The sequence below is a fragment of the Brassica napus genome, chromosome C1 (assembly GCF_020379485.1).
Source record: "Brassica napus cultivar Da-Ae chromosome C1, Da-Ae, whole genome shotgun sequence".
NCBI classification, from domain to species: domain Eukaryota; kingdom Viridiplantae; phylum Streptophyta; class Magnoliopsida; order Brassicales; family Brassicaceae; genus Brassica; species Brassica napus.
The window spans coordinates 45,178,868-45,250,956 of NC_063444.1; the positions used below are offsets into that span (position 1 = coordinate 45,178,868).

General features: G+C 39.2%; 4 protein-coding genes, 1 long non-coding RNA gene, 1 other non-coding gene and 1 pseudogene across 9 annotated transcripts in view; 3 read left to right on the forward strand and 4 right to left on the reverse strand.

Annotated features, from left to right (window-relative positions):
- The window catches only part of LOC125580486 (ubiquitin carboxyl-terminal hydrolase 6-like), a 3,514-nt gene extending 1,608 nt beyond the window's left edge, over positions 1-1,906 (forward strand). Inside the window, exons 5-13 of the mRNA XM_048744961.1 lie at positions 81-140; positions 238-311; positions 485-566; positions 718-806; positions 929-998; positions 1,081-1,161; positions 1,241-1,315; positions 1,405-1,618; positions 1,707-1,906. Of these exons, the coding sequence (XP_048600918.1) occupies positions 81-140; positions 238-311; positions 485-566; positions 718-806; positions 929-998; positions 1,081-1,161; positions 1,241-1,315; positions 1,405-1,618; positions 1,707-1,762 (801 nt within the window). The 3' untranslated portion in view covers positions 1,763-1,906. The remainder of the gene's footprint in view (positions 1-80; positions 141-237; positions 312-484; positions 567-717; positions 807-928; positions 999-1,080; positions 1,162-1,240; positions 1,316-1,404; positions 1,619-1,706) is intronic.
- A 6,462-nt stretch (positions 1,907-8,368) lies between these two features.
- LOC125580487 lies at positions 8,369-12,240 on the reverse strand (annotated as a pseudogene).
- An 8,452-nt stretch (positions 12,241-20,692) lies between these two features.
- LOC106384215 lies at positions 20,693-22,537 on the reverse strand. The gene is made up of 2 exons (XM_048744030.1): positions 21,422-22,537; positions 20,693-21,232 (listed from the first exon to the last, which is right to left on the reverse strand). Exons 1-2 carry the CDS (start codon positions 22,535-22,537, stop codon positions 20,693-20,695), a joined length of 1,656 nt encoding a protein of 551 aa, XP_048599987.1.
- A 15,782-nt stretch (positions 22,538-38,319) lies between these two features.
- LOC125581127 lies at positions 38,320-38,426 on the forward strand. Its single transcript, XR_007318838.1, has one exon. It is a non-coding gene; the product is annotated as a small nucleolar RNA R71 (small nucleolar RNA).
- Positions 38,427-41,009: 2,583 nt separating this feature from the next.
- LOC106423806 (polyadenylate-binding protein-interacting protein 9-like) lies at positions 41,010-44,355 on the reverse strand. Its single transcript, XM_048744962.1, has 10 exons — positions 43,331-44,355; positions 43,112-43,222; positions 42,985-43,029; positions 42,298-42,370; positions 42,103-42,215; positions 41,950-42,009; positions 41,821-41,868; positions 41,645-41,713; positions 41,379-41,440; positions 41,010-41,297 (listed from the first exon to the last, which is right to left on the reverse strand). The coding sequence occupies exons 1-10, from the start codon at positions 43,730-43,732 to the stop codon at positions 41,237-41,239; spliced, it is 1,044 nt and encodes a 347-aa protein (XP_048600919.1). The 5' UTR covers positions 43,733-44,355; the 3' UTR covers positions 41,010-41,236.
- Positions 41,011-41,141, reverse strand: LOC125580068 (the record flags this gene model as incomplete). Its single annotated transcript, XM_048744031.1, is given in 2 exon segments — positions 41,011-41,091; positions 41,094-41,141. Coding segments are annotated over 2 exon segments (129 nt in total), but the record flags the coding sequence as incomplete, so codon positions are not given.
- Positions 44,356-65,691: 21,336 nt separating the features above from the next.
- The window catches only part of LOC106348942, a 10,085-nt gene continuing 3,687 nt past the window's right edge, over positions 65,692-72,089 (forward strand). The window contains exons 1-4 of one of the 4 annotated variants that reach the window (XR_002653002.2): positions 66,077-66,501; positions 66,703-66,802; positions 69,232-69,336; positions 70,457-72,089. The exon at positions 70,457-72,089 is cut by the window's right edge and continues 3,687 nt beyond it. This is a non-coding gene — a long non-coding RNA (uncharacterized LOC106348942). Of the gene's footprint in view, positions 66,502-66,702; positions 66,803-69,231 lie in introns of all 4 variants that reach the window. The other 3 variants (XR_007318200.1, XR_007318199.1, XR_007318198.1) reach the window with 3 other exon arrangements.

Genomic DNA, 72,089 nt, shown 5'->3' on the forward strand with positions numbered 1-72,089 from the left:
GTTTGCTGGTTGTCCATATTTCATCATAAGATTTGGAAGTTTCCACTTCTTGGCTCATATCATCATTGGTCTTGATGCAGGCATTAAGAAACAAATTTGCTGTGTTTGGCGATGTGCAGAATGGAAATTACATGCCTCAGGTTTGTTTATTATTGCAAATCCAATTGCATTATTTAAGCAATTGTCTGACAGGATGCTGAAGAATGTTGGACGAATCTTTTAAACACTCTTTCTCAGTCCCTAAAACCCCCATCTTCCAGCGAAGATTCTGACCCTGTGAAAGCTCTCTTTGGTGTCAATCTTTGGAGCAGGTATCCCTTCAAATGATCACATCTCAGTGTCATATATTGCTTATATTATTTGTGTAGATCATCCATATAACTGGTCTTGGGCCTCTGTAAACAATGCAAAGATGTTAGTTCCTGAGTTTCTTTCTTCATCTTGCTTAACATATTGAGTTGTTATAACTGGTTCTGTTCTATAGAGTGCATTGTCCAGAATCTGGTGAAGAAGAGATCACAACGACCGAATCTGTACTATTTCTATCATGTTTTATATCAAACGAGGTAAACCACTTGCAGGAAGGATTAGAACATCCATATGGAGACTTTCTGATTTGTATGTCTGCAACATATTATATAAATAGTAGGACAACGTGGGCTTAATGTGCTTACATAAAACCTTCGATATAATGACTAACCTCATGTCTTACTGTAGGGACTGAAAGATAAACTTGAAAAAAGGTCTAAGGCTCTGGGCCGTAATGCGGATTTCCACATCGAGTCCCTTATAGATTCTTTGCCAAGGTGGAGTCCATTCTTTTTGTTTGTGACCTTGATTGGTACTATGTGATCCTCTTGTGGCATGTTCCAGAGAACCCTAACTTAATAATTAAGTGATTTCTAATCTCTTATTCATGATCTTGAAGGTACTTGACCTTTCGGTTTATGCGTTTCATCTGGGAAAAGGAGACTAGCCAGAACGCAAAGATTCTCAAGGTTCTACGTTTGCTTTCTGTTTTTAAATCTTGACCAAAAATATTCAGATGGTCAAAACACCAACTTGTTTGACCTTTTGCAGAAAGTGGATTATCCGCTGGAGTTGGATATCTATGAACTTTGTTCTGAGGAACTCCGTAAGAAACTGGAAGCTCCACGCCAGGTTTGCATTGTCTCTTGTGCTGAGCTCAAATTACATGAGCTGGTGTAACCGAGTTAACTGTCAGCTATGTCGTTTTTAGAAACTGAGAGATGAGAAAGATAAAAGGCTTGGCACTAGCTCAATGGACAGCGATGTGAAAATGACCGATGCAGAGGTACACCATCTCTATCATTTGGTACATACAAATCATATGTGAAGTACACAATCTTTTAGAAAAGATTTTTGCTTTGTATATGTTTGCAGGAACCATCAAAGGAGAGTGGGAAATCATCCACCGCTGCCCAAACGGGAATCTATGACCTGGTCAGTGTGCTGACCCACGAGGGGATTACAACCGACAATGGTCATTATCTTGCTTGGGTCAAGCAAGAGAGTGGCACATGGATTAAGTATGATGATACCCGCCTGAGCCCACAACAGGAGGAAGACATCATGAAGCTATCCGGAGACGGAACAGGTAAAAATAATGTCTGTGGTTTTGGTACATCACTATACGTTTTAAATTGGTATGTTTCTTATTTTGGTAATATAATTGATTTTCGCAGGTGGTGATCCTATGGCGTACATCATTATGTACAAAGCCCGATTCGTCTCCATGTAACAACGCATGGACTTTCTTTTTATCTCTTTGCTAAGAATTTGAAAGATAAGGTTTTCTGTTTTTTCTGTTTTGGTTTGACCTCAATGTGGATATGAAAGAACTTACCTTGTGTAAGTGCAGAAATAAATAACGCAAATTTTTCTATTTTCGAATTTACTAGAACAAAAAAGCAAATTACATCAATCTGCTAAGGGACAATTGCAAAAATACCTTATTTACAGTTTAAAATTTGAAATATGCATCTCTTTTTTAACTTTTTGAAAACTACATTTTTCAAATATAATAAGACAATTTTATCCAGATTTTATGATTTTTTTTTGTTTTATTGTTTTAGGAGTTATTCTTGGGTTCACCTCTTAGGTTCACCAACCAATAGGATCTCATTATTTCATATATCATATTTTTTAGAAAATGAAACAAAATATTTTCAAGTTATATTATATTTTAAAAATAAAAAAGTAAAAAAAAATAAAAATAAAAATAAATAATAGTAGTTACAAAAAAAGAACTTAAAAAAATATATTTTTAATGTCGTAAACAAAACACTAAACCCTAAACTCTAATCTTACGTCCTAAACCCTTGGGTAAATCCTGAACCTTTGGATAAATCTGAAACTCTAAATCAAAACACTAAACCCTAAACCCTTGAGTGTTTTAGTGTATTGATTTTATTTAGAGTTTAGGATTTATCCAAAGGTTTAAGGTTTACGAGTTTAGGTTTAGGATTTAGGGTTTAGTGTTTTATTGACTACGTTAAAAATATTGTTTAAGAAATCCTTTTTTGAAACTAATACTATTTTTTTATTTATTTTCTTAATTTTTTATTTTAAAAACATAATATAATTTAATAATATTTTGTTTCCTTTTATAAAAGATATCGAATTAAAAATAACAAAATTCTATTGGTTGGTGAACCTAGAGGGTGAACCTAAGAATAATTATTGTTTTAGTATGCTTGTGTGTTTAAGTTCAGTAACAGCTAACATCAATCTACAAATCAATTTAGCCGAATCTAAAATACTTAGATCCTATAAACTTTACCTACACATATACTGAGACAATACATATGAAAGAAGTCAAAGAACAATAATAGTTACAAAACGTAGATGGATTGTATCAAAATTAGAGACAGGCCGTATACATAACAATTTGCAGATCTTAAAAAGATTAAAATATGAGATAACAACTAGGTCTGGAAAGGATCCGAATATCTGGAAAATTTAGGGTATCCAGATCCGGATCCGTCGGATCCGTAGATTTAATATCCGAAGCCGGATTCGTGGTTTTCGGATATCCAGATTTTGGATATTCGTCTCTATATTATATTATCTGCGGATATCCTGATCTGGATCCGTAAAAATATTTTTTTTTTTTAAATACTAATTTTAAAAAATAATACATAAATTAAATATTTATACAAGATTTATAAATATATATATATATATATATAATATTGTAAAAACTAAAATATAATATTATAAAATTAATTTATGTATAAATATTAATATATAAAATATTAATATTAGTATTAATAAAATTTAAAATTTTAATGTGTTTTAAGAATACGGATCCGGATATCCGGATCAGGATTCGATTTAGACGGATCCAAGATTTTACTATCCAGATTTGAATCCAGACACTCCATATATCTTATTTTCAGAGCGGATCCGGAGTGGATCTGGATCTCCGATAATAAGTTCCAGGCCTAATAACAACATAACATCAGCTTTGATATTAAAAAAAAACAACACAACATCACCATCAATTACGAAGCTCTCTGGATTGTATCAGAATCAGATAAACTTAGGTAACATGAATAATAATCTATTAATCTGAAAGGAGATAACAAAAAGAATCAAAACCCCGTTAGTGCAATAAGAATCTGAAGAATAGAAGCTAAGAAGAAAATCTCAGTAAGCTCAAAGATTAATTTTCTTCCTTAGATCCATCGAACAACTTTGTATCTCTTGTGGAACGTACCAATATGTTTATGAAATTATTGAAATTAATGAAATTAATGAAATTTGTTGATAAGCTAAAACCAAAAAATCACCAGAACTCAGATTTAACCAAATCAAAATTTAGAGACACAACTTTAGAAAATATAGTATTAAATTATAAAGTTCCATCTTGCGCAAGTGTGTCCCAAAGGATAATATCATAAGAAAGCTTGTCTTCATGCATTTTCACATTAATTGTTATCCAAAACCTTAATATCTTCTTTCTACTAGTTTTCAAATTTTTTCATACATTTGAAAGGAAGACATTTGTGAACAAAAATATAAGAAAGTATTTTACTCAAATCCAAAAGCTCAGCTATGAGTTTTACGCTCTGAATATACAACGTACAAGCGTGACTTTGAGTAGTAATCATGTACAAATGATACAAACCTAAAACGAAGAACTAGAGAGTGTAGCAAAAATGCTTTGTGAGTTAGGAAAAATGATTAACGAGGAAAATGAATGTTGGTGATGTCTGTTTTTGTATCGTCAAATCAAAGGTATAAAGTTTATTCTAATAAATATTAGTATCCGTTTAGTAAGTTTAGGTATTAAATAATTATATTAACAAATTAAAATAATATTAAAACTGGACAATTAAGTCATTTGACTTACACAGAAGTGTAGTTTTTAAAATATTTTAATGAAGATTTAGTTTTCAAAATAAAATTTCATGTAGAGGTAATTATCCAAATTTTCCTATCTGCTAATGTATAAATCAGGTACAACCCTCTTAAAAAACCACCATTTTCTATTACAAGAACTCTTTGGGATAATCTTAAATATGTGTGTGTAGTAGTTGATAGAATCTAATACAAATATGTGTAAGATTGAGTCCATCATAACTTGGATCTCTTCGCTCACGCTCTTTCTAGCTGCAGATCTCATCACAGCATTGCCCCTGGAAAGAGATAAAAATCAAAACTCCTGCCTGTAGTGAGAGATACCAATGGATGTTGAGGTCTTACTCACCTTTTAATGGAGCAGAAGTAACCGTAGTAACCGATAATGCGAAGTTAACGCTGAATTCTGAGAATGCCCGTTATCTTAGTCTTCTTAAGATCTGTTGAATTCTCAAAGAATGTCCAAAAATAAGGAATCAAGAGTTGTTTAACATAAATCTCTAAGTTTTATAAGTCAATAATCAAAGTTGTGATTCTTACGAATCAAGAGCTCACTATTTATACTAATAAGAAAAGACGTAAGTCCTTAAGGATTAGGATATAGTTATGTATTCTGAAGTCTTTAATCATTATCTTTCAAAATATTAAGAATACTAATCTTTATCTAGAACAAGAATAAAAAGGAAACTAGAAAACTAAAGCCCAATAGAAATAGGATGCTATGCTGCATCAGGTCACCCGGGGTTGAAAAGATTCATCCGCGAATCGTAAAGCACACCATTCGCAACCAACACGGCACATTATTTTGAACACGCCAGAGCAAAGAAACTCAGGCTGAACTAAACACTTGTCATATGCATTAGCATCCAACTTCTCAAATACTTGTAGTGATCCTATACTGGAAACTAGAAGCTTGTGACATGCATCTTGAGAAAAACGATCCTTGGTTATCCTTGTAGGAAGCAAGTCGCCCATTTTGAGAAGAATATGACAGTGATGCCGTTTTGCTGTGAACGTATACGAAGTTTGGAGTTTTTCTTGAACCTTCACTTGCAAGAAAGATTGTGAACCCACAAATTCAATTGTTTCTCCTTGATCATGCTTATACGTTGGTGCCTTTCCTAGATCAACCTGATTCTGCGCCTCGTGAAGAAATACTTCGTATAGATCGACTTGACCTCGTAGAAGGAAACCAGATACGATCCATAGAGGACATAAACACATGCTTCTTCTGTTAACCATGATCATCAATATATTAATCATTCTGAACCTCAAATTAGCAGCCATATGCCACAGACCCATGACGTTACTGTAAGAGAGCGCTCCAAATTATGCGTTATAAATGACACAGTAGAACCCAAGGTGGAATATAGTGGCAGAGAAGAACGACCATGGCACTATTTGTAACGTCGGAGGAAGGGACAAAATCTGTTTGTGAACCCATAGTGGAGAAGTAAAGATAGACTCCGCAATTTGAAATACATGAGACACCCTGAAACAGCTCACTGGAGACACTTGAGATGGAGGAGACGTAAGGATCGATCGAAAAGGTCCAACAGAAGACTTTCATATGACCCCACTTGAAACACGCACCTCGTTACGTCAGCAAAGAGAATTTCACGAGCGTTCTTGGTAGGTAATCGGTGTTGTATTGTCGTGAAAATACTTATCAATACACCACAAACGAGCTGATGATTTGGTGATCTTGTTAGAACCCATACAACCAGAGAGAACTTAGTGCTTGAGGACGGAAACACAGAAAATATGAGAAAGTTTATAGCTGCTGCACAAACATGCTGAAATGTTGAGTTCGAATATTCCAACAAGTTGCTTGATTCACAAGCAATTTCTCGCCAACATATAATTGCCATGAATAAGCAGCCTGAACCCACTTGTGGACTATACAAAACCTCGACTTTCCTCTTAGAGACTCTCCAATGTAATTCAATTTGTAACCAATGAGAAGGAAAGACTACTAACGGTACAGTTACGTCCATGTGAAAAAGAGGCCACACAGCTGAAGACCGTAATATGCCGTACGTGACACGACATTCATGTGGCTAAATGGAGTAAATGATGAACTTGATCTTGTATTTTGAAGAAACGCAAAGGTATCGTATATCCCACACACCCAAACAAAATGAATCATACCAAAGGCTTCTCGTCGTCTCTTCAAGTCTTCATGTTTCCACCTGAGTTGTGAATAGATAGTCAAGTAAACCACCACAGACCTATGTTCCGCCATGTCCTTAAAGACAAAGACCACGCATGAGCGAAAAGACATTACCACACACCGAGAATAAGCGACGAAACAAAGATAGCTTCGTACTCTCTCAAACTCCACTTCGATCAAATCCACGGAAAGATCAACATGAGAGACAGTGGCATGACATATCAGACTCCAAACAGCGCATAACTTGTTCTCTTGCCTCACCCATTTAGAAAGCCACTTCAGTTTCTACACATGGCGAAAAGAACACAAACGGCATGAGTCATGACCGTAAACATGAGAGACTGACCAAACAAGTAATGAATTTGACTTTCAGATCCTCAACTTCGCCAATGTCCTTTAAATCTCTCACACGTAAAACACCACACTACCCCTAAGAAGCATCAACTTTACGTGTATCTTCTGCTTCCTTTTTCCTACAAGAGAATTGTCAAGAGGCATGATAGCACATACGTAGTGATGGCGAAAATTAGACACATCAGCTCCAAGAATGGCTAAATTTTCCCTTGATGCTTTTGAGTAATACAAAAGACAGGTAGAACTCATGGGATAAATCACAAATGTTACGTCCACAAACGTAACTTCACCACATAACTTAGTCACTGACCGGAACATCACTAATTTGTCTAGACGTATTGGAGAAGACAGATTAACGATTTCCTTGTTTGGTATCAATGGATCCATTGTCTCTGCCCTAGGAAATAAAGGAATTCGTGCGCCTTTGAACGGAACATATGTATCTCCAAGGCCATCATAATACGTTCCTCTACCATATTTCCATGGAATACACCTTGTTCTGTCCAACAACTTCGTATACTTAGAGCCATTAGTTAGTCTTTTATGTGTCGCAACAAGATCTACATATGTGTGTCCTTTATTTCGATCGCGATCTGGTGGCTTGCGATGAAATTGCTGATGACAATATTTTTCTCCCAAACCAAAATTTATATGTTCCTTGCGGACACAAATATTACCATCATCAACTACCACGTGAAAATCACCTCCATTGTTGAAGCCTTAAACTTCGTCTTCATCATTGAAAAGTAGATCTCTGCAGTAGTGGGAATCTATAAATACTTCATCATCAGAAACATCATAGATAGGCTCATCCGTCAGGTTTGTGACTGGAACGTAATAGCTCTCCATGTTGCTTGTGACGGTCTATCGAGAAGCGTCTTTCTCGTCATATTACCATTAATCTCATGAATATTAATTGGGGATATAAACTTCCTTTGAGGAGATGTGCCTCCTTTTGACCTCACGTCTGATTTGTGACATGGCTCCCTGCAAAAATCATCATCATAATCATCATATATTGGCTCCCCGACGAAGTCTCTAACTTGATCTTGATTGTTGCTAATAAAAATTTGAGTAGTATATCATTTTTCTGTTGAATAAAAACACTGGCAGTAGTTTCGATGAAGTCACGTAATAACTCTAGCTGTTTATGCTGATGTTTAGCTAGTACGACATCAACGGCAGATGTTATAGCTTGCGATATTATGGAGTTTATAGTAAGCAATAATGCGAAGTTACATTGAATTCTGAAAATGTCCGTTTGTGAGATAACAAGTTAAAGTCCCATATCGGATATTAGACAAAAGAAAGTCTAATATATAAAGAGATGTCCAACTCTAATGTACGAGGCCTTTTGGGAAGTAAACCAAAAGTAAATCTATGCGGGCTTACCTAAGGCCCAAAGTGGACAATATCGTACTAATAAGATAAGATAGAGTTGGACATGAGCTCACACAATCCCAACACCGTTATCTTAGCCTTCTTAATATTTGTTGAATTCTCAAAGAATGCCCAGAAATAAGGAATCAAGAGTTGTTTAACACAAAGCTCTAAGTTTTATAAATCAATAATCAAAGTTGTGACTCTTACAAATCAAGAGCTCACTATTTATACTAATAAAAAAAGATCTAACCTTGATCCTAAAGTCTTTAATCATTATCTTTCAAAATATTAAGAATACTAATCTTTATCTAGAACAAGAATAAAAAATTAAACTAGAAAACTAAAGCCCAATAGAAATAGGATGCTACACTGCATCACCTTTCTACAAGAGCTTTATCGCTTTGGCGTTTCACGGGAGCTTGGACAACCTTTTAACGAGATGCATTGACCCTTCTGATTCCCACACCATTTCATACTCACAGTTCTCATCTTCGTTCTTCTTTTTCTTGCGTCGCTTAAGAAGCTTAACTTCACTACATTTGAGACACACTCAGCAGCGTTGTTTAAGAAGCTTATTCCAAGATTTGGCCATAGAAAGAGAGCAAGAAGGCTCAAGACGACCAGAGAAAGGCACCTGGTCGTTCAAAAATTAGAAGCATAGATCTACAAACTAAGCCAAGCTAAGAACTCCAGGATCAGGAACATACCACATGTAGATGAACAGTTGTCTAGGAAGGAAGCATAGTTGGGTGTGCAACATGTTACCAGATGAGTTTTGATGGACGGTGTTAGGAACAGATAATAGCGTGGATGAAGGATATAAATCTCCTTGTTGCCAGCTTATAGTTCCTAAAGCATGCTGTAACATGATATACACCATCAAAGATTGTCCACAGTAGAAATACAAACAACTTGTGGCCGGCCATCTCTGAGTTATATTACCTCAGTTAGAGATCCTGTTTTTTCCTACTTGTGTGTTAGAGTGCACTGGTAATGATCATGGCCAGACAGAATGAGTGTCTGCAGAACGTAGGGACGCAACACAAGAATAGCCAACATCATGGTTCCCTGGAATGTATAACATAGGGATATCTCTAGCTTGTCCTTAGTTCAGACCAAACACATGTTTAAACCGGCTTAAAGCATACCATCTTATTCAAATGAGAAGATGATAGCTGATTTTCAGCATTTTCATGAATCATTCTGCTCCACAGTTGAGAAGAGAATAACAAGGATAGGGGCTCACTCTTCCTCGGGGAGAAACGGCCCACCATCGAAATAATCACCAAGAAACAAAACAACGTCTGGTTTGAAAGGAAAGATAGACTGAAAAAACGATCTCCGCATGTTTATATCAGTATAGAACTGTGCAACCTCCAAGGAAAAAATTTTTGAAGACAAATGAAACGATGTCTTATCCATGAGCAGCCACAACAGTACAACACACAGTCAGATGATTGCCTCTCCATTAACACACACAAGAAAAGTATTGAAAAAGCCTTTGAAGAGCTTATTACCTATGCATCAGTAACAATGGCTACTTTAGTAAACTTCACATCACTCTGCAAAACAAAAGAAGAAGAAGCTAACAGATATGACCAATCAACACTCATGTCTTCTTCAAGAATAGTGACTAGACTACTTCTGCAGATTATTGGAGATGCTTACATATCAAAGATATTACAAACCAAAAATTGTAATAGCTAAAATGTTCAAAAAATCAGTTTAGGCGGCAAATCGGGTATAGCCAAAATGATTATTCTAGAAGGATTTCTCAAAAGTTGGTATAGTCGTTCAAAAAATTGGTCTAGACTTTCATCTAATCAATAATTCCCTATAAAATTTATAACTAAAGCCTACGATTTCTTGAACATTACAACCTAGCGGTTTCTTGAACATTAGCAGAGAGAAAAAAGTGTTTCAGTTTCAAAATAAATGTATGAAGATAATTTTATTACAAAGAATACTATATGAGTTGCCAGACTCATTTACTGATCCTAAAAAAGTGATTAAGTCACTACTACCAGCTGTAAATGATCCAGTTTAAATGCATGTCCCAGAAGGACACTATCAAACTGCTAATGAGTCTAAAGAACGCATGAATTGTAATAAACTTATCGGTTCCAAATATAATAACCCTTGGAAAAGAAAAGGAGCATGATGAGAATGGTAAAACGGTAGTAGCCAGCTAATGTCCCTTCGCGACTTTGTTCTTGTCCAAAAAGGCAATCACAAATCCTTAATAGACCTTATCACCAAAATTCCTCGTCAATTCCATATCTTGCCGATCTTATCTTCTTGATAGAGATCTTCATGAATCCCTATCACCCCGAAGAAACCTGGATCCCATCCTCGAAAAATCATGAAAAATCGTCCTTGCCATCGCCTATCCCTCGCTTAACCAAAAAAATAATAGTCATTACTATGACAGAATGCCACATCTGTCTATCTTATTAAAAGAGAAGTGAAAATATAAAATTACTCTAATGTGCATTGAGAACTACTCGTGCCCCTAGCATACTTTTTATCTCACATCTAAAAATTTGATTCAATCTTAAACGGTTTTCATATAAGACATGGTTTAAAAAAGTTAAAAAATGAACAATAGAATGCCATGTAGATGAATATATAATGGTACATAAGTAAATTTACATATCTATAACAAAGAGTGTTGATGACGCAAAACAAGTAAATTGTTAATTTTTCTAACCTTCTTAACGATTTGATGTTAATCATGGAGATGTTTCATTTGACGTAATTTAAATCATGTAGCTGATTGTTTATTTGTTTAGCCTGAAATAATGATATAGTGATCTTACATGATCGATCACTATATTTCGCAGAGAGTTTACAGACAACGAGGAATTGCTCACAACTCCAATACATGTTCACCGTAAGTAGCCGTTTAGAGAACCTCGCCACACTGAATCACAAAGAGTTTCAAGATACAAAGGCTCTCAAGACGATGGAGATCAACGGCTGTGAAAAGGTACGGATATCGGTAGATGAAGAGCTTTCTCCCTCCTTGTCTTGCTTTGGAATAAGAAGATCTTGTTCGTTATTGACAAAGAAGCTTGCTGAAGAAGAAACAGAGTTCCTCAAGGTATTGAATTTCCACATGTGGAAATGGACTGCGAGATTTTTAAAAGCAGAAGCAAGATAGAAGATAACTTTGGTAAGTGATGAACAAAGAACTCTACAGATTCATACTTTCATTTATAAGTTTTGAGATCTACATTTTGGACTCTTACATACAAGATACCACAACTGGACACACTTCTTAACCTAAAGGAATATCCTGTGGATATTCTTTTCCAGCTCATTCCTTATCGCTTAGCACTGAAAACATGTTATCTGTCTTGATTACTGGAACCGTACTACTGTCCTTTGTGTTGCTTTTTGGTCTGCTTTGGGAGCAAGTTACCGTTGGAGTATTGAGCTTGAATGTGGGCTTGAGTTGCTCATGGGCTAGAGGCCCAGCTTTGCTAATACTCCCTCGCAAACTCGAGGTGGGAGGTTCTTCCACACCGAGTTTGTATCTCAAGTCCTGGAAGCTGTGAATCAGCAAAGACTTTGTAAAGACATCAGCTATTTGCTGAGTTGCAGGAACATGTTTGATAAGCAACGAACCCTTGGCAACCCTTTCTGGAGCATAGTGGTAATGTGTTTCAAAGTGTTTGGTCATCTTATGTAGGAAAGGATTTGCAGTCAGGTGAATAGCCGAGAGGTTATCACACTACACTTCAGCTGGCTTTGCATGACGAAGACCCATTTCTGCTAGTACCGCTTCAACCCAAGACAGTTCTGCTGCTGTATCAGACAGAGTGCGATACTCGGCCTCAGTTGATGAACGGGAAACCGAATATTGTTTCTGAGCTGACCAAGAGATGATGTTTTCTCCTAGAAAGGTGCAGAATCCTCCAGTTGATCATCTTGTTTCACGACAGTCAGCCCAGTCACTATCGCAGTATGCTCTCATGGTCGAGTCTGTATCAGAATGAAGAGTTAAACCCATGGTGATTGTCCTTTTTAAATATCGTAAGATCCTCTTCAATAGTTGAAAGTCAGCAATCGTTGGAGTATGCATCTTCTGGCATACAAAGTTGACGGCATACTGAATGTCTGGACGTGTCAATGTCAAGTACTGAAGCTTGCCTGCAAGACTCCAAAAATAAGTAGGTTCCGAAAAGATAGTGTCTTGGTAAGGAACTCTGTTTAGCTGCAGAGGCAATGGAGTTGGCATAAGAGAACAGTCCAGCATAGCAGCAGCCTGAAGAAGATATTTTGTGTATTTTTCTTGATTCAAAAACAGACCGTTGGAGTGTTGATTGCTTGAATGCCGAGGAAATAACTCAAAGCCCCCATATCTTTTACTCTGAACCTTTCACTTAACTGAGCCACAAACTCTAAGATGAATTGCTGGTTGTTCCCTGTGAGAGCCATATCGTCTACATACAACAGCAGAAGCATGATATTCTTTCCATCCATGTAGATGAACAGGGAAGGGTCTCTTGAACAATATTTGAAGCCAAACTCAATAAGGTAAGAGCTTAGTTTATCAAACCATGCTCTAGGCGACTGTTTTAAGCCATAAATAGCTTTTTGTAGCTTGCAGACATATTCAGGATGATCCTTGTCTTCAAATCCTGGTGGCTATCGCATGTACACCGTTTCATGTAGTTCTCCACAGAGAAAAGCATTTTTAACGTCTAGTTGCTTGACTTCCAACTGTGAGACAACAGCTAGATGTAGCTCCATCCTCACTGTGGCCGTACGAACCACATGGCTGTATGTTTCGAGGAAATCAACATACTCTTCTTGCTGAGTTCCCTTTGCAACTAGTCTTGATCTCAGCTTCTGAACTGTACCGTCTGCATTCAGTTTAACCTTAAACACCCATCTGCATCCAACTAAGTGAATATCCTCCGGTGGTGGAACTAGACTCCACGTTTCTGTTTCAGCACATGTGTCCATCTCTTCAACAATTGACGCCTTCCAACCTTCGTGTGCGAGAGCTTCAGCCACCGTTGTGGGTTCAGTAGGAACTACCTTGACTGTAAGCATGACGTATCGTGGGTTAGGTTTAACAATGCCATCTTTCCTTCTTGTTACCATTGGGTGAACGCTGACAACCTCTTCTTCATGTTGTGTAGATGTAGCCGTAGCTTGCGTGTTTTCTAACTCAGCTTCTCCTTCTTCATCTATATTGTCTGAGCTCTCTGTTGAGTTATTGTCAGAGTAGTTATTTTGAGGATCGTTGTCAGCATCAGTGTTGATCGTCTGATCACCAGGATGAGGAGTAGGTCCTAGATCTTCTTTTTCATGGGTTTGTTTAGATGGTATGTCTCCAGCTTGTATTGGTTGTTCTGACTGTCTGTACCACGCTTGCAGAAGAGGTGTATCTGGCACAGGAGTCAGATGCTTATATATCTCAGTGAAGGGAAACTTCGCCTCATCAAAGAGAACATGACGGCTAAGATACACTCTGCCATTTGGTGGGTAAAGGCATTTGTATCCTTTGTACTGTTCAGAGTAGCCAAGGAACACACACATAAGTGATTTTGGATCAAACTTATTGTGTGCGTATGGTCTCAGGTATGGGTAACAAGCACACCCAAACACTCTCAACACTATGTAGTCTGGTTGCTTGAGATGAAGCTTTTCGTATGGACTGATCATCTTATCATGAACTGAAGTCGGTAGAAGGTTGATCAGAAAAATTGCTGCCAGAAAGGCATCAACCCATAGCATAGGAGGAAGATGACATTGAAAGAGCATGGAGAGACCGGGTTCAGTGACATGACGATGTTTCCTTTCTGCCATGCCGTTTTGCTCATGAGTATGGGGGCACGAGATGTAATGTTTGATACCGCACTGGGCTAGATGAGCAGAGAACTCCTTGTTCACAAATTCACTACCACCATGGCTTTGAAATATTTCTATACGATTGTGAAGGACATTTTCACATTGTTGCTGAAACACTTTGAACTTGGAGAACACATCAGACTTTTGCTTCAACGGGTAAATCCAACAAAATCTTGAGAAATTGTCTATGAAAATAACATAGTATCTGAAACCTTGGACTGACATTACAGGTGCAGGACCCCATACATCACAATGTATCCTCTCAAGAGGTCTAGAAGGGTTAAAAACAGACTCAATAAACGGAAGCTTAGATGACTTTGCTAAACGACATGCTTCACACATGGACTGAACACTCTTATTGACTGTGATAGCCTTTATTGAAGATAGATGTTGCAGGACTTGAAGATGAGGATGCCCCAATCGCCTATGCCACACCATACTCTGCCGTGAAGAATATAAGGCTAGGAACTGAGGATTCTCCAACTGGTAAAGACCTTTAACCTTGTTTCCCTGACTTAGCACCTGTTGAGTTGCTTTGTCCTTAACAAACACATTCTTATTGTCAAAAGTGAACTCACAAGGGTAATCATCTGTGAGTTTTGAGAATGACAACAATGACTTTGTGATATCTGGACATAGTAAAACATCATTTAACATGAGTTTACCTGATGTTGTAGGAAGGGGAACAGATCCAATGTGAGTTATAGGCAAGAAGTCTCCATTACCAAAAATGACTTAGTTAGAGCCTTCATATGGAAGGGAACACATGGAATGTTGGGGGTCGTTAGTCACGTGGTGTGTAGCAGCAGTATCAGTATACCAGCTCGGACCAGACATTCCTGCAGCTTCAGACATTCTCATTGTGGTAAGCACATGCTTCATCTCCTCAACATTGTAAGACTGGTCAAACCTTTTGAAGCATTTGAACGCCGGATTACCATATTTCCCACAGATCTGACAAGTTGGCCTTTGGTTATTCTTAGAGTAAGAGCCTCTTCCTGCAGGTTGACCAAATTGCTGTGGAAAACCTCTGCCAGCTGTTGTGTAGGAACCTCTTCCTCTGTAACCTCCTCTGTATTGTCCTCTACCGCGACCTGAATAACCTCCTCTGTATTGCCCTCTACCGCGACCTGAATAACCTCCTCTGTTGGTATAATAGGCTTGGTGTTGAGTTACTTCCGGAGCTATCTCATACTTCTGGAGCTTATCATCGAACCCAGTGAGCTTGAACATGACATCGTCGACGCTAGGGCCCGGAAGGTTGTCCATAGAGTCTTCAATGACACTGACTATAGACTCATATTCTCTTCCTAAACTGTTAAGCACCCCATAAATCTTCTCTTGATCAGATATTGGGGTTCCAATGGAGTCAAGCTGGTCGCAGAGTGATTTTATCTCCGACAGGTACTGAGAAATAGATTTAGAACCTTTTGTCGTTGTCTGAATCCTCCTCTGAATGTCCAGACGTCTTGTAGCTGAAACTCCGAGGAATGTAAACCATAAACACTCTTCAGCGCATCTTCAGACAAGGACCCAATGAGCCACGCCATGATTAGTTGATTTGTGTGCACCCATTTTAGATACTCAGGGTTAGGTTCTTCTGTGACTAGATCTCCATTCCTCACTGAGATTGTAGGAGCAGTGATACACTAAAAATGAATCTTTGCTACTGTCAAGTTAACAGTGGTAATTGTAATATTTGAGATTCAATCCAGAGGACCAGTTTACTCTTTACTCTTATGAGTTCAATAATAAGCTGAGAAAAAAGTGGGGTTTTGAGAATTAATTATGACGCAAGTAACTAGAATACCTAGATGGTTCAAATTCGATTTAAATGAAGCCGGCTTAGGGTTATTAATCGGGTGTCAATGAAAAACTGAACAACTATTCAAGAGCAATGAGGTGCAGTCTAGAACTCAGATCACTAGGCTAGAACAATCCACTATTGTGGTCTTGCTCCCTTTGCAGATCGGTCTTGAATCCTAAGTTCTCACGTGGAACAAGACGCGATAACAAGCCTTAGAGAAAAGATCTGATTACTTCACTTAATACCCTAATATCTACTCTCGTTTATTAGGGATACAAAGCTCATTCAATATATGTCAATTTATCTCCTAAGCGGTTAGCTAGGTGATTAAATCAGAAATCGAACATTAAGTGATCAATTCAATGTAAGCAGTAAGAACAATATGAATGAAGAACAACTAAGATCACTTATTTGTGTTCAGTTCATGCGGCTAACACCCTACAACCCTAAGCAAGCTTAGCCTACTACTCAATCATAAAGCAGGATGACACAGACATGGTTTCTGAATAATACTGCATATAAAATAAAGTAGAAAGACAAGGGTTCAGGATGATCTTCTCGTGAGGATGAAGCCTTCTCCCTTACAAGTTGCTTAATCCAAAGAAAATAGTTCTAGGTCTCTTGCAAAAACTAGCGTAAGAAAAAGAAATGATAGCATAGGCCTTTTTATATGGAGGCGCTGGTGGTAAAGAGATAAGAGAGAGTGGAATCTAGGGAAAACTTTCGGAATAGAAAGTTTCCTTAATGATCGGGAACAGTCAGACGCTTGTTCTCTTCGGGAACAACCTTTGGGTTGTTCTAGATGGCTGTTCGGCATCAAATCCTTCAAAAAGACATCTGACTTCCTGAATCTCTCTTCTTTGCTCTTTCACTTGCTCTAAACCTGGAATGATATCAATTAAACACGAATTAGGACTGAGAATTAGCTCAAAGCACACATATAATGGTATTAAAAACACCATATATCAATTCCCCCAGACTTAGATCCTTGTTTGTCCTCGAACAAGGCCAAGCCTCAAGAAAAGGAAGAAAGGTTTGAAAGAGTGGGAACTCGCTTTTCCTGAATAACCATGCTCTTACCACACATCTCTGAACCATACAAGCTGTAGACTTAGACCACACAACCTTACCAGAACACCCACGATCGCTGTTCGAGAATCAGCTCCATACTCTCTATCTCATACCTGAAAAGGTTGCACTATCGAGACAAAACTCCTTAAACATCAATTAATAACAACGTGAGCTTCTCTTTACAGGCACTATTCAGGGTTGACGGGTTGATAAGGAACATGCTGTTTTATGGTGGAACTGAGAGTGTTTAGGGGCTACCGTATTTGAGTGTATGCAGGATATCGCGCAAAATAGCAAGAGAGGACGGATTTGGTTGTTCTCCACTTCGGGTCAATCATATGACTGTTCTCCAGCTCTTGACTTCTTTTCTTATTCCTCAAAAATCGGTACCAACTCCTTGCTCAACCCTTCCCAGTGGCGTGTATCTTCCGAAGTTACCTTCCCCATCTCCATCATAAAATATATAAAAGCATACTGTATATAAATAATTTTTTTTTTTGAATAATACTGATGGGGTTTCGAGGGAAAGGTATCGGGGTGAATGTTTTGTTGCCACTGGTGGTCTATCCTTTTGCTTCTCACGGGTTGCCATTGTTCCTCTGGTCAGATCATGCACCCTTCAATGTTCTTCTTATTAGGGCTTGATCTTGTCAACTGTTCTCAATATGCTTGTTCTCTTTTCTCTGAATGTAAGGCATTAACGAGTAAGGGGCTGCGTCAATCCTATCCTCTCCGACCTTTTTGCATATATCTGCACATATGACATTGAAAAACAGAGTGCATGAGGGTGAAAATAAAGGCTTAGGTACAAGGTTGGAACTAACTAAAGATGAGCTAGCCACTCAGGATCAGCAAGATTGGTAAAAAGAATAAGAAACCCTGAGCGTGGGTCTCGTTTCCCTGATCTAGTGCCCATAACAAGAAGAATTTCAGTCAGGATTAGGTTCAAGTTAGGTGGAGTTGAGTCTACCCAGTGTAACCTGATCGGATGAGAGCTTCTGGAGAATCAAATGAGATAAGTCAGAGGGTGTTCCAGGTCCAAGTGTGGGTCTTTCATCACTGCTAAGGACACTGGATAAGAATGTTAGAGTACGAGGTGGTTAAGAGAATATATCACAAGGTCCTAATTCCCACAAGAGTTTTAGCTGATTCGATTCTAAACTGACTCAATAAAACATCCAAATGACATAAGGACTGACTCAAAAACAAAGAAATAAAGTTTCAGCACACAGTGCTTCCTCCAGACTTAATTTACACCATCCCTGGTGTGAAATGAACCCGAGGTCAGCCTAAAATCAATACAAGGCACAAAAATAAAACATAAAAATAAAGAGTTTAGATGGATAGAACAATGGATAGAGAATAGACCTCGCGGACTCAGTCGAACTCGCCGCTCTCGGCTGGATCAAACAAACGTCTGTTGCGCGAGCGATGAACCTCCTCGGTCGAAGTGCCTGTTCCCATAGGCGCCTTTCCTGGTCGGTGCGATCGTGGAGTTTGCTCTGCTGGAGGCTGTCGCTGGTTACTTCTGCCAATGCAGCCTCCAGTGATGAGATGGAGGATCCTCCGCATGAGGCTGTTGTTCTTCCGCTGCGAGTCAACCATCCAGCGTCGGTAAGCCTGATCATCGGTCACATCAGCCAGCTCTCCGAGGTCGTATGACGGTTCAGCTTCTGGGGTGATGTCCTCAACATCTTCCATGTCCGCGTCAGGTGCTGCAGCACGTGGATCAGTGCAAAGGAGCTCAGGTGGAGGGAGGAAGCGTATGTTGTCGAACACGCTGAACCTGGTGATCTCGGGGTGAGGCAGTTTGGTGAACAGCTGGGTACCGGCCTTATCAAAGAAGCTGTAGGTCTCTTCATCACGCATGATGTGGCATGCCATAAGGTACTTGATGTCAAGGTACTGAACCTCTTTGTTGACGCTGTACTTGCCGAGATCAATGCCGAAATACTTGAAGAGCGGTGTGAGCAAGCTACCGCTTCTGTCCTTCTTGTTAGAACCGTGCATAAGACAATGCCGCCTCTCGCAGATCATGGTCATGAAGTTGAAACCAGGGTTCGTTTTGACCTTTTGAATTGGAATACCGGACCCAGAAGCGCGGATTTCATCCTCAATACCAGCGTACAGGGTTTGCAGCTCCCCGTTGGTGACCTTCGAGGTCAGATCTTTAGCGAACAGGAGGTTTGAGATTATCTTTGCAATGACCCGAAACGCCGGGTTCCTGATCTGCGACTGGTAAGCATTTCTGGGTGTAAAGTTCCCATTCGCAATGCAATCCCAAAAGACGTTAGAAGGAGACAACTTTTTCGCCACCGCTACTCCTTTCGGTTCAGTGGCTGTCTCATAGATCTCATTGAGCTTGACGAGGGACAAGGAGCAGTACTCTCCATCGGCCATGAAGGAGAATGAGCAGTTGGTGTAGGAGGGTGCATTGAAATCCTCGTACGTGATCGTGGCGGTGGCGAGCACTTGGCGAGCAAGGTCTGGGTAGAGCTCATGTGGTGTATAGCACAGAGGAGCTATCCCTATGGCGTGTAGCGTCTCGAACACATCCTCGTCGATCCCAAGATCAGCCAGAGTCTCCGCGAGGAAGAAACGAATGGGTAACATGTCAACCCGGAGGAGGGCGTTGTAACGCGCTGCTGTTCCCTTATCCCATCCCTCGCAGTTCAAGTCCAAGAGCAGTGGGCTGTCGAGATCAATCGGTTCACCCTCTTGTTCACGGGGCCATGGGTAGGTCGCGGAGGTTTGTTGTTGTGCTTGCGGGGGTGGCGTACTGCTCGTGCAGGTCGCTCGGGTTCTCTTAGCTGATTGCTTAGTGTGTGCCATCTTGCAAAGCAAACAAAATAAAGCTTTAGTTCTGTTATGCGCACAGAAGAAATGGAATAGAAAAATTTCCATCCCTCCTTATGCAAACCGTAAATTGCCTTGATACGACAACCAACAAATCGAAATTCAACCCAATAACTCCATTCAACTATCCACAAACCGAATCCAAACAGTCCTATCAATTGCAAATCGCAAATGTGAAATGAATCATGAGTTCATCTTCTAAATCAACCCTAACAGCAAAAGGGAAAATCGAAATCAAGTAGTTCAACAAGGATCGATCTATTGAAACGGTTAGAATGATGAACTTTGCAAACTGAGTATTGCGATTTGGATGAGGATTGTCGAGCCTCTTACCTGTAGAAACTGGTGAAGTGAACTGCAAAAACAGAGAGAACTCGAAATTCCAAACAAGTGAGAAGCAAAAACCACTTAAAACGGTTGAGAGACAAAGATTTGGTGGTCGCTTAAAAATCGCAGGGGGAAAGGTCAGTGTACGGCGCAGTGAAAAGGGGGAAAGTGGAAGGGTGGAGCCTTAAATAGGTAAAGCCCTAACTGCCCTTCAATTTTTTATTTTTTTATTTTTTATTTTTTTGGTTCTGAACACTTACCTGGAACAGGCAATGGGTTGTTCTTCCAGAAGAACAGTCCTTTGGTTGTTTTGACTGAAGTGTCCGATTTTTTTTTTTCTTGTTTTTGACCTAAGAAATAAATCTGAAAAGAAATAAAATAGACTATAGAAAACAATGTACACACTAACTAGTGGGTTGCCTCCCACCAAGCGCTTGGTTAAAGTCATTAGCTTGACTTGGATCAGCCGATCAGGCTGATGGGGGATCGCTTAGGGGAATTTCTTCGCCCTCTGCGATAGTGGAGTCAGCAAGGTAATGCTTTAAGCGCTGTCCGTTCACTACGAACTCGTCTTCTTTTCTGTCCAGTAACACAACAGCTCCGTAGGGTCGAACTTCCTTAACAGTGAAGTGTCCGGACCATCTAGACTTCAGCTTGCCTGGGAACAACCTCAACCTTGAATTGAAAAGCAAGACCTTATCGTTTGGTTCGAAATGTCTGGCAATGATACGCTTGTCATGGTAGGCCTTGGTCTTCTCCTTGTAAATTTTGGAGCTTTCATAGGCGAGGTGCCTTATCTCTTCCAGCTCATGGATTTGGATCATGCGTCGCTCGGTTGCTGGCTTGATGTCGAAATTCAGTAACTTGACTGCCCATGCAGCTTTGTATTCGAGCTCGACAGGGAGGTGACATGCTTTACCGTAGACCAGGTGATAGGGAGTTGTTCCCAGCGGCGTTTTGTAGGCTGTTATGTAGGCCCATAATGCATCGTCCAGCTTAAGTGACCAATCCTTTCATGAAGTATTGACAGTTTTCTGGAGAATGCTCTTGATCTCCCTATTGGAAACCTCAACATGTCCACTCGTATGCGGATGATAAGCGGTTGCCACCTTGTGCTTCACTCCATTCTTTTTCAAGAGGCCCTGAAATGCCTTGTTGATGAAGTGTGTTCCACCATCGCTAATGACGACTCAAGGCACTCCAAACCTCGGAAAGATGATGGAGCTGAACATCTTAGTCGCCACTTTTGCATCATTAGTAGGGCTTGCTATCGCTTCTACCCACTTAGATACATAGTCAACGGCGAAGAGAATGTACTCGTTCTTGAAGGACGAAGGGAATGGTCCCATGAAATCGACTCCCCAACAGTCAAACACCTCAACCTCTAGAATGTAATTCTGAGGCATCTCAATCCTCTTGCTGATGTTCCCAAGTCGTTGGCATGCATCGCACCTGGCTATGTAGGCTTGGGCATCCCTGAACATAGTTGGCCACCAGAAACCTGCTTGAAGGATTTTGGAAACCGTTTTGAATGTAGCGAAGTGGCCTGCGTAAGATGAACCATGGTAGTGATGTAGGATTCCTGGAATATCTGCCTCTGGAACACACCTTCTGAACAAGCCATCCTTGCCATGTCTGTACAAAAACGGTTCATCCCAAACATAACGCCTCGCTTCCCTTAAAATTTTTCTCTTGTCGTTTCCAGTGAACTTAAGCGGTTGCTTTTCAGCAGCAAGAAAATTCGCAATCTCAGCAAACCACGGGAGGTGAGAATACTGCTTTTGGATCACGGCGACTGGATGTTCCGCGACATGATAACAATCAGATCTCCTTCCTAGAGGTTGTTCCGCGATGCTAGAGCAGTCAGATGTGATTCGCAGAGGTTGTTCCGCGAAACGCAGACCAATCGCATTGACGTGTTCCACTGGGTGTTCTTCATCAAGAGTTGTGTCGTCATCAATCTTCATTCTGGACAGATGGTATGCAACCCCATTCTCGACTCCTCTCTTATCCTTTATCTCAAGATCGAATTCTTGGAGGAGAAGAATCCACCTTAACAACCTCGGTTTTGCATCTTTCTTTGTGAGCAGATACTTAAGAGCAGCATGGTCTATGTGCACAATCACCTTAGATCCCACCAGGTAGGATCTGAACTTCTCGAATGCAAAAATAATAGCCAGGAGTTCTTTCTCTGTTGTAGCGTATCTGCACTGAGCTTCATCCATAGTTTTGCTCGCGTAATAGATCACATGAAGTTTCTTATCCTTGCGCTGCCCAAGTACTGCTCCAACTGCAAAGTCGCTTGCATCAGTCATGATTTCGAAGGGGAAACCCCAGTCTGGCGGTTGCACAACAGGTGCGCTGACTAGAGCTCCTTTGATGTGTGGAACGCAGCTAGACACTCACTGTCGAAATCGAACTTGATCTCCTTGCAGAGCGGTCTGGTGAGTGGTCTCGCTATCCTTGAGAAGTCCTGGATAAACCTTCTGTAAAACCCAGCGTGACCCAAGAAACTCCTGATGGCTTTCACATTTGTTGGTGGTTGCAAACTCATCATCACCTCGATCTTTGTCTTATCCACCTCAATTCCTTTCTCGGAGATCTTGTGCCCCAGAACAATCCCATCTGTGACCATGAAGTGGCACTTCTCCCAGTTGAGCACGAGATGTTTCTCCTCACACCTTTTTAGTACCCTGCACAAGTTTGACAAACAAACATTAAAGGAGCTTCCATAGACACTGAAATCGTCCATGAAAACTTCCATAATGTCTTCGATCAGGTCAGTAAAGATTGACATCATGCAACGCTGAAATGTTGTTGGCGCATTGCACAGGCCGAATGGCATTCTCCTGTAAGCGTACGTTCCGTAGGGGCAGGTGAACGTCGTCTTCTCCTGATCATCTGGATGGATAGGGATCTGAAAGAAACCTGAATAACCATCTAAAAACAGTAATATGGGTGGTTAGCCAATCTCTCAAGCATTTGATCAATAAAAGGGAGTGGAAAGTGATCCTTTCTAGTTGTTGCATTTAATTTCCTGAAATCAATGCACATGCGATGTCCTTTCACTGTCCTAGTAGGGATCAATTCATTCTTTTCATTTGTGATAACAGTGATCCCACCTTTCTTAGGTACTACATGAACAGGGCTGACCCATTTACTATCAGATATGGCATAGATTACACCTGCTTCAAGAAGTTTCATAATCTCTTTCGTAACGACATCTTTTAGATTCGGGTTTAACCTCCTCTGATGTTCGACAGAAGTCATTGATTCATCTTCTAGGTGTATTCTATGCATGCATAAATCATGTGAAATGTCAGGTATGTTAGCTAGCGAATATCAGCGAATATCCTAATGCCTTACGATATTTCCTAAGCTCACACAAAAGCAATGCAGTTTTCATATTATTTAGCTCAACATTGACAATGACAGGATATGTGGAATTCGGACCTAAGAAAGCATACTTGAGCCCCTTGGGGAGGGGTTTTAGCTCAACCTTGGGAGCTTTAAGCTCGCTCCAGGGATCCTCTGGTTGGTTCGACAGAACAGGCGAGTTCGGTGTAGGGGTCGCTCTAGATGGAGTGGTTTCGACCATGTTGCTTGCCTCCTCCAGACTTAGACTCGCTACCATTCTTCCCATACTCCTTGCGGAATCAAGCATCTTGGCATACCCGTCTGCATCAATGTTTACGACACTCTGCTCGGCCTCAGCTCTTACTAGTGCAAGCTCAAGTGGTTCTTCTGTAAGAATCTCCTCGATCATTCCTTCGCGAGGTAGCAGCGGGTCAATCCCTTCATCAACCTCAAAGGTCTGCCCATCTAACATCGGCTTTTTTAGTAGTTCATCCGTCTCGAATTGCATGACTATGTCCCCAAGATTCAGATCAATCTTCCCTTGTCACACATCAATGATGGCTCCAATAGTATGATATTAGGAGTTTTCAAGGCTCCTAAGAAAAATGTTGTAGTATAAATGATTGTCGAACCAATTCCAAGGGATTTCAAGCACTGAGAATGCAAGTACTTACTTAATCTAAGTGTAACCGATGATTTTAAAGGTTTTCTAAACTAATGATTATTACTAATGCAGTTTCAGAATAATAAAAACGGTAAATGAGTTGACTTTCTTAACTAAGGAAATGAGAACTCATGGGCATAGGAATTAGACCTTGGGTGATCAAGTTTCAAACTAAGGATGGCAAACGAACAATCAAACTATCAACCTTAAGCTTAGACACGATTCTAAACAAACTCTATGTCTAGATGAATGTTCATTTACTAACACATTTCAAACAACAAATGTCTTCGGTTGAATAATATGGAAGCAATCATTACTAACAGGTCTAAGGCTATCTTAGCATTTCTAACAACAAATGTCTTTGGCAAAATATGCTAAAAGCTTAGAAGAGTTGTTTCAGGCATTTCATCGAACACCTTTTGGGTGGGAAATGCCTAAAGATCAACTTTTGAGAAGCAAATTCAGAAGATGCATTATGATTACTCTACTAGCAAGGTTTTGGAATGATCTACTCTAAAACATCCTAGCTCTAACCTAATCACTCTTAATCTTCATAACCCACGAATTCAAATGGTGATTACTCACTACTCTTCATGATTCCTCTTAAACCCATTTTGGATTTCAGATTAATCATACAGAGGGATACAACAACGAATTGAAAACACAGAATTGCAATAACTAGATGAACAAAGATGATTCAAGAGATGAAGTTTCCAAAGGTTTTTCTTAGAACAAAAGATAATCTGTCTGGTGGCTGCCAAGAGTACTTAAAACATAGGTTTTCAGAAGTAAAAACGTGCATAATAAAATGACCAAAAGGCCCTTGAGTAGAAATGAATTCGAGTAATCAGACGTCGCGCAGCGACCTCCAGTAGTCGCTCCGAGAGGTCGCTCCAGGCTTCGGGAGCGACCTGGAGGGGTCGCTGCGAGACGTCGCTCTGGGTCGCTCTTCGCGAGCGACCTCGCTGCGTCGCTCCGGTCACTTCGCTCCGAGTGATGGAGACGCGAGCGACCTCGCTGCGTCGCTCTGGTCAAGTCGCTCTGGGTGATGGAGATGCGAGCGACCTCGCTGCGTCGCTCCGGGTGATGGAGACGCGAGCGACCTCGCTGCGTCGCTCCGGTCAAGTCGCTCTGAAAGGGTGTCACAGCGACTTCACGGTGTCGCTCCGGTGAGGTTGCTCCCATGCGCTGCTCGTCCAATGATCACCTTTTTCACCTTTTTTGAGCTCCAAATGCACCCAAATGTCTCCAAGAACTCCATGTGGTACTCCAATACCTGATAAGGACTCATGTATACAAAATGCAACCTAAACATGGCTAAATCCTAGTCTATATGATCAAAATGCACATGGGTGAATGGATAAGACAATGAAAATATGCAAGATATCAACTCCCCCAAACTTGTTCTTTTACTTGTTCACAAGTGAACTTTCTAGAACTCATAGGGAGAGAGGTTTGAAGGTGGGAGCTCATAGCCAAAAGAAACACAACTAGCACTCGATTCAACATCTAATCTAACATGAGCACACTCTCTTATTACACTGTAGCTTCTCTAGGCCTATCTCAACTCTTTTTGCCCTTATACTCATCATCAAGCATCCACACATTCAAATCAACCAACTCTCACATTCATTAAGCATAAAACATCAAGTGAATTCTTGCAAATGGTCAATTGGTCCAAATCATTTGGTTGAGTAAGGGAAGGCTTTTATTCAAGTGGGTCAAGAGGTTCGAAATCCATGATCTTTTAAATTGGTTTACTCTCGAAACGAGTAGCCTTGACATTGCACATAATATATCTAAGAAAGGGACCAACTCATGCATACAATGCTTAATCTCCATTGTTCTACCCTTTTCCCAAATATACAAGTTACACAATCACTTCATAATGTCGAACCCAACTCCCATCTCTCACCAAAAGACCCCAAGAACACTTTGCACATAAAACTCTTTTTCTTTGAAATCTATAAAGGATTTTCTTAACTTCTAAACAACTCTTAGCTCTAAACAACTTTGCTAGCCCCCCTTTCTTTCTTTTTTTTTTTTTAATTTTTCCTTTTTTTTTATTTTGTTTTTGTTTGGGGGCCAAGACTTTTCACAAATCGAGCTAGAAGTTTCTCTACTTATCCCATAAAGACTAGTCAATTAAACACAAGAGTTCACTCTTTTCCTTCAACTTTCTCATACTCCCAAATCGAACTTCACAACACTCACCCCCATCCTATGGCTAGACAATAATGTGCCTAATCTAACAAAAATGAAGATCAAGAATTGTCGTTCCCGATACTCTCAACATTATGTGCATGTAAGACTTTCCGAAAAATGCCTCACTCATCAATCAATGAAGGCTTAAACAGAGGAAGGGATTTTGGGGAGAGGTCTACCACTAGAGGTTGTCAAAAAGATTGGCATAAAGGATGTGACAACTCAAGTGTGTATATCCATGATTCAATACACAAGGAACCATGAGCAAGATGCATTAAGTTCGTTCAGTTCAAATAAGGTTGTAATTGGCTTCAAAGACTGAGTTTTAGCAATCAACAAGTTTCAGGAAGAGTTTTCAAGGCTCGAAGCATACAAGTCCTTTTGAGAGGTGCATAAGCTACTCAGGTGAAAAGTAGTGTTCTTTACAAGGCATTTAAAATCATTGCTCCCAATGCAAGTGAATGCAACCTATATGCTCTAGACTCTCCTAGAAATGCAAATGATGCAAACTAAATGATTTTTTTTCTTTTTTTATATGCAAATAGATATGCAATGCATGACTCAATGAAACAACATCAGAGCAAACATGATCAAATACTTGGTACCTCCCCCAAACTTAAATGACACAGTCTCTGTGTTGTCAAGGAGAGGGAGATACCCAAAAAGAGAAAACTAATATGCAAAAACGAAATGGTATATACAGGGAAAAGTAGAGAAATACCTTCAAGGATGGTAAGTGGGGGCAGATGCCCCAGCATCATCATCGTCCGGTGGAAACGTGGCGTAGTAACCTCCATGTCCTGAGCTGTAGTCTCCATACCATTGTTGGCTCTGAACTTCTTCAATCTCAGCTTCACTTTCTGAAGAGGCTAGGGATGGAGACTTGTTTCCAGAGGTGGAAGGCTGAGTGGGTGGGTTCCTCCATTGTCGCTGGAGATGTCTATCAGTGAGTGGGAAACCAGGATCAGTGGGGTGAGGTGGGGGCTGGGGGACTGATGTGTTCGCGAAGGCGAAGTCCGCTGAGCTACATCCAGCTATTCCTCCTCTGGTCAAGACATCGGCCACTTTCTTCATGAACTTGGCTGAAGTCTTTGCTTGCTTCTTCACTGTCTTGCTCAGCGCCTTGCACTTGTCCTTCAGCTTTTCGATCGTTCTGTCTTGTGCCTTGTTCCATCGCTGAAGTCGGCTAATGTGGTCATGAGCATCACGAAGCGCACCAGGGGGAAGGACTCCATCATGCGGCTTGAAGTAGTAGCGTGGAGGTCCATAGATTGGTACAGATTCTTCCCTATGAGGTTCTGTGAAGTCGTGTCTCGTCGGAACACTCCCTTTCCTTGGTGCAGCAATGGGACCGAGAGACCCGTGTTCTCCAAGAAAGTCTTCTTGGGATAAGTTGAAGCTGATAGCTCCAGGTCTCTCTAAGCTCGTCAGCCTCTGGTTTGGAAGAGCCACTTCGATCGGCTTGCCCTGCAAGTAGTAGTGGTAGACGTAGTCCTTCCCATACATCCCACTGAAATAGGTGGCAATCCTCAAGTAAGTGTCATCGATGAACTTAGGCCCTGCTGCGTCCTTTCCCAAAGGAACATTCAGAAATTGGAGCAGTGGCGTGATCATCCCGCCTATCCCAACCTTTGGTTGCGAATCAGTTGTGTACCATGCCAGTCTCTGTAGTGCTCGAGACGATTCACGAAGAAACTGACCATCCCGAAGGAAGCATAGATGTCGTTGCTTGGAAGGGGCAACTGCATAGGGGCGGATAGCCGGGCAGAGCAGGCGCATGTCTTCCTCGGTGACACTACCAGCTTGCTTCCGTGGGTAGAATGCATGGACGAGCATCCTATGGAGGTAGCGTACAGACGGGTGCCGTATATGTGAGTTCTTGTCAGCCCCGGTAGAGTGTTTGTTTCCAGTGATTAGCTTCTAAAGCTGAGCGGGGAGGTTTTCACACTTGGGAAGGGAGTAGTCTACCAAGTCTTGGAAACCCATGACTCTCCCAATGTTTTTGAAGTTCATGTTGTACTCTCTCCCATTGACCCTGAACTTTCTTTTGCCCCATCCCTGCCTCACGTGCGGATCGTCATGGTAAGTGACCTCAAGGGAAGACAAGAACTGACAGGAGACATCCCGGTAGGTGGGGTAGGCCATGGTGAGGAGTTTGGGCATCTTCAGGTGCCCCAACATTGCCTCAATATCAGAATAGAGACCCACCTCCTTCAGCAAATCAAGGTCAGCGAATCTGGTCGGAGTCCAAGTTACCTCATTCAACAAATGGTGATACAGCTCTTCCTCAGATGGAGTTTTCGCCATGTCTCTATCCTCAGCAACCTCTTTCCTTTTGGACAACTTGGCCCTCTTTGTAGGAGCCTGTTCATCTGCACTTTCATCACCACTCTCTTCATCTGTGGCAACTGTTATACTCTTCCCTGCCCTCTTCTTTTGCTCCTTTGCCTTCTTTGCAGCCACGGTTTTCTGTCGAGAAGTCTTTTGTGTCCCAGAACCAGCTCGTTCTGAGGCTAAAGCCTTTCCTCTCAACGAAGACTCTTGACTTTCAGGTTCCTGCCTCTCAGCATCCGACTTTCCCTTTGTTTTCTTAACCATTGTACCTGAGAAATACAAAACTTGGAAAGGGATAAGTCGATTGACTTTGCAAATGTAAACTTCAAGAAGGAACGTAAAAAACCACAATTCTCAATCTTTTCATCATGTGAAAATTACAAGACAAGTAAAATTCAATAATCAAAGTTATTCTAGAATGAGAGGGTTCTCTAATCAAACCTTTCAACACCTTAACATACTAACTCACCCACTAACACACTCAAATAGGATCAATTTCGAAAAGCCCCAAATCCATGAACCCTAATTTTGCCAAAGTTCAAATTAAGCTCAGTTCCACCTTCAATTCAACAACCCAACTTGATATATAAGCTTTCCCTAGTCTATTTCACTACAATCAAGCAAAAAAATGACCAAATTTCGATTTTCAAATTCTAGGGTTCATGGACCTACGAATTTGAATTTAAAACCACAATACCTTGCTTTGGATGGAAGGAAATGGGGAATGGGTGGTGAGGAATAGACTGTTGAGGCGAAAGCTTAGATTTAGAAACAAGAACTAAGAGATTTGGGTGAGAATTGAGAAAGTTAGGAGATTTTTGGTGTGGGTTTGTTTGATAGAGTATGAGTGTTTGTGAGAGGAAAGGAGAGTGAAAGAGATGAAGGTCGTAGGTATGGGTAGTTCTAGGGTCGTCTGGTTAGGTTTAGGGCTGGTTAACTCGAATTAAACCGGACAAAATCGAAGAGGGACTTACCTGGACCGGCTCGGGAGCGACCTGGAGTGGTCGCTCTGATGGGTCGCTCCGTGTCGCAGTAAACGCGAGCGACCTCACGTGGTCGCTGCGTCACGTCGCTCCCAGCGACAGAAAACGCGAGCGACCTCACGTGGTCGCTGCGGGACGTCGCTCCGAGGGCGATTCTGGAGCCTCGGAGACATAAAACGCAAGCGACTTAGCCGAGTCGCTCTGATCACGTCGCTCCCAGCGACAGAAACGCGAGCGACCTCACGTGGTCGCTGCGAGACGTCGCTCCCAGAGCGACTCTCGAGCTCCGGACACCGAATGTGCGAGCGACTTAGCCGAGTTGCTCTGATCACGTCGCTCCCAGCTGGAGCGACCTCGTGGCATCGCTGCGGAACCTCACTCCCACGCTCGAGTCCTTGCCTTGACCGGATCGATGAACCACCTGAACAATACTTCAACACTTTCCCTTCTTTTTTTTTATGAAATATGAAGAAAATGAAAATACCAATGCAATATGTACAAGGATACGCATGGGACTTCCTCCCAAGTGAGCTTGTTTTAAGTCTCTAGCTTGACTTTGCTTCCTTTTGGACTAGGCTGGGGTAGGATCAGACAGTGGAGTTGAAAATCCATCTTCCTCAGGTGCATCAGCCATGTACAGCTTAACCCTTTGCCCATTGACTGTGAAGTCTCTTCCATCTGTACTCCACAAAACTATTGCTCCATATGGCTTAACCTCTTTGACCTTGAAAGGGCCGGACCACCTTGACTTAAGCTTTCCTGGAAACAACTTCAGTCTTGAGTTGTGGAGAAGAACTTGATCTCCTTCTTTAAAACTCTCTTTAGGATATTCTTGTCATGGAAAGATTTAGTCTTCTCCTTGTAGATCCTTGAGTTTTCGAAGGCATCCATTCTTATCTCATCAAGCTCATGTAGCTGAAAAAGCCTTTCTCCTTGGCACTCTTGATGTCAAAGTTCAGCAACTTTACTGCCCAAAGCGCCTTGTACTCAAGCTCCACTGGTAGATGGCAAGCTTTTCCGTACAATAGGTTGAAAGGTGTGGTCCCCAGAGGTGTCTTGTAAGCTGTCATGTAAGCCCAAAGTGCATCATCAAGCTTAACTGACCAATCCTTCCTTGTAATCCCCACAATCTTCTCCAGAATGGACTTGATCTCTCTGTTAGAAATTTCAACTTGACCGCTTGTTTGAGGATGGTAAGGAGTTGCAACCTTGTACTTAACACCGTTCTTCCTGAGAAGTCCCTCAAGCAGTTTGTTGATGAAATGAGACCCTCCATCACTGATTACAACTCTTGGAACTCCGAACCTTGGAAAGATGGTGCTCTTGAACATCTTGATTACCACTCTTGCATCATTGGTGGGACTTGCAACAGCTTCCACCCATTTTGAGACATAATCAACAGCTACCAGGATGTACTTGTTGCCATGTGATGATGGAAATGGCCCCATGAAGTCAATACCCCACACATCAAACACTTCAACTTCAAGGATTGGATTCTGAGGCATCTCATTCCTCTTGGTGATGTTTCCCCTCCTTTGGCATGAATCACACCTTGAAACAAAGTCTTGTGTGTCCTTGAACATGTGTGGCCACCAGAATCCAGCTTGTAACACCTTAGCAACAGTCTTGAAGGTGGCAAAGTGGCCTCCATAAGATGATCCATGACACTGTGTAAGGATCCCATCAATCTCCTCATTAGCAACCACTCTCCTATAAAGTTGATCTTTGCAGAGAATGTAGAGGTAGGGCTCATCCCAGTAGTATCTCTTCACATCCTTGTAGAACTTCTTCTTGGCATAACCCACAAGATTCAAAGGCTCTTTTCTTGTGGCTAGGTAATTCACCAAATCAGCATACCAAGATTCTTTCTCTTCTGTTGCCTTGACTTCTTCAAGCTTCCTTCCAGTCTCACAAACTGCTATCACTGCTCCAATAGCCATGATCTGTTCCTCAGGGAGTCCTTCGTCAACAGGAATGCCACACTCCACTCTCAGCCTGGACAAGTGATCAGCTACACCATTCTCAACTTCTGGCTTGTCCTTGATCTCTAAATCAAACTCTTGCAGCAAAAGAACCCATCTCAAGAGCCTGGGCTTTGCATCCTTCTTCGCCAAAAGGTGTCTCAACGCAGCATGATCTGTGTAGACAATGACTTTAGATCCCACCAAGTAGCTTCTGAACTTCTCAAAGGGAAAGACAATGGCTAGCATCTCCTTCTCTATTGTGGCATATCTCATCTGAGCATCATTCAGGGTTTGGCTCGCGTAGTAGATCACATGGGTCTTGCCATCTTTCTTCTGCCCCAAAACAGCTCCCACAGCATAATCACTAGCATCACACATGATCTCAAAGGGGAGATCCCAATTAGGTGGCTGGACAATTGGAGCACTGATGAGTTCACCTTTCAGCTTCTTGAAGGCTTCTAGACACTGCACATCAAAGCTGAATGTGGCTTCTTTGCACAGCAGCCTGGTCAATGGTCTAGTGATCATGGAGAAGTCCTTTATGAATCTCCTGTAAAACCCAGCATGACCAAGAAAACTTCGGATGTCTTTCACTGTCTTTGGTGGGGGCAAACCAACCATAACATCGATTTTGGTCTTATCCACCTCAATTCCCTTCTCTGAAATCTTGTGCCCCAGCACAATCCCTTCTTTGACCATGAAGTGACACTTCTCCCAGTTCAGCACAAGGTTGGTGTCTTCACATCTCTGTAGGACCCTGCATAAATTTGACAAACAAGCAGAAAACGAAGATCCATAGACAGAGAAATCATCCATGAACACCTCCACAACATCCTCAATCAGATCAGAAAAGATCGACATCATGCACCTTTGAAAGGTAGCTGGATCATTACATAGACCAAATGGCATTCTTCGATATGCGAAGGTACCATAAGGACATGTGAATGTTGTTTTGTCCTGATCATTGGGATGTATGGGGATCTGGAAGAATCCTGAATATCCATCAAGAAAACAATAGAATGGATGATTTGCAAGTCTCTCAAGCATCTGATCAATAAATGGAAGTGGAAAATGATATTTTCTAGATGCAGAGTTCAGTTTGCGATAATCAATACACATCCTATGCCCAGTGACTGTTCTTGTTGGTATCAATTCATCCTTGTCATTTTTAATCACAGTTATACCACCTTTTTTTGGCACAACATGCACAGAAGATACCCATTTAGAATCTGAGATAGGGTAGATAACACCAGCATCTAAGAGTTTAAGAATCTCTTTCTTTACAACATCCTTCAGGTTAGGATTTAACCTTCTTTGATGCTCGATAGAAGTCATTGATTCATCCTCAAGATGTATCCTATGCATACACAAAGAGGGTGATATTCCCTTGATGTCATCAAGTGAGTAACCTAATGCTTTTTTAAATCTTTTAAGTGTTTTCAAAAGTTCAGATAGCTCAGTTTCAGTAAGTTCACTACTCACAATGACTGGATAAGTTCCATTAGGACCAAGAAATGCATACCTTACACCATTGGGGAGAGGTTTAAGCTCCACCTTAGGCGCCTTAAGTTCGCTCCAGTCGTTTTGCTGGGTGTCCCCTTGTTGAATGACCCAGGCTTCCTGATGGACAATTTGAGGCAGCTCCTCATACTGATCCTTACTACCAAATCCTCTGTGTGAATCCAACATCATCCCATAGGCAGCACTCTCTAGGTTCTGAATCACTTCAGCTGGCCTCTCTATCGTCAAAGCATGCTGTAGAGGGTCTTCTATTGACAATTCTTCAAGGAGCTCATCAGCAAGGGCATCCATCTCTTCAATGTAGAAAACTTGCCCTTGAACTGTTGGTTTCTTCATTACCTCCTTGATGTCAAAGTGAAGAACATGCCCTTTACCCAAGTGGAGATCAATCTTGCCCTCTTTCACATTAACAATTGCTCCTGCTGTAGCTAAGAAAGGCCTTCCAAGGATTAAAGGATCTGCAGCTTCCTCACCCATCTCAAGCACCACAAAGTCTGTAGGGATCTCATATTTTCCAACCATAACGGGGAGGTCCTCTAAGATACCCACCGGGTACTTCACTGAACGATCAGCCAATACCAGAGACAGTCTACACTTCTTGTACTGAGTGAAACCAAGCTTCTTACCAACAGATAAAGGCGTCAAGCTGACACTAGCTCCCAAATCGCAGAGACATCTATCAAATACCATAGGTCCAAGAGCACAAGGCAATGTGAAGCTTCCTGGATCTTCTAGCTTCTTTGGAACAAGAAGCCTTTGGATGATGGCACTGCACTCATGAGTGAGAATCACCATGCCCTCCATCTCCTTCTTCTTTGCAGCTACAACATCTTTCAGGAACTTACTATATTGAGGAATTAGCATGAAAGCATCAATGATGGGCATTGTGACTTGAACTTCACTCATTTGCTTCTCAAATAGAGCTTTGTACTTCTCTAGCAGCTGCCTCTTGAATCTACCAGGGAATGGTAGTTTGGGTTCATAAGGAGGAGGAACAAAAGAATTTTCACTTGCTGGAGCAACAACTTCACCATCTTTCACTGTTTTCTTCTCTTCCCCAACCTTTCCTTTACCTTTCGCTTCCACAATCTTCTCCAAGATTTCATCATTGATTTTCTCATCAACAATCACCACTTCATCATCTATGTTGATGGCAACCCCCTCACCTTGTTTCTCAGCATCCTTGGTGAGAGCTTTCTGAGGTAACTCCTTACCACTCCTGAGGGTGATAGCTTTCATGGTCTCCTTGGGGTTTTGCTCAGATTTTCCAGGTAAAGAATCTTGTTGGCGATTTTGTTGAGTGTTCATGGCAGCAAACTGGTTCTGAACTTGTTGTTGAGCTCATTGTAGCTTCCATCAATCTTTGCGTGAAGGTTTTTCAACTCATAGCCAACATGCTTCTCACTTCTTGTCTGAGACTCCAAGATTTGTTTTAGTAGGGCATCAGTGCTGCTGACTGGAGGAGTAGAGGTAGAAGTAGTAGGTTGTTGTTGGGCAGGTTGTTGTCCTTTGTTGTTGAAACCGGGAGGAGGGTTTTGTTGAGGCTGATAGCTGCCTTGCTGGTTGTTCCGAGGCTGATAACCACTCTGTTGGTTGTTGGGGTAAGATCTCTGTTGGTAGTAGTTGTACTGAAAGTTTGGCTCTTTCTTGTACCAGCTACCATTGTTGTTGATGAAGCACAGCTCTTCTTGCCCTTCTAAACCATCAACTTCCTGGACAACAGGTGTGGCGTCTTTGTTTGGGTTACCAACAAAGTGCAGCTGCTCTTGGGTGGCCTTATCAGCAATGAGAATGTCAATCTTATCCTGGAGAGCCTTTAACTCCCTCCTCGTCTACTTGTCATCTGTTCGACTGCCTCTGTCGTGGTCTCCACTGTAGACAGCATCACTCTTTACCATATTGTCAACCAGCTCTTCTGCATCTTCCTCAGTTCTCCCCAAGAAGAACTCATTGCTAGCTGTATCCAGTCTGGCCCTGTACTTACTAAGACAAATGTTGTAGTATAAATGATTGTCGAACCAATTCCAAGGGATTTCAAGCACTGAGAATGCAAGTACTTACTTAATCTAAGTGCAACCGATGATTTTAAAGGTTTTCTAAACTAATGATTATTACTAATGCAGTTTCAGAATAATAAAAACGGTAAATGAGTTGACTTTCTTAACTAAGGAAATGAGAACTCATGGGCATAGGAATTAGACCTTGGGTGATCAAGTTTCAAACTAAGGATGGCAAACGAACAATCAAACTATCAACCTCAAGCTTAGACACGATTCTAAACAAACTCTATGTCTAGATGAATGTTCATTTACTAACACATTTCAAACAACAAATGTCTTCGGTTGAATAATATGGAAGCAATCATTACTAACAGGTCTAAGGCTATCTTAGCATTTCTAACAACAAATGTCTTTGGCAAAATATGCTAAAAGCTTAGAAGAGTTGTTTCAGGCATTTCATCGAACACCTTTTGGGTGGGAAATGCCTACAGATCAACTTTTGAGAAGCAAATTAAGAAGATGCATTATGATTACTCTACTAGCAAGGTTTTGGAATGATCTACTCTAAAACATCCTAGCTCTAACCTAATCACCCTTAATCTTCCTAACCCATGAATTCAAATGGTGATTACTCACTGCTCTTCATGATTCCTCTTAAACCCATTTTGGATTTCAGATTAATCATACAGAGGGATACAACAACGAATTGGAAACACAGAATTGCAATAACTAGATGAACAAAGATGATTCAAGAGATGAAGTTTCAAAAGGTTTTTCTTAGAACAAAAGATAATCTGTCTGGTGGCTGCCAAGAGTACTTAAAACATAGGTTTTCAGAAGTAAAAACGTGCATAATAAAATGACCAAAAGGCCCTTGAGTAGAAATGAATTCGAGTAATCAGACGTCGCGCAGCGACCTCCAGTAGTCGCTCCGAGAGGTCTCTCCAGGCTTCGGGAGCGACCTGGAGGGGTCGCTGCGAGATGTCGGTCTGGGTCGCTCTTCGCGAGCGACCTCGCTGCGTCGCTCCGGTCACGTCGCTCCGAGTAATGGAGATGCGAGCGACCTCGCTGCGTCGCTCCGGTCAAGTCGCTCCGGGTGATGGAGACGCGAGCGACCTCGCTGCGTCGCTCCGGTCAAGTCGCTCCGGGTGATGGAGACGCGAGCGACCTCGCTGCGTCGCTCCGGTCAAGTCGCTCTGAAAGGGTGTCACAGCGACTTCACGGTGACGCTCCGGTGAGGTCGCTCCCATGCGCTGCTCGTCCAATGATCACTTTTTCACCTCTTTTGAGCTCTAAATGCACCCAAATGTCTCAAAGAACTCCATGTGGTACTCCAATACCTGATAAGGACTCATGTATGTAAAATGCAACCTAAACATGGCTAAATCCTAGTCTATATGATCAAAATGCACATGGGTGAATGGATAAGACAATGAAAATATGCAAGATATCACAGTACATAGGAATGGTCTTCCCAAGATGAGAGGATCCTTAGACTCTTCTTCCAGCTCCAGAACAACGAAGTCTGCTGGAACAGAGGTGTTTCCGACTTTTACTTGGAGATCCTCTAGTATACCAACTGGGGATTTGACTGATCTATCCGCGAACACTAAGGACATCTTACTTGGTTTGAAATGTGTGTATCCTCGACGTCGTGCTACAGAGTAAGGCATGAGGTTCACGCTGGATCCAAGATCAACCAAGGAGCATGCAAAAACTGTCTTCCCAATCTGGATAGAGAGGACGAACTTGCCGGGGTCTCCTCGCTTCTTTATCTGCCTGTTCTGAAGCACTGCGCTGCACTCCTTGGAAACTTTCATGAATTCGCTCTCCTCTGATATTTTTCCTGAGATCAATCCCTTCATAAAGCTGCGCATGGAGGGCATCATCTGGATCGCATCCATCAAGGGAAGTCGGACGGTTAGGTCCTCCAGCATCTTCCTGCACTTCATCTCCTCTCTGTCCTTACGAGTGGCCTTTGCTGGAACAGGGTAAGGGACTTTAGGAATGTATTCGCGAGGAGGAACAACCTCTGGGATCGGGCGAACAGCTTCAGCTGGTTGTTCTGGCCCTGGCGAACTTGTTCCAACTGCCGGTTCCGTATTCCTCTCAACTGCCGGGGTATCGGCTGGTAGTTGTTCCGACTCTTTCTGCTTCCCTTTCTCAGCCGTGGTGAACCTCCTCTTCTCCGGCTCGGAAAGTTGTTTTCCGCTCCTCAGTTTAACTGCATTGCACTCCTTAGGATTTTTGTCTGTTTTACCAGGTAGAGTATCTTGCTGCCTCTTGACGCTCTCAGCAGTCTGAGCTATCTGAATGTCCATCTGTCTCATATGGCTCGCGAAATTATCGTACTTGGTGCTCAAATATCCGAACATATGGTTCATTCTGGTATTGATCTCGGTAGTAACCTGGTTCAGAGCTTTCCCTTGGAGCTGTTGTCCTTGGAGCAGCTGCTACAACATGACCTTTTTCTCATCTTGCGGAGCAACGATAGGAGCGGAGGTAGCTGGTTGAGGGTTCTGGTGTTTCTGCATCTGGGGTGTGTTGTTCTACGGTTGGCTTAGAACATAAGCCCGGGGTTGGTAGTTCTTTTGATACCCGGCATACTGACCTTGGTTACTCTGTGCAGGATCAGTTGGTTTATCTTGCTTAGGCCAGAAAAGCTGTTGGTTGTTTCGCACGTTAGGGTTTGGGTGGTAGTTTTTGAGCTGTCATCCTTGCTCATTCACGTAGCTCACCTCTTGCTGATCGTCGCCTGATAATTCAGCTTCAAATGCCAGGTCACCGGCACTCTTCTCAGGAATTGCTTCTTCCATTATGAACACTTGGCTTTGGTTTCCCTTAAGCAGTTGGTCCACCTTCGATGCGAGATCATCTATGTTGTTCACACTCTTCGAGCGGTCATGATCCTTGTTCTTGTTCAGTGAACTTGATGCCATGTTCTCAATCAACGCAAACGCACCAGGTGTGGTTTGAGTCATGAAGTCTCCATTACTAGAAGAGTCAAGGGTGTTTCGGAACTCATAACTCACTCCATCGTAGAACACCTCCAATATATAATCATCGTCAAACCCATGGTGTGGGCACTCTCTCTGGTATTCCTTATACCTTTCCCAAGCTTCATGAAAAGGTTCATCAGACTTCTGCTTGAAGTTGGAGATTATGTGTCGTAGAGCCGCGGTTTTGGACTTTGTGTAGAAGTGGCTCAGGAATGTTGATCGAACCTGGTCCCATGAGGTGAGAGAACCGGTTGGGAGAGATTGCAACCAGCGAGAAGCTTTCCCTTCAAGAGAGAATGGGAACAACGTGCATTTGACATAATCTGGTGGCACTCCATTAGAGCGAGAGAAATTGCAGATCCTCTCAAAGGCCTCTATGTGGTCATTTGGAATGTCTGAAGTGAGGCCGCTGAAGTGTTCTTCTGTACCAGACCTATCAGTGCAGGTTTGATCTCATAATCTTGTCGAGTACAGGGTGGAGGGTTGATGGGGGAGCGGTTAGTAGCGAAGTTCCGCGGAAGGTTTCGCTGTTTCGCTCCCCAATAAAAGCACCACGCTCTTCTCGCGCGGCGTTCACGGCTGCTTGTTCCTGAGCAGCTTGTTGCTGATTTTGGATGGTCTGCTGCATCTGCAACATCTGTTGTTGCGGAGTCTGCATTTGTTGTTGAATGAGTGCCAATGCAGCAGTGAGGTCATCCATATTGCAGTGATCACCCATGTTGGTGTCGGTTGTTCTTGGCTGTTGACGGTTCTGTCTTTCTAATCTTGTGAGTTCGTCGTTGGTCAGTTGATGTAGTGGTCCTTGTGCGTTGCTCCGAGTATGTCTACTCGTCATGCACTTGGATCATCTGTTCCAACAAAGAAATAAAGCAAGTTAGATATCTCAGACTAAATATTAAACCAAAAAATAAAGGTAAAAGCTTAGTCCTCGTTGCAACGGCGCCAAAACTTGATACACTAAAAATGAATCCTTGCCACTGTCAAGTTAATAGTGGTAATTGTAATATTTGAGATTCAATCCAGAGGACCAGTTTACTCTTTACTCTTATGAGTTCAATACTAAGCTGAGAAAAAAGTGGGGTTTTGAGAATTAATTGTGACGCAAGTAACTAGAATACCTAGATGGTTCAAATTCGATTTAAATGAAGCCGGCTTAGGGTTATTAATCGGGTGTCAATGCAAAACTGAACAACTATTCAAGAGCAATGAGGTGCAGTCTAAAACTCAGATCACTCGGCTAGAACAATCCACTATCGTGGTCTTGCTCCCTTTGCAGATCGGTCTTGAATCCTAAGTTCTCACTTGGAACAAGACGCGATAACAAGCCTTAGAGACAAGATCTGATTAGTTCACTTAATACCCTAATATCTACTCTCGCTGATTAGGGATACAAAGCTCATTCAATATATGTGAATTTATCTCCTAAGCGGTTAGCTAGGTGATTAAATCAGAAATCGAACATTAAGTGATCAATTCAATGTAAGCAGTAAGAACAATATGAATGAAGAACAGTTAAGATCATTTATTTGTGTTCAGTTCATGCGGCTAACACCCTACAACCCTAAGCAAGCTTAGCCTACTACTCAATCATAAAGCAGGATGACACAGACATGGTTTCTGAATAATGCTGCATATAAAATAAAGTAGAAAGACAAGGGTTCAGGATGATCTTCTCGTGAGGATGAAGCGTTCTCCCTAACAAGTTGCTTAATCCAAAGAAAATAGTTATAGCTCTCTTGCAAAAACTAGCGTAAGAAAAAGAAATGATAGCATAGGCCTTTTTATATGGAGGCGCTGGTAGTAAAGAGATAAGAGAGAGTGGAATCTAGGGCAAACTTCCGGAATAGGAAGTTTCCTTAATGATCGGGAACAGTCAGACGCTTGTTCTCTTCGGGAACAACCTTCGGGTTGTTCTAGATGGCTGTTCCGCATCGAATCCTTCAAAAAGACATCTGACTTCCTGAATCTCTCTTTTTTGCTCTTTCACCTGCTCCAAACCTGGAATGATATCAATTAAACACGAATTAGGACTGAGAATTAGCTCAAAGCACACATATAATGGTATTAAAAACACCATATATCAAGCAGGGCGAGTGAGAGCTCCCGTGACATAGCCAAGCAGTAGCTGACTGTTGAGAAACTGCTCAAATTGAAGTTTACAGGAGAGGTAGTTGGTGTCGCTTAGTTTGAGAGTGACGACCTGAGTGATAGACGAAGTTGCAGGAGCGAATGCATCAGAAGGGGTTTGAGCCGCCATGGCTATGATACCATAAAAGCAAAAGCAAGATAGAAGATAACTTTGGTAAGTGATGAACAAAGAACTCTAAAGATTCATACTTTCATTCATAAGTTTTGAGATCTACATTTTGGACTCTTATATACAAGATACCACAACTGGACACACTTCTTAACCTAAAGGAATATCCTGTAGATATTCTCTTCCAGCTCATTCCTTATCGCTTAGCACTGAAAACCTGTTCCGTGTCTTGATTACATGAACCGTACGACTGTCCTTTGTGTTGCTTTTTGGTCTGCTTTGGGGGCAAGTTACCGTTGGAGAATGTGGGCTTTAGTTGCTCATGGGCTAGAGACCCAGCTTCGCTAATAATTTTCTCTTGAGGAAACATTATTTTATATATATAAACACAACCCTAAAGACCTAGCTTGTTTCACACGGTTAATTCATTCTTTCAGAACTTTTGATATGACGTTGAACAAAACAAAGAACAAAAAACAGTCAATTGTGAAAAGCCAACAACTTTCAAAAGCAAAAGCTCCAAAATTCCAATACAGGAAAGATGATGAAACAGATGAAAGTATCTCAGTCGAAAAGACAGAGAGACTAATAAGATCTCCAAAGACAGAAGCAGGATCATAGTGTTTCCAGCTACTAACATAACTGGAGATAACTGTTCTAAAGAGTAAAAGATAACGAAAACCAGAAAACAAAAAAGATTACTGAAATAAATGAAATGTCAGGTCTCTCTCTAGTTTGTGGAAGGTGGTTGAGTGATTTGTGGCCTCACCGGTGTCTTTGAAGGACTTACCCTGAAAATGAAAAAAACAAAGACAAATGTTGATCCAAATGAGATGTTCAGAATAAGAAGCTTCAATTCAGGATGAAATTACCTAATAGGTTGGGATCCAACGACCATCCCGCTGCAACTGAGCGCCCTAAGTGCTATATCTGCCTGTTCATTTAGAAAATAAAAGGTTTTCAGTCTGCATGGCATGCATGGTTTATTTTTTTTTGTCAGCGCATGGCATGCATGGTAGTTTTACAAATTAAACATTACGCTCAAGAAACTTTTGGTTATCGGTAAGATGAGCAAAAGAAAACTATAGATACATTCACGGAGAAATTTTTTCCTTGAGTGAATAGCTGAAGAGCTCACCAGAGCAAATTCAACAAAAGCTATGCGAGTTGAATGCAGTTGATCGCCAAGAAGCCTTAGGCGAGTTACCTGCATTATTATAAACCAACTTAAGAATCACACACTTCAAGTTAACTAAGAACTTAGGAGAGAGGGGGACACAGAGAAGATCAGGCAGGTCTAGGTTCTGTTCTGACCTCACCACATGCCGACTCAAAAAAGTTTCTCACATCAGCTTGAGAAACCTGAAGTAGTAAGAAGAACAAAAAAGCTGAAACCAGGAGATACTACCCATAAAATATGTTTGTAGATTGTTCAGCGCTTACCTTTTTGTCGATATTTGTGCAATAGATTGTCCTTGAACACATCTCCCTTTCATCCTCTGACTAAATAAACACCAACATAGTACATATCAAACCAACTTCAAAACTCAAACCAAAATTAATTTAATGGATATTCTGAGGAACACTTGAGCTTACCCTGGGAAGAAATGTGGGATTGACTGGAAGAATAGCAGTTTTGGAGGGTAAAACCCTCACCGGGTAGTACCCAAGCATCGTTCCACCAAGCCTTAATGCTTCCCTTGCACCCTCTGTAATGCCAACCATGGGTCAAAACAATGGACATGGAATTTCTTTGTTAAAGCATTTCAAGAATCCATCAGCCAAACTTACGGTCATCAGCAAACTCGACAAATGCAAATCGAAGAACTGAATGTGGATCCCCACAAATTCGACAGTCAACAACCTTCACATAACAAGAACTCAGTGTTACTTCACAAACATTAGTGTTCTAAAAATCGGTATAGGCTTAAGAAAAAATTGGCCTAAAGATTTTAGGCTTAAGAACTCAGCAGGGCCATCTTTCTTAAGGATTGTTTTTTTTAATCGGCTTAGGCTTAAGAAAAAATTGGCCTAAACATCCGAAAACATTGTCTTATTTAGTCACATTGTCCAGGATCCATAAAAAGGATTAAGATATTTATAAGCAGTGGCGGATCCAGAAATATTTTTGATCGGGGGCACTATATATTTATAAATTAATTATTTTTTATCAATATTATATATATTAATATACAATAAAAATAACTAATAAAAATTAAGTTTAAAGTATTATACTATATTTAAATTTGGTACCAGTATACTTTAGAGGAAATGGGTAAACTAGAATTTGGTAATGTGGAGAATAGATCCTTGCTCCAATACATATTGGGGGAACTACAAGCCACTGAGCTACGTTGCTCATATTGGTAAGGTATGACTCAAAATATTTAGAAAATTAGTAGGGGCACGTGACCCCGTACCAATGAACGTGCATTCGCCCCTGTTTATAAGTATTGAAAAGCTTAAGGATCATCTTACTTGTCCACAGTTACTAAACAAGCCAGCAAGACCCTCCTCAGTCACCTAAATCACAAGGCACAGTTGTGTTACATTTTTCCTAACTTTAATTCTCACAAGAACCTTTAAAAGACTGTAACAAACTTACACTCTGGTCAATGTCAGAAACATATACTGTTCTTCTAATACTATCCTCTCTCTCAGCCTTAGAAATTCTTCCATTTAACCTCCTCCTCCCTTGGCTGTAACCGTTTCTTCGCTGTAGTCACAGACATAATCAAATTTAACACAAGCAAAACCCATTCAATCAAAGTTAGGCTTTACAATAACAAAAAAAGTCACATGTAAATTATCTGATCAATCATACCTTCCGGTTATTGTCATCCTTCTTGAGATCATGATCAAATTCTTCACCGGATTGATTCTTTTTAGCCACGAAATCGTCAGCCGGCATAATTTGATTGTCTTTCCCAGTATTATTGTTTTTCTTGGTGTTGTTGTGGTAAGAAGGGAAAAACTCCTTTGCCAAAGGATTCAGTTTCTTGAACATCGCTACAATATTCTTCATATCTAACTCGGATTCAGGTTTGAGCTCAGACTCCTTTTTGGAACTCGTGATCGCGATTTTCTCAATTCCATCACCAATGGTCTTTTCGCTATCGCTTTTGACACAAATTTCATGAACATCTTTGGCAACATCAATGTGCTTCTCAGTGTGTACATTCTCAGTGATCACAGCCATTGGATCATTCTCAGTGATCGCAGCCATTGGATCAGAATGGACAAGACTTATTCGAATCAAAAACAAGGAAGAGTAAGCTCTCCCCTTTTCGTAAAATGCAAATAGTTGATCAAAGATGATGAGTAAAATCCGAAAAACGTGTGATTGATCTTGTTGATATATTGTATATAAACAGGAGTTGAGTGAAAAAATGTAATGATCAGGTCATTGGAAAAAAAAAGAGTTTGCGATCACAAAGAGCTTTCTCTGTTGTGTTGCGTACGTAGTTATGGTGATGAGCGAAATGAGGAGATGAAGTAAAAGAAAGGAATGATGCTTCCGTTTTGGCCGCTATCTATTTTGGCATTTTCAGACGTTAAATTTCATAATAGTGAAAAATAAAAGGTTTATTTTTGTTGTTAAGCGATATATTTTATATCCTTGCGTACCTCTATTTCGTTCTTTTTTTTATTTTTATAATGTCTCAGTTAGTATTGTTTGACATTTCAAAGTAAGCCGAGTCAAGTAAATTTGATATTTTACTGTATAAAGAACCATATAAAGTGAGAAAATGGACGTTAAAAGAAAATGGACATTCCAAATAAGTTTTTCATATAGACTCGTTAAATAGTTGACCAGAAAAATAGACTCGTTAAATAACTAATAAGTCCGTTTCCTGCTGCTACTGCTGCTACTGCTGCATAAATCTTTGGGTTTTGTTAGGATTTTTATATATTTAAACTTAATTTTCTAAAAAAAATATTATATGTATAGGATTCTGAAATCTCGGCGATTATGGATTTTTGAACAAATAATTTTATGATTCAACAACTGAACCCACAGTCTTCGTCGTGAATATAAAAAGCTTTATGTAGTTTTAACATTAAATGATTTTTCAAGTAAACACTTTCCAAAAAGAAAAAGTGTTATAAACCATATGATGGATGTCCATAACCGGTGCGGTTCATAAGCCGGCCCAATACCTATAGAGAGAGAGAGGCGGACGCAGCAAAAGAAGAAAGAGAGGCGGCGAGGAGATACATCAAACCATAGTTTCTTTTTACTTGTATTTGTATACTTTCCATATTTGTATCTTTCTATTTATCTCTTTGTAATTCTCATATATAAGGGCACTTTATGTTATGAAAAATAATAAAAACTTACAGATTTTAAATCCTTAAGTTTACAACACGTTATCAGCACGAAACTCTAAACACCCTGAGCCAAAACCAAAATCGCAAAACCCTAAACTTAGCCGCGACCCGACGAACCCTAATCATCCGATCGCGTCTCTTGTTCCAGCTCACGTCCCCGATCAGCTCCAGCCCAAGGCGTTCCTGATCCTAGACGAACTCAGCCTCAGCTACCATCCAGGACAGCTCGCGTTCCCGGACAGCAAGCGTCCCTTCGCACCAGACGATCAAGCCGTTCGCGATCCGACAGCAAACAGCTCGCGTCCCCGATCAGCCGCTCGCGTCCCCGATCACCCGCTCGCGACCTCAGCCTCAATCCGTTCGCAGTCAGCTCGCGTCCAGTCCAGCTCGAGGTTCATTCTTTGGTGGTCCGGTTTCAACAATCAACTAAGCTAAAAGGTAATTCGAAATCTAAGAACATATGAATCGAATTTGGATTGTTTGATAAAGATTGAAACCATAAAACCTAATCTTTATGATAAAAGCCATAGGATAATAGATCAAACCCTAATGAGTAAATCGAAGCTCTAAAGTTCAATACCCTAAATCCTAAATCATGTTCTTACATGATTAAAACCTCAAATCGGATTTTACAAGTTAAAATCCGATAAACCCTAACCCTATATCTATAAACCCTAAATAATGTAAGTATCAGAATTAATTATACTACAATTATCAAATCACATATTAAAACCGTAATCGAATATTTTTGAAATCAAAACTGTTTCGGTTTTGATCATTGAGGTTTTAAATCTAATTGAATCTGATGCTATGTTGCTAGAAATGGTTGACAGTTAAGTTGCTAGATTTATTATTCTCATCCTGCTAGTTTAATAATTATGATTTGTTTAAGTCTTGATTAAATCCGACCTGCATGTTTTTATTAATGCTTTGATCACAGTTAGGATTGATATATTTTTTTCTCATCCTACTTGGTTAATTGTTCATCTGATTTAAAATTGATTAAACCGACCAGCCTGTTAAAGCATTGATTGAATCCGCTAGGTTGCTAGCTTGCTTTGCTTATATAATCCGATAGGTTGATAGATTCATGATTAAATCTAATGTCTTGAGGTTTAAGATTGTATGCTAGGTTCGATTTTATTGATTGATCTGATTAGAAACCATGAAACCCTAATTCTAGTCCTAACCTTAATCCTCATATCTGAAACTTGAAACCCTAAATTCATTATGCTTATGAGTTCTATTAAATTGATTGATCTTATTATATGTTTTTGAGGTTTAATAAATTCGGATACAAGATAGATTATTTACACACGGTTTATGCTAAATACCAATCAGCCATGAAACTGATTCACTCAAATTCATGCTTGAAATCTATATTCTAGTATTGTTAAAATCAGCCTTGAAACTGATTGAGTGATTAATTAAATCCGTTTTTGCTAGTCTTGATAAACCATAATATTATGAGCACATAGAAATAGTATTGCTGAGACTTGCTAGAAATTGACTGATTGATTAGATGCTTTTAAGATTGATAGTTTCATTGTCCTCACAAGATTGAAATCCAAATTGATTGTTTTTAAGAATAAGGCCGCATGAAAAAATTATACCTAAATATTGAGTGATATATGATTTGAGATGTCGAAAATCAACCTTGATTTTACTGCCCTAAATCTCTCTGGAGATATTTATTTACAGTGGGCATTGGATACAAAGATTATCCTAAGTCAAAAAGACTTGGTGAATGATCATAGAAGGCAATAATGCAAATGAGAAAGATTGATACAAGATAATATTAATTATTCGCCATCATCTTATTGAGAGTCTCAAAGATCAGTATTTGACAATTGAGAATCCTTTAGACCTTTGGACAAAATTCAAATCGAGATATGATCACCAAAGAAAGGTGTTATTACCAAAAGTTATGGAGGAATCTCATAATCCAGGACTACAAGTCCATGGATGAGTCTATTGCTAGCTAAGCCTCCAATACTGATGAGAAACAATGAATTGAGACCTCCTGGATCAACCCCATTACCTGAAGCCAATAAGGCCGTAAAGGAAAAGAAAGAATCCAAAGAATCTAACCACGTCCAGGATGATAGACCACACGGCCATGACCGTGGAGGGTAGAAATGACGTGGTCATGGCCACTATTATACATTTGGCCGTGGGAACCACTATGGCAAAGGCCGTGGGTATCAACCTAACTTGATACCATGGTCGAGGCAGAGACCGTGGTATATCCTTTAAACCACAAAGCTCGACCAAATCAGTATGCCATAGATATGGAATGGGGAACCATTGGGCTATGTAGGACTCCCAAACATCTTTGTGACCTCTATCAAGAGAGTCTGAAAGGGAAGAATCTTGAAGCCCACTTGGTATATAAAGATGGTAAAGATGATTTTGATCTTGAAAGAGATGATCCTACGGAATATGAAATTCCTGATTGCCTAAAAGAATAATGTTGATTTCGACTTCTGTGTTTGTTTTGCTTTTATACTTGCTTTGTTTTATCACTTTGAATTTATTTTATTGCTTTGTTTGCTCCGAACTTAATAAAAGGAATGAATGATTTTTTCAAATATATAAGTTTATAAGAAATATAGTTGCGGGTATAGCTATTCTCATGGTAAGCTACAACTAGACTAAAGAAATTTAATGATTTATATTCACTCATAGAAACCCATTGAGTTTAAAAGATATAAGAGTGGTTTCCATATTGAAACAATGGGCAAAAGAAATAAAAAGTTCCTTTTAGATATATAAAATTCGCCCAAGACCATAGAAAAATGGTCGAAACTATACCTGCATTCTTTACTGGTCTTTACTATGCCAAGATCAGGATGATAGAGGCTAAATGCCTGCGAAAAATATTCACTTTATGGCATAACCAGATTGGCTATCCTGGTTCAAACATGATGCAAAATTGATATACAAATGGGCACACATTGAAAGAAAGAAAGAGTTATCCCAAAGAATCTCACGTGTGTAGCATGTACACAAGGAAAACTCATTGATAGGCCATCACCAGTCAAAGAGACTAAGTAAATAATAAACTGGTGAATACATGTCTCAAGCGTTTAAATGATTATGGTATGTCCATGGGGTAAGTGTAGACAATTCCGTGATACATGTCCATACCAAGTACGGCTTGGCCGAAATTTTTTATTAAACGCATACAGCTGATTGCTAGACCATTACTTATGAGGTCAAAACTCCCAGTCACAGCTTGGGCCACATGAAATTTACATGCATCTAAGTTAATACGCATCAGGTTATTTAGTGAGCATAGATATTCCCCATCGATTAGATAACGGGTCAAGAGCCAAACATATCCCATCGTAAGACATTTGGATGTGCCGTCTATATACAAATTACTCCACCACAGAGAACTAAGATGGGACCTCAAAGGAGGATGGAGATATATGTTGGATATGATTCTCCCACAATTATTAGTTACCTTGAGCCAAATATGGGTGATCAGTTTGAGGTCAGGTACACGGATTAGGGGGAGAAAGTAATAAGCTGGTAAAAGAGTAAAAGAAATTACATGGAATCATACATCCTTATATTGGCAAGATCCTCGGACTTAAGAATGACATTTAGAAGTCCAAAAGATTATACAAAAGCTAGCTTAAACAATTGCCAGATTCCGTTACTGACCCGAATAGAATGACTAAGTCATATATACCAGCTGTAAATGCACCAAATTCGAATTGATGTTCAAGAAGGACACAATCAAGTTGCTACTGAGTCTAAGGCACGTTTGAAACGTGGTAGACCAATAAGTTCCAAAGATAAGATCCCTTGGATATTAAAGAAAGGTGCTAATGAATCCGTGGACGAGGGAATCCTAGACATGGTCGATCCTAAGGTGGACAAACTTAAAAGCTACGGTCGTGGATGAGGAAACCATAAACATGGTTGTACCTAAGGTGCCTAACAATGAGGCTTGGGACGCCAAGCTTCAGGGTACTGAAGGTCATAATGAAACATCAATAAGTTATGTCATGTCCGGGACACAAATGGAACAAGAGAAAGAAAGTCGACATTGATGATATATTTGCATGCAGTGTCGCACATGAGATTATGAAATGAATGAGGATCATGAACCCACGTCCATACATGAGTGCACTCAACAAATCAGATTAGATCAAATGGAAAGGGGACGTGGAGTTAAGTTCATTAAGAAAAGAGAGGTTTTGGTCTCATAGTTCGGACACCTCTAGATGTGAAACCAGTTGGACAAAAATGAGTCTTTGTGAAAGAAATGATACATGGTGAGAGAGAAAGATATAAGGCACGGCCATATGCACAAGGATTCCACAAAGACCATGAATCAATTATGAGGTGACATACTCCCATGTGGTGGATGCAACAAACATTTAGATTCCTAACAAGTCTGGCCATAAAAGAAGAAAAATGGACTTGCGGTTAAAGGATGTAGAAACCGCCTACCTGTATGGTCCACTGTATAATGAGATATATATATAAAAGTCCCAGAGGGTATCGAGTTGTCAAATTCAATAGGTTCTCGAGAATTAAAGTATACAAGTATATGTTAATGATCTAAAATATCCTAGGAACCTCTGGAGAGACTTTCAAACGATTATCTAAAGAAAGAGATTGAAATGAAAATTTGGGACAAACAAAGTTTTGTTTAGGATTACAAATTGAACATCTTAAAAGATGGAATCCTTGTGCATCAAAGGACTTATAGAAAGGTATTCAAATAGTTTTAACATGGACCAAAGCTCGCCCATTGAGTTGTCCCATAAGGTCCCTTGGTCCGGACACAAACCCATTGTAAGTCCCAAGAAGGACATGGTCGTGAGTACCTCTGACTTGGACACGGATCATTTGGTCCCAAGAAGGACAAGAAATATGTCCTTGGTCCGGTAAAGTCCCTTACCCAAGTGCCATTGGTGCCTTGATGTAATAGGCAAGCCATACTAGGCCGGACATGTGTTCTTGCCATGAATCTCTTATATATGTTTAGCTGATGTTCGACCATGAGGCACTGGAAATAAAGACATATACGTCCCTTACCTTAAGTACTATTGGCGCCTTGCCGTGATGTATTTGTCATGTCATACACATCCGGACATGAGTATTGATGTAAGCCTATTGTCTAGGTTTAGGTCATGTCCGAACATAAGGGATTGGGACTGGATAAAATACATCATATGTTACCTACAAGGAACTAAGAATTTTAGATTACATTATACTAACCAAAACCCAAAGAAGGGTTAATATGTTTTGATTGATACATGTTATCTCTCGGATCCACAATGATAGATCTCATGCAAGTTATGTCTCTGCAACGCGGTAGCACTACTTTACCTTGGTATTGAGACCATTAGTCATTGGCGTCCATGAAGCTCAACCATCAGGTTCGGATGCGCCAACTTGAAGGACATCTACGGAGGTACACATCAGGGGGAGTAATACGTGTTGTACTCTTTTTCCTTCATCATGGTTTTGTCCCACTGGGTTTTCCTGATAAGGTTTTAATGAGGCAACATCCAAAGCGTATTACAAACTCTGAATGGTTATGACATCCAAGGGAGAGTGTTATAAACCATATGATGGATGTCCATAACTGGTCCGGTCCAATACCTAGAGAGAGAGAGAGAAGCGGCCGCAGCAAGAGGAGAGAGAGAGAGGCGGCTAGAAGAGACAACAAACCATAGTTTATTTTTACTTGTATTTGTATACTTTCCATATTTGTATCTTTCCATTTATCTCTTTGTAATTCCCGATACCTTATGTTATGAATAATAATAAGAACTTACATTATTCTAAATCCTTAAGTTTAGAACAAAAAGTAAATACTTTCGTTAAATACATGTGCAGTTGTTGACCAATTGGGTGGGACTCTGAGCTTTGGTTCGTTTTTTTTTTTGCTAACCTGATGGTTTGATCATCCATCAGATGAGTTGGGCTAGAACAGGATAAAAATAAAAATAAACCCCCTTGTTATGAACATTGTGGATTGCCATTAACCAAGACAAGAAGAGATGGTCCATCAGGCCACGACCAGGCCCAACCACAGCCGTGTCCAAGGGGGGAGAGAGTCGGCGGCTGAGGAGAGAGAGTCGGCGGCTGAGGAGAGAGAGTCGGCCTATCCTTTGGCCGACATTAGATATAGGATGTTTTCCTTTTCTATGTTTTAGATATTTTCCTATTTCATGTTGTATTAGGTTTTGGATAATTTCCTTTTTCCTATTCCTTGTAACCCCTATATAAGGGAACACTTTGATTGAGTAATAATAGACAGACACACACGAAAATATTCAGTCAAAAAACCCTTCGTTCACAACACGTTATCAGCGCGATAGTCTCTAGACCCTGAGACAAAACCCTAACCTAAAATCCGTCCACATAAATCCTAAATCAGGCGGAACTTCAAATCGATCTATCTCTCCAACCCCGAGGAACCAGAAGACGAACCACATATCAAATTGAATCTCTGGACGAGATGAATCTATCTGCGAAAACCATTCGTCAATCCGATCTCAGACGCGCCCACACTCGCAGAAACAACAGACGGCGCCGACATAGTTCTTTGGAACCCTAATCCGAACCTACAAGATTTTCTAGCCAATTTCAAATCATGTTGAAAGATAAGTTTATCATACCTCAGTTATTTGATGATACTTTGTTTAGAATATGGTGTTCATGTAATCTAATACCCCTTTGTTTTGTTTCATGAGCTGAGAGGAATTGGTGCAACAATGAGAGCACACATCTGTGACCAGACGCCAAACCGTCCGAAACAGCTCGCGATCCGATAGGAGCCAGCGTCCGTCCGCGTGAAGGATAGAGGTTCATCAGCTCTCTTGGTGATCCGGTTCAACCCTTCAAACAGAGGTATACCGTGATTTGAGAACCTAGAAAGAAAAAACCCTAAAATCGGTTTTGACTTCATCTGATCTATTGATCATTGAGGTTTCTAAATTAATTTATTGATTGATGATCTGAGATATGAGGATTGTTTGATAGATTGATTGATAGATCTAAATCTCTAAATTCGAAATCCTTAAGGCCTTGAAACCCTTAATCGGCTACTTGAAAGTTTTAAGATCCTAAATCTCGTTTTGATTTCCTAAAGGTTTTGAAATCTTTAATCTAATAAAAGTTTTAAAAGATTGAAAGTTTAAAAATGGTTTTTGAATGTGAGTTAGGTTGCTAGATTGATTGATTCTAAAATCTGGTTGAAACATTACCAACCTTGAAATTGGTAAACTTGATATGTATTGTGTGGCATTGTGTTTTGTCATGAATCATATTGGACGACCGTAAGGTCTAATGCATTGCACACACACGTGGCCTTGTACCCTTAAAGCCTTTTGGCTTAGTGCATATCTATGTAGCCATGTGGCCAAGCATCCGGATGGTTATAGAAACCGGATTGCATAATGATCCAATCCTTAGGATTTATTGTATCACATAATAATCGTGAAAGTCTAAGGCAAAGCCGTATGGCCTTATATCAGGATTGATATATAAACCGGATTGTATCATGAACCAATCTCTAGGATTGTTGTATCACACTAACATGGCCGTATGACCTAATTGACACCATGATCGATTGTTTTCATAGATGCGTAAGACTTGTTTGTGGCCGAGCTTGTTCAATATCATGCGGCTACATGACCACATTGTGAACCTAAATTTTAAATGACAATGTGACTCAGATATCGAAAAGGGACTTGGTGATACAATCACCAAGGACAACAATGAGATGATGCAACAATGAGAATGAATTGGTACAGTATTCCATCATCTCATTGAAGTCTAAAAGATCAGTACATCACTATGGAAAATCCACTAGACTTTGGGGATGCTTTACAGCATAGAAATTACCACCAGAAAACGGTGTTGCTTCCAAAGGCTAGAAATGACTAGAAGAATCTAAGATTCTTGGATTACAAAGTCATGGATGAGTACAACTCAGTCTTGTTTAAGACAGTCTCGATGCTGAGACTTTGTGGTGAAGTAGTAACCAAGGAAGAGTTACTAGAGAAGTCCTATTCCACATTACATGTGTCGAAAGTCATACTGTAACAACAGTATAGAATAAAAGGCTTCACCACTTATACTGATCTAATTTTCAAAAGGACCAAATTTCGATACGACTAGTCTTATTGCTTTATGATTGCATTCGTGTTTACTTTAACCTAAGGATCATTCACGATTTATATGGAATTGGTTTTAAGTTTATTAAATCTTGCCTGATCTTACTTAAACATATGAATGTTTTAAAGAGTTGCCTAAAGGGCATAAAACCAAGTAAGAAATCATGAATGGTATAGAAAGCCTAGTAGGAAACTATGGCTAAGGCATTTGCCTATAAGGCATTATATACACCCAAAGAAATGTGGTCCATTGAAAGTTATAATGAATGGTTTCCAAATAAGAAACAATGGGCAAGAAAGGTAACAAAGTTCCTTCAGATCTTTAAGAATAAAAAAACGCCTAAGACCTTTGAAAGAAAGTGGTCGAGACTATACCGATGATCTCTACTGATTTATACTATGCTAAGGATCAGTATGATAAGAGGCAAGAAATGTGGTAACCATATTGAGATACACCACGAAATTTTACATGGCATGATAGGATTAGCCATCCCAGTATAGAACTTGATGCAAAAGATCAATATTGAAAAGGCACAGAGTTATCCCGTAAAGATCTCACGTTGTGAAACATGTACACATAGGGAAACTCATTAGGCTTAATTATCCCAAAGCACCACGACCTTATAGTATGGTCATTAGGGGGAGAGAGGATAAACCCATGATCAATACTACAAGTTCGTGTACTATGGTCTAAACACCATGATATATGGCTCGGCCATTACTAGACCATAAAAGGCTATTACCCGGCCAAAGAGAGGCCATGATACAAACGGTCAAACCAAAGAGGCCATCACCTATAAACAGCTTAGCCACGACTTGGCCATGACTTGGCCGTGACTTTTCTAGTGCAGGCTTGTCCGCACACAGTCCATGACTCGGCCAAAAGAAGCCGAAGAGACCATGAGAGACAACGGTCTGGCCGCAAAGGCCATAACCGGCCGGAAAGGCCATTACCTATAAAAGGTTCGGCCATTACCTATATGCTTGGGGACATTATGAATATACATGTACAGAATGATAATAAGCATCAGGCCATATAAGTGAGCATAGATATTCACATCTAAAGAATGAATACGGGTCATTAAAACCAGACAAACCATCTTAAGAGATTCTGAGATAAAACCACCACATACATATATGTGCCGTCTAAGATGGAACCTCAGAAGAGGATTGGGAATATATGTTGGATAGGAGTATCACTTTCTCCCCGAATTCAAAGAAAGCTTGAGCCAAAACATGGGTGATTAAAATAGTGGCCAAGTACGGATTGCATGATCAAATGGATCCGACTATCCAAACATTAAAGGAGAAAGATTATAAGCTGGATAAAGAAAGAGTAAAGGAATGATAAGAATGGTTTTAACCATCATTGTCTTGGCAAGATCCTCGGACTATTCATTATGATATAAGACGTCCAAAGAAAGATAATATAAAGATAGCCAATTGAGAAGCTAATCGAAATGCCAGACAATGACCCGAAAAGAATGACTAACCAGCTTAGCACCAAAATTTAAAGTCCTAGAAGAGACATAATCAAGTTGCTATAGAGTCTATGCAAGATAGACCAAGTGTTCCATAAGAGTAAAGAAACTCGGATAGGAAGAAAAGGTGCATAGACAGATCCGAAGTCATGATAAGAGAAACCATACCAGACATAGAGATAAAGGCTGGCCAGCTACACATCTAAGGTACCAAGCCAAGTAGTCTTGGGACGCCAAGCTGCTAGGTAACAAATATCCTGGATAAAGAAATCTCAAAGTGATCAGATCATGTCTGGAACATAGTGGAATCACATGAAAGTGTCGACACACACATTTGTATAAAGATACATAAGAGAATAGCACTTGAACATAAGCGAGGATCATGTACCCACGAATGAGTACTCATCATACAATCATAGAATCATAAAGATTATAAAGAATAGAAAGATAAACGTGGAGGTTTAAAGTATCTAAAGAGAGATGAGCGTATTGGCCATGTACATATACAGAAACGCCATCTGATAAACCAGTGAAATAGATGGATCTTGTGAGATAAAGAAATCGTGAGAGAGGACACATGATCACGTGGCCTAGAGTGTCTATGTCTTCATATTAACAGCATTAGATCATAGCTTGTTTACACAAGGTACTCACAGAGATCAAAGGAACAGATTATAAGGAGATGAACTCCTATGTGCACTACAAGAAAACATAATCTTAACGAGGGCGGTTTTCCTCGTTATTTCGTCGTAAAAGAGGCTTTACGACGAATTAGCGAGGAAACGCGTTTGCTCGTTACACGTCCGTCGTAACACATATTTCCTCGCTAATTCGTCGTAACTTAGCGAGGAATATATTTCGTCGTAAAGACGAAGTAGAACGATTCGTCGTAAAGACGTCGCTACAATTCCTCGTAAGGACGTCGCTACAATTCCTCGTAAATAACTTGAAAACAGTTCCTCGTAATCTACACGTAAATACCTTGAAAAATTTTCCTCGCAAAATACACGTAACAACCACGAAATGATTTCCTCGTAAAATGGTCGTAAACATTTCCTCGTTATTTCCTCGTAAATACTTCCTCGTAAAATACTCGTAAATTGTTTCTCGTCATTTCCTCGTAAGATTTCCACGTAAAGAGGTCGTACATTAGCTACGAATTTACTTCGTTTTTATTATTTTACAGAATTTTAAAATATAATAAAAAAATAATTAAAATTATTTAATTTAATAATAAATTAAAATTCAAAATAAAAATAAATTCATATGAAAATATTTTATAAATAAATAAGTTTTGAATTTATATAATACAACAACAAAAAAAACTAAGGGTCGTTCATCGCCCGGTAGAATTCATCACTCCTCCTCGTAACATCCGCCTCGTTATGTACGTCGCCGGATGACTCGCCATGAATGGGATGTTGTTGTCGCATGTTCCTCAACATGGACTCCCATTCCGGATTTGTGGCCGCAATAACGTCTAAGAAGCCCTCGACTCCACCCATACGAGATTTTGTCGCGGTCAACTCGTTACGCAGCTGAGCGGACTCTCTACGCAGCTCCGTGACTTCATCATCCCGTCGCTGACCATAAGACGATGTCGCTCTCGGAACATCGTTGACGGAACCAATACCCAATGTCCGTCCCTTTTTTTTAGGGACAACCTTAAAAACAAAAAATAAATATTGTAAGTAAATATTTAAAGTTAAATTAAATGAATAATTAAAAATTAATTTTTTTGAAAATTTACCTCCTCGTAAATCTTATCCACTTCAAGTGTGGATAAGGTGACGGGTAATCCGTCGGTAGACTGCTGGGTCAGCTGAGTCTGGCGGTCTTCAACCCGAGCAACTACGTCGTTGTAGATTTGCTCGGACTTGCCATCTACAAATACGCCCGCCTTGTTCTTGTGGGTCCTCTCGTAAAGTTCCATAAGAGACGGGAGATGTCCCGTCTCTTTGGCCTAAAAAACAGTTAAGAAAGTTAGAATAAATTAATATAATTATTAAAAAAATTATTTAATAAAATATTTAATTACCATTTCCAAACGGACACCGGCGTGGGGTTTTTGGCCCGTAGTGTGAAGCATCGGCCCGTTCCCGTGCTCATCGACCGTGTTACGGGAGTTAGAGCAAGCCTGGGCGATTCTAATCGAATCAGGAAGGCGCCAATAACGGATGAGGCCATCCCACACGTCCGTGGTGAGCTCAGCGGGTTTGCCACGCTCATACCCCTTCACGATCCAGTCACCCTTCCAGTTGGAGACCGTGTCCAACAAGCGAACTTTCGCTTTCGCGTTAAACTTCTTCCTCACCCTCTCAGTGATCCCCAAAGCCCAATTATATTTTTGCTGTTGGAAAAAATAAATTAACAATTAGTTTTTTAGAAAGTATATATATAAATCATGAAAAAATTAAAAAATATATAATTAATTAATAGAAACTTACAGCGTAAATTTTGAACCACGTCTTTCTGACGTAGTGAGGCGTCTTACTCCAGTTTGGATGTGCCATGGAGAAGTAACCCTTGATCGTGTCGGTTACGTCCGATGCAAGACATCCGTCAACCCCCCACCTGGAAAATACAAATTTAAAATATAAATTATTTTTTAATGTTATAAAAGATATTTAAACGAATTAAAAAAATTAATGCAACATACCACAACGTTCCGTCCGGTCGGTCTGGGTCGATGACTGGTAAACCTTCTCTGCCTGGCAGACTGAGAATGTCCTCTACCGTGTACTGCGAGTAAGGAGCACTCGGAGGCACCATCAGATCAGGATGAATATCAGCGACCATCGGAGGTGCCATCGGAGGAGGCACAGGAGGAGGCATCGGAGGAGGCACATGAGGAGCCGATGGTGCACTAGAAGAAGTAGACCCAGAGACTCTCTGAGTGTACTGAGTCTCGGGGACAGTCTCCTGGCCCGAAGAACTGGGAGCGGAAGAAGAGGCCGGGTCTAAACGACTACCCGGCTCACCGAAGATCTCTCTGTAATGGGCAGTAAGTCTTCCTTTTCGAACCTGGAAAAAAAAAATGAAATTTTTAAAATTAACATCAACAATATATTTTCCAACATTATCCACCTAATCAACACTAAATAACATAAAATCCGCAAACCTATCTAAATTCCCTATACTAACCACCTAATATATCCTAAACTAACCAAATTAGAGAGGAATCAGAGAGGCTTACCATTGCTACGAAATGGAGAGGAAGTAGAGAGGAAGTAGAGAGGAAAGAAAGAGTGAGCGGTCGGGTGTATATATAAGATTACATATCGTCGCAAATTCGTCGTAAATTTACGACGACATAGCGAGCAGTTACAAAGGCCCGTGTTTTTTTTTACGAGGAAATGGCGAGGAATCACAAAGGCCCGTGTTTTTCTTTACGTGTACTTTACGACGATTTTGCTTACGTGGAATTAACGTGATTTATGTTTAAATCTTTTTACGTGGTCTTTACGACGATTTCATCCTACGTGGAATTAACGAGGGTTATGTTTAAATCCCTAGAACCCCAAACCCGAAACCCGAAACCCCAAACCCCAAACCCCAAACCCGAAACCCCAAACCCGAAACCCGAAACCCCAACCCCGAAACCCCAAACCCCAAACCCCAAACCCGAAACCCCAAACCCCAAACCCCATATTCCTTATTTTCTACTTCATATATTCCAAACCCCCATCTTTAATTTTCTACTTCATATATTCCAAACCCCAAACCCGAAACCCGAAACCCGAAACCCGAAACCCGAAACCACAACCCCGAAACCCGAAACCCAAAACCCGAAACCCCAAACCCGAAACCCGAAACTCGAAACCCCAAACCCGAAACCCCAACCCCGAAACCCGAAACCCGAAACCCCAAACCCGGAACCCGAAACCCCAAACCCGAAACCCCAAACCCGAAACCCGAAACCCAAATCCCCATCTTTAATTTTCTACTTCATATATTCCAAACCCCCATCTTTAATTTTCTACTTCATATATCCCTAGAACCCCAAACCCGAAACCTGAAACCCGAAACCCCAAACCCCAAACCCGAAACCTGAAACCCGAAACCCCAAACCCCATATTCCTTATTTTCTACTTCATATATTCCAAACCCCCATCTTTAATTTTCTACTTCATATATTCCAAACCCCATATTTAATTTTAGGTTTCGTCGTTATTTCCTCGTTGTCTTACGTGGACTTTACGACGATTTTATGCTACGTGGACTTTACGACGATTTCATCCTGCGTGGACTTTACGACGATTTCATCCTACGTGGACTTTACGACGATTTGTGCTTACGTGGAATTAACGAGTGTTATGTTTAAATCCCTAGAATCAGAAACCCGAAACCCGAAACCCCAACCCCCAAACCCCATACCCTAAACCCGAAACCCCAAACCCGAAACCCGAAACCCCAACCCCGAAACCCGAAACCCGAAACCCAAAACCCCAAACCCGAAACCCCAAACCCGAAACCCGAAACCCCAAACCCCATATTCCTTATTTTCTACTTCATATATTCCAAACCCCCATCTTTAATTTTCTACTTCATATATTCCAAACCCCAAACCCGAAACCCGAAACCCGAAACCCGAAACCCGAAACCCCAACCCCAAAACCCGAAACCCCAAACCCGAAACCCCAAACCCGAAACCCGAAACTCGAAACCCCAAACCCGAAACCCCAACCCCGAAACCCCAACCCCGAAACCCGAAACCCGAAACCCGAAACCCCAAACCCCAAACCCGGAACCCGAAACCCCAAACCCGAAACCCCAAACCCGAAACCCAAATCCCCATCTTTAATTTTCTACTTCATATATTCCAAACCCCCATCTTTAATTTTCTACTTCATATATCCCTAGAACCCCAAACCCCATATTTAATTTTAGGTTTCGTCGTTATTTCCTCGTTGTCTTACGTGGACTTTACGACGATTTAATCCTGCGTGGACCTTACGACGATTTCATCCTACGTGGACTTTACGACGATTTCATCCTGCGTGGACTTTACGACGATTTCATCCTGCGTGGACTTTACGACGATTTGTGCTTACGTGGAATTAACGAGTGTTATGTTTAAATCCCTAGAATCAGAAACCCGAAACCCGAAACCCGAAACCCCAACCCCCAAACCCCATACCCTAAACCCGAAACCCGAAACCCGAAACCCCAAACCCGAAACCCCAAACCCGAAACCCGAAACCCGAAACCCAAACCCCCATCTTTAATTTTCTACTTCATATATTAATTCCAAACCCCCATCTTTAATTTTCTACTTCATATATCCCTAGAACCCCAAACCCCGAAACCCGAAAGCCCAAACCCGAAACCCAAAACCCAAAACCCGAAACCAAAAACCCGAAACCCCATATTCCTTATTTTCTACTTCATATATTCCAAACTCCATCTTTATTTCCATTCCAAACCACAATATCCCACATTTGCTTATTCATAAAACAAACTCCCAGCATTACCTTATTCATAAAACAAACCCCACATTATCTTATTCATAAAACAAACTCCCTCATCTTATTCATAAAACAAATACATCAATCGGATACATCGACATTCTCGTCATCACTAGAAACATCATCATTTTCATTAAACTCGTCTTCAACAGCTTCGTCTGTGGCATCATCGGTAAGATCTTCGTACTCGTGATTATGCGGATCAATGAGAAGGATGTCATCAATTTCTTGTTCAGGTTCCTCGACTTCATTTATCTGTTCTTCTTGCAATGGTGGTTCTTCTCCACTGATGATTCGTCCTCGAGGTGTAACTTTGATCACTGCTAACCAATTTATACCTGAATCTCTCATCCGAGGGTATGGAAGGAAGCTAACTTGGTCTGCTTGTGAAGCTAAGATGAAAGGCTCGAATTTGTTGTACCTTCGTCCACCGTTGACATCAACTACACCGAATTTGTTAGACCGAACACCTCTGTTGACGACGGGGTCGAACCATTCACATTTGAAGAGGACGCATTTCAGCTTCAGTATCCCTGGAAATTCGACTTCAATAATCTCCGTCAAGATCCCGTAGAAATCTGTTTCCCCTTTCACACATATTCCATAGTTACTGGTCGCCCGCTGTCTACCATAGTCATATGTATGAAAAGTATAGCCTCGTGTGAAATACATCTGTGATGTGGTGACCTTTACAAGTGGAGATTGAATTACTTCGTGTAACCACTTAGGATAATCTGCATCGTCGTCGTCATAATCAACCTGCAAAAATAAAGAGAATGTTAATGAAATACAGATAATGTATGAAAAAAAGTTTTAGTTAGTACCTGATTCCGCAACCACTTAATGAAGTGTTGATCTTTCCTTTTGTCTACGTCACTTGTGGATATACCAGGAAATGTTTCTTCGACTTGAGAAACAAATAGGCTGTAAAATCACATTTTATAGGAATGAATCTCTCGCAATTATACAATTAATTATACTTATATGTGTTTCGAAGTGTCAATATATGTTACCTTTCAAAATAACGCATCAATGGATCTTCGCAATTGAGTAGAATATAGGTGTGTGCACTATGAGCGTCTTCTTCACTCGACCACCAAACCTCTTTACACTTCCCACCGAGTCGCCCAATCTGGCTAAAGATGTCTGGAACACCAGCAACTGCATATGTTGGCGCAACACCACCATCATCATATCTTCTTGGAGCTCTTCTCCGTGTACGTACTTTTGACGCAAAGTAGTACGATGTGAAGTGAGAAACTTCTTCCGTCAAACTTCCAGCAATTATAGAACCTTCAACTTTGGCGAGGTTCTTTGCTTTTCCCTTCAAATATTTCATGGCTCGCTCATACTGATACATCCATCCGTAATGTACAGGTCCACGAAGCAATGCCTCATATGGGAGGTGGACAGCTAGATGCTCCATGACGTCAAAAAATCCGGGAGGAAATATCTTCTCCAAGTTGCACAATAAGATGGGAATGTTCTCCTGAAGCTGTTCCACAACTTCTTCTTTAAGAGTGCGTGTGCTCAGATCCCTGAAAAATGCTCCAATGCCTTTTATATTCAAAAAAAAATTAAACACATTGTTAGTCATATATTATTTTGTAAATTATTGTGATATAATACACTACGTACCTGCAAGTGCTTCATGTACGTTTGTTGGAAGTAGCTCCGCAAATGCAAAGGGCAGTAGTCGTTGCATAAATACATGACAATCATGACTCTTCATCCCGGAGAACTTTTGACCCTTTTCAACACATCTAGAGAGATTCGAAACATACCCATCGGGGAACTTCACTTCTGATGCCACCCAGTTGAACAACACCGACTTTTTTTCTGAAGATAATCTGAATATCGGAACGGGAACTTGTCCATTGCTTTTAATATGTAACTCGCTTCTTGAGCAAATATCCGGCAAGTCCAACCTCGATTTTATGTTGTCTTTTGTCTTCCCTGGGACATTCAATATTGTATTCATGATGTTCTCAAAGAAATTCTTCTCTATATGCATCACATCGAGGTTGTGGCGCAGAAGAAGATCCTTCCAATATGGCAACTCCCAAAATATACTCTTCTTGTGCCAGTTGTGATGAACACCGTAAGAATCTGGCATATTACGAGGGACATGCCAATTACCACCCCAACGAACTGTTTCGTTAGCTCCGTAGTAGTCGATTTGCGCTTCAATTTGTTCTCCAGTTAGATATGGAGGAGGAGTGTCTCTCACAACCCTTTTGTGCCTAAACAAATTCTTGTTTCTTCGGTAAGGATGGCCAATGGGAAGAAATCGACGGTGACAATCAAACCAACTTGTCTTCCTACCATTCTTCAGTTGAAACGCATCTGTCGTTCCATTACAATATGGACAAGCTAATCTCCCATGTGTAGTCCATCCAGACAACATCCCATAGGCAGGGAAATCACTTATGGTCCACAAAAGCATCGCTCGCATCGTAAAATTCGTCTTCGTTGAACAGTCATACGTCCTCACCCCTGTTGACCACAAATCCTTCAACTCTTTTATCAGTGGTTGTAGGAAAACATCCAGGGACCTTTTTGGATGGTTCGGACCAGGTATTAATATGGTCAAGAATAGTAACTCCCGTTGCATGCACATCTCCGGTGGCAGGTTGTATGGAGTAAGAAAGACTGGCCACAATGAATATTGTCTCCCTGACATTCCGAACGGACTAAATCCATCTGTGCATAATCCGAGATACACATTCCGGATATTGCTAGCGAAATCTGGATGTACTTTGTTGAAATGTTTCCAGGCTCTTGCATCTGATGGATGAGTCATCTCACCATCCGTCTGAGTATGCTCGGCATGCCATCTCATCTTTCCAGCAGTCTGCTCTGATTGATACAATCTTTTCAATCTGTCTGTAATTGGTAGGTACCACATCCTTTGGTACGGTACCCTATTACGTCCCCGTCCTTGCGGCTTGAATCGTGGCTTCTTGCAGAATCGACATTCTTCTAGCTTCTCATCATCTCCCCAATAGATCATGCAGTTGTCGATGCAAACATCTATCATCTCCGAAGGCAACCCAAGACTATAAACCAGTTTCTGAATCTCATAATAAGAATCAGCAGACACATTGTCTTCCGGCAAATACTCTTTAAACAAGTCCGCCCATTCGTTCATGCAACTTTCAGGTAGATTGTGATCAGTTTTAATATTCATCATTCTAGCAGCTAACGACAATTTAGAGAGACCTTCTCTACAACCACTGTAAAGTGGTTGATTCGCCGCGTTTAACATTTCGTAAAACTTTTTTGCATCTATATTAGGTTCTTCATCTCCATCATGAGCTACGAATGCATCAGCTACCATATCATGAACCCTATCATAATCTACCATCTCCTCCTGCTGGTAACTATGTTCATTATGCAAATGATGATCAACCGGTTCTTTTTCCTGAAAATTGCTATTACTACTACTAGCTTCATTCTGATCATAATTAAAACCTTCTCCATGTTGAAACCAGATATAGTAATTTGCCGTGAAACCTCTATTTATTAAATGCTTCCAAACATTTTCACGGTTTGCCAGTTTCGAATTGTTGCATTTCCGACAAGGACAGAACATCTTACCACTTTCTTGGGCGAGCGGTGTTGAATCTGCTTGATGCATAAATGTCTCCAGACCCGCAAGGTATTCTTTCGTCACTCTCCCGTTAGCATCTCTATGCATATACATCCACTTCCGCAACTCGTAAATATTCCCGGAGCCAGCCATTTTTTTTTCTTTCACGTTTTTTGTTGTTGGTGTGTTTAAAATGATGTTTAAACATCCATATTTATAGGAAAATTCGAATCTGGTAGTTGTAATTTTGCTATGAATTTACGACGAAAATTAATTAGGTGGGCAAAAAAAACGTGTAACACCTATAAAGTTGGTGGATTCAAAAATTTCCTCGCTAAATACACGTAAACTATTCCCTCGTAAATACCACGCAAAGTTTACGTCGTATTTACGAGGAAATAGTTTTTCCTCGTAAAATACTCGTAAAGTTACATCCACTTTACGACGAAACAGTTTTGTCGTTACGTTACGAGGAAATAACGATGACTTTAGTTTTTCACGTAAATTCGTCGTAAACTCGACGCAAATTTACGAGGATTGTTTTTCCTCGTTAATTTTCGTCGTTAAGCATGTGTTTTCTTGTAGTGGTGGTGATTGCTGCTACAGATTTTCGATATTAAACCAAGTCTGGTCATAAGAAAGAAAATAGATACACTAAATGTAGTAAGCAGCATATGGATCACTGGATAAGATAAGATAAGAGACCAGCTTTGTTCCTAAGCTGATTCATAGACTGAAGCAAAAGCAGCTGCATAAAGTATATAAAAGAAATTGATCACACATGATCATTGATCTTGGAGTTGTGTAAAAGACAATCCAATAACAGTCCATATATATATGAGAATTTATAAAGAAATTCCTTGTGCTTATACTAAACCTAAAGAAGGTTAGTAGATATAGAATGAAATCTATGTGGGTGTCTGGCTAAAAACGTCCAGCACACCAACTAAGAGCATCCGGCTCTCTGGCCAAAAGCGTCCAGCCCTCAGGCTATAAGCATCCGGCCCCTTCTACCAAGGATGTCCGACTCATATCCTTTGATCACGGCTAGTATAAAAGATCAACCAACAGGTTGTAATCCGACATCAGATCCCTTAAGGATCCGGGATAGCAGAATAGTTTACAGCTGCTGTGTAACCTACACAAGACTTTGTCGTGAGGATAATAGGAGATATTTGATCTACCCTTCCCGGTCGGATACCAAAAGTATTGTAAGCCCGTGGAGTCAAGATCCATGACCTAACAATATATATTAAGCGTGTGATATGATCCACAACAACTACGGTCATGAGACGCCATCATATGGCATTACCTAAGGCAAAGGAATCAATGTCCACATCCATGAGTGTGTTCGGCCTAAGAGCCACAGCAATGATTGATCATGAACACTCATGAAACAAGTAGTGAACATGTATAGACAAGGTCTATGACCTGAACATAGATCGACCAGATTGAAACATGGTCGAATGATAAACCATATTTAGTATGCTGTCCATAAGTACTTGGTCTGTCCGACCTAAGTAAAGGAGTTTGATAAGTAGACAGTCACGTCTAGACTATGGACAGATGCAAACACGTTTTGCAAAGACCAACATGTGATTCCCGAGGACAATGTGGTTCACATTGCTTAGCATACACGCTTTAAACGGGACACTCAATGTCAAAGGACATGAGAAACGACCTAAGAGGTCTAAGTGGTCTTAATTACAGTGCAGTAATGAAACTGGCCGATTACTCCCTTCCTACACAGACAGGATAGATCACGCATCAAGATGCGTAGTATGTAGAACCTACACCGAGGTTCACATCAGGGGGAGTAGTGCGTGTTGTACTTTTTTTCCTTCATCATGGTTTTGTCCCACTGGGTTTTCCTGATAAGGTTTTAATGAGGCAACATTAAGCGTACTACAAATCCTATATGCGCCAGTTGAAGGATCTTCAGTGATCCCTTCATCAGGGAGAGTGTCATGTGTTGTACTCTTTTTCCTGTCTACGGTTTCCATTTTTCCCACCTTAGGTTTTTGGTTTTCCTAGAAAGGTTTTAATGAGGCAATATCGTGCATGATACAAATCCATATGGTTATGGCATCCAAGGGGGAGTGTTATGAACATTGTGGATTGTCATTAACCAAGACAAGAAGAGATGGCCCATCAGACCACGACCAGGCCCAACCACAGTCGTGTCCAAGAGGAGAGAGAGTCGGCCTATCCTTTGGCCGACATTAGATATAGGATGATTTCCTTTTCTATGTTTTAGATCTTTTCCTATTTCATGTTGTATTAGGTTTTGGATAATTTCATTTTTCCTATTCCTTGTAACTCCTATATAAGAGAACACTTTGATTGAGTAATAATAGATAGACACACACGAAAATATTCAGTCTAAAAACCCTTCGTTCACAACACCCCTTACCCGATAGGATAAGGAAAAAATTACACACATGGACACTTTATGTCTTTGCAATGACACAATAAGACACTTTCTACTTGGTACACACTTTATGTGTGGTGTTTGACAGATATACCCTTTAACCACGTAGAGCATTCTCGTTGATTCACCAAAACATTTACTATTATTTTTTCTATTGATTTATATTTTGAATTTTAAATTGTAAAATCAAAAGCACTTTCTCAATTGAGTTGCTAAATCCCTAACCCCATTATGTCTCGTTCCCAAAGACGACGATTCAATGTTTGAACCCAATTGATCATGTGAACACTCAGAACAAAATCCAAACAAAATCAAATCTGTCTAAACTTTCCCAATTATGTTCATTCTCCACCGTTTAATTTTTTGTCCCTTTCGTCGGACTCCATCAAAACCAAAACCTTTAATCATCTTCTTTGTCTAAAGCACTTCGTTTCTCGCCAGCTCGTGCTCCGTAAGATTACAGTTCTTCGCATCACAGTCGCTCATCTATCGCCGACGGGATGAGCTCAGACCAGATTGAAGTTCTTAATCTTGCCATAAGGTATGGTTTCATAAGTCAAGGCTTTAATCTATAGGATTTGATATTTCCGTCTTTAATTCCTCTATGGATGGTTGGCAGTGTGGTCGTGAGATTTTTTTTCTATATGATTTGAGATCTGAGTCTTTTAAATCCATGTGTATTTCATTCTTGAAGTATAATTAGTGATTTGGACAAAATGTACATGTGTGTTCCATTATATAGGTGAAGCTGCAGTGGTTTGGGCTTGGTATCACCATGGATGAAAGCTCGATCAGATCTGCAATAAGAATGATGAATTTACATATTTGGTCCTTATATTTATGTAAGTATTTGTTTTCACCCTTAATTTTTAAATGTGCAGATTTGTATTCTAATTAGTATCAAAAATTTTAAGTATACACCACAGACATGTTTTATGCAATTATGTTCTTCATGATTGCAATGTCCATATAAACATATCCTAATCCATGTCCACACCTACTAGCTCACAAATAATCGATAATGGACATCATTTAACATGATCTCTTTCAGAAACTTTGATGTGGATACAACTTGTGTGTCATACAAATATGTCTAGATATTCTCTTTTACACATTTATATCCATGTCCACATATCTTACGTTCACACTTTTATCATCCATATCCATACATTCTTATAAGTTATATGTAAAAAATATATATAGAAAATTAGGTAAAACAATAAAAGTATATATCATTATATAACAAATATATATCACTTTGTTATATTAATTTTTTTGGTCATATACATCTTTAAATAAAAAATAGAAAACAAAACATAGAATTTTGTAAAAAAAAGTATTGTGTCCACATCCATAAAACATATGTCCAATAAATTATAATTTAGCAATTTAGTTAGACATTAAAATATAAAATATATATATATGGATATCAAAATAATAAGAAAAAAGAAACATGTTTTTATATGGTTATTATATATTTATTTAATCAGAAACTGAAATAGTGTATGAATCAATATGTTTTTGTGTCCATGTCCACAATTAATTTATAACTATATTATCCACACTATGGTATCCATGTCCATACTTTTTTTGTATATATATTAGTATATATATGAAAATGGATGTTAAAAGATAGAAAATTTTATACATAATTTAATGTGATAATTATTTTTGTTTTATATATTTTAGAATTTAAAATAAAAGTAAATGAAACATGAAGAGAAATAAGAAAAACAAGTTACAGTTTATATTTACCCAAACAGAAGCGCATCTTCCGTTTCTTCTGAGCAAGGGCATTTCTGTCCAAAACAGCTCTCAGACTCAAGGAAAGTGTCCCTTGAGCGGATTGTGTCTTAAAATGTTAAAAAAGAGAAAAAAGAGTCCTAAATGGTAATCGACTCTAGGATAAACATAAAGCGAATAATATTCTTTTGTACATGGCCGGCGAGAGGGGAAGCCACACAAACCACAAATTAGGACATCTCAATCAAAAAGGCATAATTTTGAATTTTTTAAAAAAAATATTTATAAACATGCATAACTTTTAAAATAAACTAGATCTCGACCTACGCAACCGCGCAGATTTTTGTTTTCATTTATTTTTATATAAATATTTTGTTTTCAATTCTAAATTGATATATATTATAATATGTCTATCAATTTTTAAAATATAATAAGTTTACTATATATTTTTTTCATTGAATAGATTGTTTCAAACTTTAACATGTATTTGTATCTTCTTCTATAAATATATTTTCGGATTATTATTTCATTATTAAAATCGTAACTATATATATATATATAGATTAGTAAAATATTGTTTTATTGTCATAGTCAAAAATATTGTAACATTTCACAAAATTATAAAGTTTTTAAAAAATTAAACTTTTCACTTCATAGATTTATATTATTGAGTAAATAATTAAACATTTAGTTTTTGTTTAATTTTTAAAATAAACTATATAGTTAAAAAAATTCATTGGTTTAAAGTAGTAAAGATTAATCATTGTTGGATAATATGATTTTTGTTATTTAAAAAAAATCTTTATAATTTTAAAAGTTAACATCGACAAATATTTAAATATTTAGCATATTGAGGTATGGTATTACAACATTAAATTATATCTATTTAATTTATACTATCTATAAATCCAATAGATCATCTATTGTTTAAATCCAACTATTGATAGCCCAATAAAATTTTCTGGTAAGCCCAAAATTTAAATGATAATTAGATTAGATATTAAATGTAACATGACTTTCTATGAATATGTCTGTTAGGTCCATTTTTAAAAAAATCACACATGAATCAAGGTTGTGACTTCTGATTTAATATATAATATATTATTTGCTGTGTTATTTTCTCTTTCTTATGCACGGATAAAAAAATTACAAATAATCATATTTATTTGTTAATATATTACGTTGCTACCTGTTGATCAATTTTAAATAAAATTATAATCTATATATATGAAAAGTAAATATAATATTAATTTTAAATAATATTATTTTGTTACCTCAATCTAATATTTGATTTCAATATAACAATTTAGACCAGTTCAATTTTTTTTTGGTATATTAGATTATATATAAAATTCTATATTAAATCATAATTTATTTAATTTTAAATATATTAAAATCAAAGTATTTTAACTATATTTAGTTATTCTATTAGTCTTTAAATATATTTTTATAACAATTTATTTATTCAATATATATGTTTTTTTAACGCTAAATAATTATGCTATTACAACTATGAAAAATATTACAGATAATTCTATATGACGTATGAGGATTCACGCCTGACTGCATCACCTGAGCCGCCCTATGGAATTCACGCTTGACGGTATTCTTTGTGATATGCTGCAGATCTCTTGTAAGTTTTTTTGTTCTTTAATTCGCATAATTCCGCTTTCTCTGGGAATTGAAACTCAGACCTCATGTTGTAGAAGCATTAATGAATCCTTAGTCAAACCACTGGACCAAAGGGGCTTCCACAATATATATGTTTGTTTAGGAAGAAAAAATAAAAACTAAGTGCTCATTTAATTAGGTGCATTAACCAATATAATCAGTGATATTCTAACAGTCATACACATATTTAAATATTTATAAATAACTAAATTATAATGTTTGATTAATGTTTTGCTTTCACTGATTTATAAAATTTAAAATGATTAGTAATTTATATCATTAAAAATTAAAATAGAACTTTTGTTTATATTGTTAACTTATTTTGAAATAAATTTTAGCCTTTTAGGTATACGAATTTAGAAATTTTTTGATTATTTGCTTTAATATTAATTAATTGCAAAAAATCAATTACATTGAATTTACTGTTTTTTTTCTAATTATGCTAAAATGTGAACAATTTTGTTAGCTTCATATAGCTTGTTATACTTTTGTAGGCATTTTATATGATTTTTATATGTTGTCCGAAATTAAGATTAGAAAAAAATGAAAAAACTAATTCTCTAAATTTAAAATTAAATTTTATTTTGAAAATAGTAACTGTGTTAAGTTCATAAACATTTTGTAAATAAAAATCTCAAATTACTAAAGATAATATAAAAATAAATAATATATTTTATGTATTTATTATATACATATATATATATAATTGAAAATATTTTAAAAAGTAATTAATTGTTAAACTAATTCTTATTAATCTAGTATACATATATTATTGACTTTTGAAAAATTAATTTAAGAATGGTTCACAAAAACTTTCCAAATAGCTTGGAAAAGATATATAGATATATTCCATTTTTGATATTTTTGGAAAAAATAAAAAATATTTATAAAAACTAAAAAATAAATTTGGTTATTGGAAATTATATATTAATTTTAATTTATTAAAAATATCATAATAATTGATCATCGTGAGATTAACGTGATACATATATTACTAATTATTTTAAGTTTATAAATAAAAGGTAGGTCAACTATTATAAATATTAAAGACTAACTTGTATTTCCGTATCTATGATTGCTAGAATATTTAAAACGTTTCTCCCAGTTGCAAACAAACTACTCGGGATGTCACAACAACTGTAGGATCTGTTTCACCATAAAGCCATTTAGCGATATTTCAAGTTATGAGCAACCATTAAAGGCCCATTTTTAGACTCATCAGGTGGTTCCCGGAAAATCAGTATGATGACTGGTCGAGTGAGGAATATTATTTATGCTGGGTCTTTTAAATATTTGAGTCGAGTTTTATATAATGGGCCAACATTTACTTGCTATATGTGCCAAGCTTTACATATATTGCATACATTTGATGTCGAGTAACATTTGTTTTTTTTTTCTCTTTTCAAAATATATTAAAGTAGGAATTCAATAATTTTATATTTAACATGCTAAGTAAACTCGTTTTTAATGAATACAATATTTATGTGCAATTAATTAAATTAAATAACTCATTAGAAAAAGTTGCTAATACTAGTTTTATTATTTTTGATGTATTTTTTCTAAATCCTCTACTAAATGTACTACATCTTATATATTAAAACAGAAATCACAACCTTGATTCATGTGTGATTTTAAAAAAATGGACCTAATGAACATATTCCTACAAAGTCATGTTACATTTAATCTCTAATCTTATCATTTAAATTTTGGGCCTACTAAAAATTTTTATTGGACTATCAATAATTGGATTTAAACAATAGATAATTCATTGGATTTATAGATAGTATAAATTAAATAGATATAATTTAATATTATAATATTATACCTCCATAAGTTAATTATATAAATATTTGTCGATGTTAATTTTTAAAATTATAAATATTTTTTTTAAATAACAAAAATCATATTATCTAACAATGATTAATATTTACTGCCTTAAATCAATGAAGACAAATTAACTATATAGTTTATTTTAAAAATTAAACAAAAACTAAATGTTTAATTATTTACTCGATAATATAAATCTATGAAGCGAAAAGTTTAATTTTTTTAAAAATTTTTAAATTTGTGAAATATTACAATATTTTTGACTATGACAATAAAATAATATTTTACTAATCTATATATATATATATATTTACGATTTTAATAATGAAATAATAATCCGAAAATATATATATAGAAGAAGATACAAATACATATGAAAGTTTGAAATAATCTATTCAATGAAAAATATACTGTATACTTATTATGTTTTAAGAATTGATAGACACATATATATTATAATATATACCAATTTAGAATTGAAAACAAAATGTTTATATAAATATAAATGAAAACAAAAATATGCGCGGTTACGCGGATCGAAATTTAATCTATTATATTATATTAAAAAATCATGACTTATCATTAATGTGTGATATGAAAGTCATTAATTTAAAATCATATCATTTAATTCTCATTACTAACCGACAAACATTTTATCTATTATACTAAATAATATTCTTTTCCCATTAACCATCCACTAACATTTAACCAAACTGGTTCACTCTAATGGGAACGATTTACCACGTTCGTACGTTATTAAACAATTATAAACATATAAACCAAGTATAAATAATTATATATGTTTATAAACTAAAGTGTAAACATGCAAGTCATTAACCCTTTGTTCATCATCTGAACAAAACGGTAACTTTGGAAACGATTAATTAA

What these genes read in the sequence shown, in the direction of transcription:
- LOC106384215 (XM_048744030.1), bottom strand. Translation starts at nt 22,537, where the DNA reads ATGACTGATGCAAGCGACTTTGCAGTTGGAGCAGTACTTGGGCAGCGC. An exon ending in TCATCTTTCCGAGGTTTGGA is followed by an intron (nt 21,233 to 21,421) that starts GTGCCTTGAGTC and finishes ACTTCATGAAAG; the next exon opens with GATTGGTCACTTAAGCTGGA.
- LOC106423806 (XM_048744962.1), bottom strand. Translation starts at nt 43,732, where the DNA reads ATGGCTGCGATCACTGAGAATGATCCAATGGCTGTGATCACTGAGAAT. An exon ending in AGGATGACAATAACCGGAAG is followed by an intron (nt 43,223 to 43,330) that starts GTATGATTGATC and finishes CTGTGACTACAG; the next exon opens with CGAAGAAACGGTTACAGCCA. An exon ending in CTTTTGTTGAATTTGCTCTG is followed by an intron (nt 41,441 to 41,644) that starts GTGAGCTCTTCA and finishes CTAAATGAACAG; the next exon opens with GCAGATATAGCACTTAGGGC.